Below are 71063 nucleotides of genomic sequence, written 5' to 3'. Positions count from 1 at the left end.
TCGTGTGAGTGTGAGAGAGAGAGCGAGAGGAAGCGCATGAATGTGTGAGGTTTCAGCGTTCGCTTCAACTCTTTGTATTGTGACAGACTTTTTAAAAATCATAAGATTTATGTGTGTGTGTGTGCGTGTGTGTGTGTGTGTGACTGTATTTGCATTTGTTTGCCTAGATAAAGCACACAGGCCTGGCATGTGATGCTGCAGGACGTCGACCTGCTGAGAAACACTTTGCACATAGTCTTTGTATTCTGACACAGATACATGTTGACATGTTTCATGTATTTCTATTTCTGTGTGAAGCATTCATGAAAAAGAGAATTACACATTTTAATTTTGTACAAATCAATAAATGATGCATACTGAAGCGGCATCCATTTAAGTAACTCTGAGTCCTATTCGCACTTGCATAAGTACAGGATGAATGAGCCGGTCTTTTAAAGTGTTTATTCCATGTTGAGCATGAATCATACAGTGCACGGTGACTGAATATTTAGGCGAAATACATTTCTTCTTCTTTTTTTTATTATAAACACAGAAGCAATATCAAATACATTAGATTTCAGGTCATATAAATCTTATACATGTGAAACAAAATATTCATTTTCAGCAGCTCACAGACTGAAATCGTGTTCATTTGTAAAGGATTTTAAACATGGGTTAGCAAAATTGCACTTTATGCAACTTTTATTGACAGGTATTGGAAAACAAATAAGCTGCAACAAAAGCGAGGAATCATTACTTCTCTCAGTATGTAGGCGCTACTGCCGAGCAAGTACCAGAAGTTTAAATGCTGTTAAAAAACATCCACTACCAGCCAATTCTGCGGTTAGACACTGTCCTCTTTCTAGTCGAGGGTGGATTGAGACGAGCAGCTTTCGAACTCACACTTCACTCCACTGATGCTGTCGACGCTCGGCTGACTGTTGACCTGTTGGTGCGTGTGCGAGAAAGGAAAGGTTTCGGAGCGGGACATCCGACCCCTGCCATTCGAGGAGCCCGATGAGCAGTCTATGACCATCCTCATAAATTCGGGTGCAGTGAATCGCCGCAGCAGTCTGGTCCCCAGGCCCGCGAACCCCGGGGTACGGTTGGGGAGCTTCCCTGACTCAATTTCTCCCCTGGCAGGAAGTAACTTGTTGTGTCTGGCAGTCGCGCCAAAGCTGCCCCTTTTCTGCTGCTCTCTTCTGCTCAGTGAAGCCATATCATTAGCCTCTTCATTCTTAGATTTGACATTCTCCTCTGGCACTCTTACAGGCTGATTCTTGCTGTTTAAAAGAGGTTTTGGCACTGAGACAATTTTGTCAGCATCGTTTGTCAAGCCCTGGGTGTTCACATGACAGTCCATCTTGTCTATCAGGCATCTCTCATCCTGCAGTGAGGCTCTCTTTAATTTGCTGGCTGACAGGCTCATGTCACGCACATCACCCTGATAGGACTGCTTTCTGCTGCTCAGAAGGTCCAGGTTAAATGACTTTGCTTTGCCCCAGAGAGGAAAACTCTCTGGTGCTTGCTCTGGGAGTCCAGTGTCTCGGCTGACATCTTTCTGGCTTGGCTCAGGAAAAGAGTTCAGTGTTTTAGTCCCCCTTAGCTCTCTAAGGTGGCAGTTTTGCAACTGCTTGGCTGTGAAGAGAATGCTGTGATCCCCCTCAGTTTGGCTCTTCTCAAGTTGAGGAGGCAGAGCCCAGCTGTGGCGATGGTTTTCCTCTTGAGATTGGCTCCTGGGACATCGGAAACGGTTCCACACTCCATTGCCGTCGCCAATTTTCAGCTGTCTCTGAAATACCCCAGGCAATTGGTCTTCATTATTTAGCTGTTTGGAGAACCTCTCCAGAACCTGCCTGGGGAGCCTGCGGGGCAGACGGCACTCACCCTCCTGAGTGGTACTCGCATCAACAAGTGGATCATCTGTAGCAACACTCCTCCTGCAGGGAAAGTTCAGAATCTGGACGCACTGACTATGCCCAAAGAAGCTGGCAACCTCAATGGCTGAGTGGCCAGCATTATTGGTCCTGTCCAGCCTCAGTCCCAGTCTTTTGAAAGCCCTGACCAGAAACTCCAAAACCTGGCTTTGCCCAGAAAATGCAGCATACATGAGGGCACTGTTTCCCCAGGCATCAGTGATATCAGGGTCAGCATTGAACTGAACTAGAAGTTTGACCACGTCCAGGTGTCCCATTTCACATGCATGGCTCAGAGCTGTGCGACCGTCCTCGTCCTGGCAGTTGACATCCGCCCCTTTTTCTAGCAGCAGCCGGGTGAACTTGGCCCTGGTCCCAGGGTCTTGCAGGCAGACGGCATACATGAGCGGGGTGCGGCTGTTCTCCGTCTTCGAGTTGATAATGCGTCCATCCAGTGCATCCAGGATGAAGCGTGCAAGGTGGACTTTACCGCCATGCATGGCATCGAGGAAGGTCTTGGTGCCAGAGCCCTGGCGTAAATCTTTTGGCCGCATCATTCTACAGCAGCTACTTGCAGTGCTGAGCCTTCAAGTGCGCGGAGAAAGAAAGATGGCAAAAAGGGAGAGGAACTGTGCGGCAAGTTCTCCGATACTCACTGTGTTAGAGTGAGCGCTTCACCTCAGAGTAAGACTCACAGACGAGCTGCCAGTGTTTTTATACCTCCCTTTCCACATGCCCTCCCCACGTTGCCTAGGAAACAAACGTCTGAGGACCATTATGCAGTGGCAGCATCCATTCAGCCCGAGCACTTTCTGCCTGGAGAGAAATATATGCTATTTGAACAGAATAATTACTCAAGGAGAAAAACATGGCCAGCATTTACCATGTGAGGTCTGTGGGGTTAATTTAAATGCAGTATTTTCACTTTGTTTGTTGCAAATGAACTCAATCGAGAAAATTTTGCTGTTGACAGAGCAGTCAAAATAAAAAGGGACTCATGTGATGAATAGTGCATTATGCTCATATGTAAATGTCCCATTTACATGCAAGACTATACTGTATCAGTACACTTAGCAAATGTTTGACGGAAGATGAGACAGGTTTTGAGAGATCTATTCACTCTGTTGGTGTGGGGGTATGTTAGCAGTTATCCTTTTTTTCCCTTGAAATAATGTGTCTATCCATCCATCCCTCTCTGTGTGTTTGTTCACAGTTTGCTCCAGCCTGCCATAATGAAGTGCAACAAGTTCAAGGTATTCTCCTCAACTGTGTGAAGACTTTTTCAAGGTTTCATGATAATGGCCTTGCCTGAAGGTATTTTCTTGTCAAGGGAAGTAGTAAATCCGATCGAATCTACAATAAAAACACAGTGAAAGCAACATTAAATAAAAAACAAAAAAACAAAAAACAGAAATCGCTCAATGTCAGATTCAGTCCTCTCAGTGACTCGAGTCCCTTTAATCATACAGATTAAGACCACTGTTTGTTTAAGGATTTCAGTGTGATTATCAATCTCCTTTTGCAGTAACACTGAAAATAACAATCAAAAGCCCACGTGATTATGAACGGCTCCCCTAAATATAGCTAGGTCAAACTACTGTAGTACTTGTAGTATTAGACATTCAGTTAGTACACTTCATAGTTAATGATTTTTAAAAGGGCAGTTGTGCACTTACAGGGAGCGACAAAGACTGATGTGCTAACTACTGCAATTTATGAACATCAGTTATAAAGCCTCTGGCCACACGTAATACTCTGTACTGAAAATAACAAGTTGGCATGCATACCTACCAAACATTAGCAATGATGGTGTATCCTTCTCTCAATGGCTGAAGATTATTAGCCAGTACCTCCTTTTTCTATATGTAGCAAACTTATGGCAAATGGTTGTTTTTGGTGAGTTAAATTCTAGGACTGTGTTTGTTATTTAGCACTAGTTAGCAGGAATTTGTTTCTCTGCATTGCACCTGTGCAGTATATAAACAGCTTACTAGTCACTATTTCGATATTTTATATTGAGATTTTGCAGACACAGATTTTGCACAATAAATGGCTGTATGTCAGTCTGCATTAAACTATGTACTCAAAAAGGCAAGTTTAAGTAAGGAAATATGATTTGGGATACAGTTAAGTGTTTATTCTGTGCACCGAGAAGCTGGCAGGTTATTCTGTTGTTGTATTTTTCATAGCTTGTAAGAATAATCAAATTATTACAAATTACCACTAAAATCTCAACTGTGCACATATGCCTTAAAATCGTGTTTGAGTCATTTTACTCAGATCTACAAAAGTGAAGCTCATGTTGGTACTGCTAATTAAATTATTTAATCCTTTGTTGTCAAGGCTTGTGACTGAGACCCTTTACACAGATGTTTGCGCTCCACAAGACTAGAGTTTAATTTTAATTTCTAATATAAATCTCAGCAGGACCAAAAGTGTGCCAAATAGTGGAGGTGAGAGGAAACATTACTCCGCTTCCACCTAGCTCACTGTTCACCATCCGGCTTCATCAGACCCTCAGCGGGTCCTTTGTGTAGCACTATGAACCATTCGATCATTCAAGTGGGGCTGAAATTCATCAGCAGATGCTTCCTGTGGGTTGTCTTTACATGGATGGAAGCTATTCTGTCAACATCATCTTTTTCATAACAAAATCATATCATTGTCAGATCATGGTATCATGACAAGGTCATATTATCGCAGTACCTCAGTAGGTTCTTACGATTACCGAGATGCCACTTTATAGTTTTCCAATAAATAAATATAAAGCTGGTTAATAAATTATTCCAAGGCTGTAAGATGGCTTTTCACTAAAGCTGTATTTGCTAGAATGTCGGCATAGACATAGACTGTAAGAATAATCATACAATTTCAAGTCCTTCAAACAGTGTATGAGTCATCTGTAACTGTTAACTACATGCTGATACTATAGGAAAAATATGAAATCAACAAAGTCATTTGAAACCATAAAAAAGTGATTTTTTTCAATGCTACTAGTATTCTATAAGTATTAATGATCTTTGTAGCCTAGTTAGCCTGGCATTGCCATTTCTAGAGCTAAATAAAACACTTTGATTCTAAAATGTTCCTAGTCCTTGATCCTGAACATTATACATACACATCATCAAAAAATTACATTTTGGCCTTACTCACGTGAGTTATTCCAGTGATGCTCATATGACTGACATAAAAAGGGATCCTGACAATGTCACCTCGACCCTGCATGATTAGCATTAGCATATCAGAAAATGGGACACATTTCCTGGATGTGGAGTAATAATTTTGACTCAACTTCAATCTGCTTTTGTGATTTAAGCTTCAGTATAACTCACCCACTCAGGGATTTGTTGTACATTGAGCATACTCCAGTTATATCCAGATGATCAGTGCACTTCTTGGTTGGGCTACCGTGACATTGCATGATTCGGGCCAGACTCTCTTTCCTTTATAAGAATTCTCAGGCAGCAGTTAATAATCATACCTCTTTCAAAGACACTTTCTTTAGAGCTCATTCTTTTAATGCCTACTGAGGAGTTTTCAAACTTTTTTCTGGCATACTTCCAGCCTAACAGTGCTATCCATTTCTGAGCTTGCATGAATAATTTACTAGGTATCTACAGACTCATCAATTCCACTTAGAGGTGAAGTATTTCTGTACTTAAGACATTAGCGTGTTTAAAATTCTGTATCATTTGTTCATGATAACGGCTGTAGAATTGTCACAGGTAACCAAATGTAATTAACAAATAGCACAATTTCCATACTAGTGAGTACTTTTAAACTGTAAGTTAGAAAAAATCAAGGCTGTGTCGGCAAAATTGCACACTAAAGAAGCCAGCCTCGGCTTATCATTTGTAAATTGGAGGCCACCTTTAGGATTAACCTGATAAAGTGGACCTCAGTGATTGGGCAGAGTTCAATAACACCATGCCACTTCTTATCATGCGCTGCAGAACAGTGAGACTTTGGTTCTTTTTGTTTTTTTCAGTTCATCCCAGGAGATAGACTTGATCCATCTGGATTACGTGCGTCCTTGCAGGCTGTTTCAACTATTATTATGTCTTGTGACACTGATGGCTTGGAACTGTAAGAGGAACATTGATAAATTCCTAGAAAATGATTGCCTACAAACAATAAATTCCCTTTTATCTAATCTTTCTTCAATATAACAGATAGCTACTACATAGTATCTAACTTTTATTAATTGTAGTGTACCCAGTTGTTTAGATACATTTCTTCAAACCCAGGACTGATTATTAACATAATACCAACATAGTGAGGTATGCTCAGTTTATCTCCATGCATGACATAAAACCCCTCTACTATCAATCCCCTAAATATGAAAACTGGACTGAAGAGAAATGAATGAAATGTGGATGAAATATTCAGAATGTGAATGAGTTGGTACCATGAGACTTGCTAATTGCACAGATATATGCAATAAAGCAAGGATGTCGTGGTAAATACCCGATCTCCCATTCACAGCGGGCCTGGCCTAGGCAGGAGCCACTTTGAATGCCTGATTAGAAATTAAAGCTGGTGTCAAGTTAAGGTGTTATCCCCGGTTCTAAATAACTTAATTAGCCACGGGGGAGAATGCACTTTCAGTGATAAAAAAAAAAGAAAAGAAAAAAGAAAGCAGTCTCTCAAGGTCCTTCAAGAAACAACTTGCATGTGGAAACAAAACACAGAGCTGGGCCTTCTTGGTACCTTCGCTGAGCTACAAACAACTGGGACTAGATAAGTGTAGGAAGCCAAGAAATTGAGCACATCTGGGACAAGTTCAACAAAGCCCATTCACTGTTACTAAAAATGTTTTCTTATCAGTGACTCAACATGCCCTCATCCTCCACGGACTACTTAATCCTCCTTGCTAATTAAACACACCTGAGAGTGACGTGGTTTGGGCTATCACCTGCCTTGTTCTATGACAAACAGAATGCAGCTCGTGGTAACTTTGCGTTTCCATTCCCTGATCAAATTTAGAAAGGAAAACAGTGCCAGCTACAGCACAACTCGCCTAATCAAGTCGTAACGACCAACGTGACATGATGACACTTTCCTAGAACTTGTCAACATTGTTAATGACCTCCTTTCGGGATCACGGCGCAAACACAATCTGACTTTTGCTTCCTCGCAGTTATATAACATTTTAGCACCGGTAGATGTGTCATTTGAGTCGGGGATAGCTTTTCCTGCAGGGACAAAAGCACTAAAATGACGTATTCATATTCACCCAAAACAATCATCGGTCCGTGTGTCTATTCAGTGCCTCTAATGCCCTTTGATTTGATACAAGGACACAGCAGTCTTAGGCTGAATTGAGATTTCACACACCTTCCGTTCCAGGAAAGAGGCAGCAGCTGGCCTGCTGTCACTGTGTAACCATGGTGTGCGTGTCATCGCTAAGGTTGAGGCGAGGTCATTGCTGCCCCATAGCAGAGAGCAAATGTCGAAGAGCAGAAGCTGTGAATCAATTTCAAGCTTTAATAAATGTCACTTGTGTTTTTATTTCAGATAATAAAAACAAGGGACATTATTGTATTTTTGTTTTGCTTTTTACATTTTACAATAAGACAGAAGATAGCCATGATGAAATCGAGATGGATGGAAGGGGACAATTACTAAGAGTTACAGGGTTGCCACTGAAGAACCTGACAGCTCACCAGGAGCTGCCAATCACAGGGACCACTGATATGTTATTGACCACGAGGCAGACCCCTTAGTGTCTTTGCTCCCTCCGTTATCATCAATTATCATCCTGACTCAGGCTTGCCAGCCTGCCAGAACCAGATGGCAAACAGTAGGTTGTTCCTTCTGCCTTCGGATTTAGAGGACTATAATATTAGCTTTCAGGCGGAGACATTTTGGACAACAGTGCATTAGTGGAGTGTGTTCTTTTGCCACAGCAAAAGGGAGGATTGATTAAAGAGGGGAAGCAGCAATGTGATCCAAAAGTCCAAATGGTTTTGCATAAAGACAATCAAAGAGTTGAAGAAATGATATGCACAGTATTTCTCTTTTAAAGCGCTGATTGGTAGACTTCTGACCTGATATTTGGAGTGCCTTGAGAAGACGCTGTCTTTCAAGTAGTACACTGAATACAATGCACTTTCTTGTGCAGTGGATGAATTTCTGGAAGGGAGAAACAAGCAAAAATGCACCTGAAATGGAAATTGCAATGTTTGTCTACAAGTTCTGAATATTTTCAACTTGTCCAATCTGCAAGCAATCATAATTATAAACTCTTCTTTTAGAATCTGATAAACTGGTAACTGATTTTCGAAGCAAAAGTTGCATCTTTTGAAATGTGTTGATTGCAGAAAACTTTTACTTTGCACAACTTTTACTTTGAAAAGTCTTACTTTTCTTTTTACAATTTTCAGTTTCACTATTGCTTGGCAAGTTTTTCCGCAAGTGTTTGTAGACAAGCTGACGTCTTTCACGTAACTACTGGCGAAGCTTTTGGTGCACCGCTGTATACCTTTAGTGACCAGTTGTGATCACTAGCTTAACTGACCTATACACTTTTCACTAGTACAGTGTTTACTATTGGATCACCGATCAGTTTCTAGGCTTTCATACATAAGACTTTATCAATTACTTTCATAGCACCTGCTGGCAACCTCCAACAACTACTCACAACTGGTTGAGGAACACACATACTTCCCTATCAAACAGAGATTTCCAGGAGGTTGTCAACTGGTCTCCAGGCCTGTGTCTCTAAGGCCAACATAAGGATTTTTGCAAAAACTAAAACTTCTCACTGGTTTCCTGTTGAACAAGAGGATTTGCCTTCAATGCCATTTCCTATGAACCACCTGTACCCACTTCCATAATCTATCAGCTCTGACAGAAATTCTTTTTTCTGCAGTGATGTGGAAGAGATGGAGGGCCACAGAGCTTCCCTCTCCATCTTCCACCTGACAGGCCCTTTTCGTGGCCTTGCAGGCCCACTCATCTCTGACAGCTCAATAAATTGTACAAATGGATAACAAATGCATTTGTTTGATGTCCACAACGTACAGAGGCGGGTAACACTCGGGTGCATCAGGAGTAAAGGTCTGCCTCAATGGGAGGAAGCTGCAGCAAATGGCAGGTTTAGCTGGGTCAGTGGAGAAAGCAGAAAAATTGCACCTGGGGACTTTAACACAATAGCACATGCCAGATTTCATTTGATATGATGGCTGGACTGCTGACACCAGTGAATGTTTTAGTCAGTTTCCTCAAGTCCATCACTTTATGGACTCTGAGTTAAAGGGAAACTGATCTATTGCTCTTCTGATAAACCTTTTATTGATTTTAAAACATGACCGTCTCTAACTTTAAAAACACAGAAAAAACTCATCGGTCAGACCTCACCCCAAAACCATCACTTTGTAAATCACAGGCCTTTTCACGCCGTGCTCCCTTGGAAGAATTTCACTTCTTGTTAAATGAACTAATGGCCCTGAAGCCCATGGATATCCATTTTCTGCCACATGCTCTGCCACTCACGTTGTTCAGCGTTCACCTTCCAACTGCTAAAACTGGCTTCTTTGTGTGTGTGTGTGTGTGTGTGTGTGTGTGTGTGTGTGTGTGTGTGTGTGTGTGTGTGTGTGTGGACACACACACAGTGTACAATAAAAGTAGCTCTGAGTAAAAGCAAGTTTTAAATGAACCCTTGATAAGACTTCTCTGAAAAGAGGCACTTGGTGACTCACCTGTATTAAATGCATAACATAGAGCACATGCTGTCATGACATTGTGGGTGTTATGTGGCTCAAGACCTTTTTTACACCCACCACTCTCCTGAGCTGCTGCCACATGAAGCACAAATGTAAAAAAAGAAAAAGAAAAAAGAAAAGCAGACATGGGGAAGGGAACTAATGATGCAGGCAAGCTGAAGTGATATTGTACCTACATTTAAATAAAATATGTTCATATACTGTAGGTGTACTATTGTAGATACACAGACAACATCAAAGATTTTCTTTCCAGGTGTCTTTTCACTTCATTGGCAGTTTGTTTGTGGTCACTGTCATGCTGAAAAATGAGTTTGTTGATAGTCAGATGCTTTTCAGATAATACTGATAGTGGATCAAGATCAGATGTTTTGTCTGTGTTCATAATTCCATCAAGTTAGGCAAGATCCCTAACACCACTGGATGAAATGTAGGCCTAGACATGACAGAGCCTCCACTGTGTTTTATAGATAACTGTTGGCACTCTCTCTTGGATTCTTCCAGATTTTTGGCTAATAACTCTTAGGGAATCACATTGTTGTCTGTCAAAATTTGTTATCTTTGGCCTTTTTGTAGATTTAACTAAAAAAATTGGAACAAATTATGATTTTTTTTTTTTTGCAACAGGTTGCTGGCCAAAGTTTCAGTGATATCACTTAAAATGTGTTCTTTGCTAAGTTGTAATGTGTAGGTTCAATGCTTATTAATTGAGTTAGTTCATTGAGTTAACTGAGTTAGATTGTTAGATTGGAAACATTTGTCTTACTTTCTGCAGAGCATGTGTTTAATGTAAGTGCTTGAAACTTAAATCAAAAGTCATTAAACTGTTGGTCCCATCAAATAACAAAATGCATTTTGTTTAAACCTTCAACAGAACCATTATACAAAATATCCATCTTCTCTTTTTTATGTTGAGTGACCGCTCTGCATGAAACAGAAATTGGGAGAATATTATCACTTATTTATGTTTTTTTAATGAAATCTGAGTGCTAGACTTTTTTCTTGTTGCTTGAAATTTTTAACTATGAACCAATAACACTGCAGAAGCAACAACAGATCCCAGGCATTTTGCTGTTTACATAACAGTATATTCAGCTGTCAGGGTTTTCATATGATGTGTCTCTGTTCTCTTAACTCACTGTGAGATGGAGGCTCTTAATCCAGAGAGGTTAAAGCTATAATGGAGCTATCACTACACGACAAGGTAACCAAATGTCAGAAAGAGCAAGAGCAGAATAAATCAACCAAACTGAGCCTTAAAACATGAATTTTTGCCACCCGGGAAACATGAAAATTAGGATTCAGGTAGTCAGAGTACTGTCTGCTGCTACTTTAAAGTATGTGGGTGTCTGTGCGTGTGCACTTGTATGTGTCTGTGTGTTTAAGTGAAAGGGCCATATCATCAACACATGTAGGACGCTCAAATTTGCATCTCTGAGGAGGTGGAGGTGCCTCTCACAGGCCCTTAGCGCTCATGTGATACAGTGAAGAAGAGGGTGACTGCGACGACGATGAGCCACACTCATTGGGCTGCTGATCCCATGCCAGAATTATAATGTTAATGAGATTATGTTGGGCATCCAGGAACAGATATCAACGTATGTATCGTGTATGCAAATCATGATGAAACTGCAATCTCGTACTCTCTTTAAAAACAGAAAGTGCAGTTTGCAGCTCGCAGAATCCTCCACAAACAGGCTGTGAACAGTGCAGCCTCGGCAGGTGGTGTTTATGTGGGTGGTGTGGGTGCTTAATATTCATCTAGGATGGCATCCACTTCGAGCCAAGATGGGCTACGGATCCTGACTCCACCTCCTGTGGGTCAGACCTGCTTCCTCACACAGGAAATAACAAGTAGAAAAAAAAATGTGCATGTACCTCGCAGTACCCCTATTTTTAGAGCTTATTCCACTGAAAAATACCAAATCTCTTGTCAGCTGTTCGTTTAACCTCGCATGTTCAATGTTTCATATGGCTATTGTGCAGAATTCTGCTTTTGATTGCAGAATTTAGTTTCTCTGTTTTTTTGAAAGGGGAGGCACAACTGAGCACAGACGGCAACAGATAAAGGCTAGTACTGTCTTTTCAGCCACTGCCAGGATTCAGTACAATTTCACTGATGGTAGCTATTAACAGTTTTTTGTGCTTTCAAGTGATATAATTTCTCAAAATTAAAAAAAAAGGTTGAGGTTAAAGTAAAAAAAAAAAAAGTATATTGCATACCAAATGACATATCAAGACTTTTTAATTAGATTCTATTAAATTTAAAGACCCTACAATAATAGGGAGAAAAGCACTATAGTCAGTGGACCCCCTATGAGCAAGCACTAGGTTAGAGTGAGAAGGAAAAAAACCCTTTAACAGGCAGCCGTCTACCTCAACTGGTTGGGGGCGACAGGGCAACCATATGCCATTCATTTAAACCACCTAGGATCTAATTAACTTTTCTTTACCTTTACTTTTATCTCACAGATATAAAAACAGTATAAAACTTTTGCAGCTACTCTGTGATTCATTTGTGTGTGCGAACAGAAACGCTTTCCTCCTCCTTTTGACTTTTCATCCAGTGTCACTGAGTAGCCATGTGTTCCCTGTCGGTGAGAGATCCTGCTCAGGCCATCCCTCTCCAGCTGGTTTGAGACAAACCTGCCGGAGATGTCTTCATCCTTATGTAAGATAATTAGCCCAGTGATTCAAGGCTGACTGGATTCACACCCGAAAGCTAACAGTTCATCTGTGTTGTGCATGAGGTGGCAGGACTTTCGGGCACAAGCTGTGTCTCCTAGAGATTTATCCAGATCCCCCACTTTGAAATGTCACTCATGTCATTTGATTGAGAAGAAGGGTGTCGCGTGGAAAAGGAAATCAAATGAATGGACAGATTGCATGGGATGATGAGTCAGAGAAAAGCTGCATTCATTAATAATTGCATGCATATGCGTGTAAACACTTGAGGGGAAAAAATGACTCTCACAGGATGCAGTGCATAAGTAGCTGAAATTTAAGCTGAAACCCTGCAATTTCCGGATTTATTTATTTATTTAGTTTTACCCAGACTACCTGCATTATCTCTGATTCACGTGCCTTTATTATAGCTCTGGTTTTAAAAGAGCACATGATCCATCACATAGCAATTATGTGGTATTGTGAATCAGGTTATAATGTGCAAAATTACACTGAGGTTTGAAGCAATGCGCAAAGAGTAAGAGAGACAGTGGACAGGAGAAAAGAGAAAGGGTTACTGGCAGACAATACCTAACCTCATTTCCCATCACCTCTTTACTTACGTTCCAGTCACTGATTCAGCTTCATTTTCTTTTCATATGAAGATGCAAATCATTTTGCTGTGTGTCAGTATGATAATTACTTCACTTCAACAAATTACAGTTAATATAATATCTCAGGGATTAGCTAAGAAAGACAAACCTCCCCTTCAGAAATTTAACAAATCAACCTCTACAAAAATAAAAAGATGTAGCAGTTTTAGTGATAGAAAAATAACACATATTTCGAGTAACTGTAAGTTTATTAATCATTAATTCATCACAGGAATAGAATAGGAGAAAATCCAAAGAGTACACTTAAAATCCTCGAAAATAGGTTGAGCCAGATTATAAGCAATCGTCTACATTTTCCAAACCCAATTTTCATGTTTTTTTGCATGCAATACAGGATGTGCCGTATACGTGGAATTGATGTCACAGGAGCTTCAAGCTTGTTACAAAGCAAATTTACCTTCTTTTTTTTTTAAATCTGCAAAACTGCAGTGGCTACATCACAGAGTCCAAGCGAGCACTTATCACACATGCAAACTGATGTGCCATTGTCTCACTCAGCCCTGCAGACTCTGATAACCCATTTTTTGCATCTACATTTAGTCCCATTTTTAACTTAAGAGAACAGAAAGGAGACCACAAGCACCTCTCTAAGGCTTTTAGAGCTACAGAGCCCACATCTGCAAGATATTTGTCACTTTGTCACCTGATTTAGGGTGGGGGGTTTTTTAATGGTGAAAAGAAACAGAAATAAAGAGTTAAATAGAAACTAAAAAAATCTTTTCAAAATCATCTAATTTTGGAGTACCTGGACATTTGTGAAAACATCATTATCAGCTCCCCAAAGTATACACCCACCTATGAATTAGCACAACTAAATTGCAACTTCACTCTGAGAACCTCTCATTAAGCAATCTTCTACTATTTCATATCCGCGCCCTGATTATAGGTTATGTAACAGTTTGAAAGCAGATATAAAAGTGAAAAAAAAAACCCAACAAAACATTTATAGCAGAGTTACACAGAGAGGTAATCAAAAGGCACATCTAACCTAGGAAGACATCTCCATAGAAGCCCACTCCCCCCCCACTCTTGTCCACCTCGTCGACCAACTCAGGGAAGTGCGCCCCCACACATACATTAACGGCCTCTCGCGCTTCTCGTGCCAGCGATCTTGTTTTCTGATCGTGCTCCTTCAGGGCCTCTTGATTGAGCTGCCAACACAAGGGGCCAAAAGTTAGTCAGAGGATTATCAAGAGAATGGGCTGACATTTTCATGATTTCACACATTTTTCTTTTCAGGCAGGTGCTTATCATAATCTTTAGAGAATGATTTTCTGTGCTCGTGCAAGTAAAACTAAAGATCGACCTCAACTGGCTTATACCCAAGTTTGACTGATTGATTGCAAATAAGAGTGAAGGATTTACCAATATGGAAAAAAATGGCTCAATATTCAGTCAGCATGTTAAATACAGCTGCATACATTAGCTCACATTCAGTTCTCTTCATTCATCCGTTTTTAAAGCCTCACTTGAATTCCTTCCCCCACCTCTCACAATATCAAAAAATCTATCTGGAAGCTAATAGTACTGGTGAGACATAAAAACACACCGTCCATCTGGCATTCGCACGTCAGCGTCTAAGCTGTCTTCTCACACCTCTTTTCACAATAATAACTGCCAAGATTTTACCAATCCTAAGCAAAGTATTGTCATAAAAAAATATTCTGACATCATTTACAGCGGTGGGAGCTTGATGTGTACTTTCTGCATCCCCCAAACTGGATGTGTCACGCTGCAGCATTACGTACATCCACTGAAAGGACAGATGGCCGTGTGGTTGAAAAACAGGAATTTGGTGGTTGGCGCAGTTTGGATTATAGATGCCTATAAGTCAATCAGTGTAGTCAGATTTACACTACATTTGTTTGGACAGAAAAATCCAAAAAACTCTTTGTACAATGAAGGTAAGGTTTGTGTAAATTCTCTCTGTGATTTTGCACGTACAGTGTAAAACATTAAATCTCTATCATTATCTTTATCAAGGTCGGCTACTGGTCGACAACCCATTGTAGTTGCATCCACAGGTCAGGGCTGTATTGGCTGCAAAAGCGGGACCAGCACAAAATTAGGCAGGTGGTCACAAGGTTATTCCCGATCAGTGTGCATGACATGGAATAATGGGTGAGTACTCTTGGTTGATGCTAGCTCACACACAAGCAACATGCTCTAATTTTTACTCACTGATGGGCAGACCTACGTAAGAACTTATGCAGCGTTGGGAAGAATTTTTTAAAGGACTCTGGAACTGCCAAAGAATGCAAGGACAGGTATTTATTTTTTCTGTGACAGTCCCCCAAAAATCAGGTAATAAAGTAGAGTCATTTCTAAAGATCAGGAGTCAAGGACCTCTCAGAGTTTCTATTGGTAAACATGACTGTTTTGGCTTTCGTCAGAGGTTTTTACAAATATGCAGATTTAGTGGAAACACGAATAAGGTGTGCAAGTGTAGTTTCATCTTTCTAAGAGAAAAAAATAAATAAAACCAGTGTACCCTGGTGTTACTGTGTCAATCAATCAATATTTTATTTCTATAGCATATTTCAAAAGGACAGTGTCCATCAAAGTGCTTCACACAAGGTAGCAAAGCAGATTACATCAAAGGCAACAAAAACAGTTAAAAACAATTAAAAACAGTTAGAGTTACAGTTACACAGCACAACTGCAGACCAGGTGGAAGGTTAGGTAACTGGGCGCCAGGTTATTTAACATTTTAAAAGTATACAAAAGGATTTTAAAAACGATACGGTATTTAACAGGGAGCCAGTGTAGATTGGCTAGAACTGGGGTGATATGATCATGCCTTCTGGTGCCAGTTAAGAGGCGTGCTGCGGCATTTTGAACTAATTGCAAACGCTGGAGGAGAGAGAATTGGAGGCCCATGTACAGAGAATTGCAATAGTTTTGTCTCGAAGTAATGAAGGCATGGATAAGCTTTTCAAGGTCTTTATGTGGAATATAGGGTTTTGCCTTGGAGATTTGACGTAGCTGGTAAAAACTCATTTTCTCAACTGAGGCAACTTGTTTGTCTAACTTGAGTGAGCTGTCCAGGACCACTCCAAGATTTCTAACGGTATAAGAGAGATGGCTGGCATAGGACCCCAGTGTATTAGTTAGCTGGTCCAGGGGAATGGGACTGTCAAAAACAATAATTTCCGTTTTAATTGAATTTCTTGTGTGTACCTGATTGGTCAAGGTCTTGATTTCTTCCTGTGTAGCAGCCTGTTTCTTCATCAGAGCCTCTTGCTGTGGACTGTAATCTGAAGACTGTAACAATACAACAAAGCAGAAAACATGTTGCAAGTGGAAAACACTATCGATTTGTGGTTTTGAAGTGTGTGCGAGCAAATGGGAGTGTGCATGTGGTATCAAGTTTGCGATAAAGACTGTTAGCGTGTCTATATAAGCAGTTCATCTGCTCATATGTACCCGTGGGATCTATGGATGCAACCTGAGAGAGAGAGAATCAATACAGTTAAGTCACAGGTTGCACTTGTCGAGTTAGATTACAGAGCCCCCAACTGGACTTGTGCATTCAATACTGAGCCTGTGCTGATTAAACAAGTGATTGTGTTATAAATAGCTGCAGTAATTAATGGGGAAATGTTGATTAAGTAGATCAACACCAGCTGCAATGTGACCTGAATGTGTGGAGGGATGAAAGTGAGGGGGGGGATTTCTGCCATCTAAACTGAGTCGATCTGAGAGGAGCAGAGTGAAATAGCTGGGTCTTTAACCCCGATGCATCATGCCTGAATCTTGATGAGCCAACGGAGGAACAAAAGCAAAGCTCAGTGAGTCATCGACCACACATGGATTAGCTTGTAAACAGCTTCTGAGTAATGGACAAGCCTGGCCTATGGTCAGTGCCCGCTGCACTTTACTCACTGGGTGAAAGCGTGTGTAAGTTTGTGTATGCGTGGCCTACTGTGAGTTAATGTGTGTGCATGTTCAAGCGTGTGTGGGTGTACCTACAGCTGTGTGAAAGAGAAAGGCTTTAGCATGCCTAGGGTATTATTTTTCCATGCTTGCTTCAAATCTTGGCATTCTTAACAATAAGTACACAGCTAAATTAGATGTGATCTGGTACTGGTAATGCGTGAGTACATGAAAATTACTAAAATAATCATTTTAACATTTCGGGACACGTATTTCATTTCTGCAAAACGAAAATATTGTTTGTGATGTAGTTTCTAGCCTTAAAAACAGGGATGTTAAACTCATTTTACACCGTGTGCCACATAAAGCCTGCGGTTAAGTGGGACAGACGAGTGAAACTCCCCTTTCTGTCTATGTTCAACTACACATTAGGTCCCTGCAATAGAACAATTTCAATAATACATCTTAGTTTTCTACATGATAGATGTGTAAAATTACAGAGTGGCTATGGTGGAGAGCTTAATTAATAGGAAAAACTGTAAAATTGTGAAAATAAGGTCCTCCTTCAAATTTTTCAGCCTTCCAGTCAAACATAAGGCCCCCTGGGTTTCTGGCTCTGCAGTTTCAAAGAAATGACCTCTTCATCTGTGAACATAGCAAAACTCTAACCGATCCTTCTCCTGTTTGCCTTTTTTGCAGTATAAGCTTCTTTCCTTTCATGTTTATTTTAGTGCTAGAAAGTACAACAGTTGGCACTCTCACATGGTTTGCAGGGTTATCTCCTGCCAGAATGCCAGCGGTTACTAGCCAACAGTGTGTTAGCAAGTATATAGAAAGCCACAGTGAAACTCAACCTTCAAATTTTATTTCCAGAAGTAGAAAATTCTTAAGGTTTTTACCTTGAAAGAGAGCATTTTTCATTACTAAGTTGCATTGCTGCCAGTGTTGTGTTATTTTATTATTTTTTCAATGTCATTGCTTTTATCTTCCTTTAATAATAATAAAAAATAAAAATAAATTTTTTTTACAAAGTAACATTCATGATTTGAATGTCACAGCTTTAGCCTGTCTCTGCCAGTCTGTCAATACAGTGCCCACAGATGTACAGTAAAGCTGTAGCTAAGCTAAATGTTTAACTTAGCATAAAAGGCTAAATGTTTAGCTTAGCATAAAAGGCTAAATGTTTAGCTTAGCATAAAAAGCTAAATGTTTAACTTAGCATAAAACAACAACAGAGAACAGCAGAAACAGCTAGCAGGTGTTTGTTTAAAGGTAACAAGAAAGGTTACCAGTGCAAGCTTGTTATAGTTAACTAAAATGAAACTTAAAACTAGACCTTTGAAAAAAATAAAGCTTAGCAAATTAACTAAAATAAAATAACAATATAGCGAAAATGTACTTTTAGTTTTAGTGTTTGTACATTTGGTGAAATTATTTTTCAAAACTTACCTTATGAAGCTTTTTATTGAGAGTCTGGACATGTATTAGACTTTGAGTCAACTGCTCTGAAAAGTTCTGTTTTTAAAGGAATATCTGTTCTGCTTTTCTTACATCTTGCCTCTGACATTTGTCCTCAATACACAAATAATTACAAGGACTGAAACTCAAACTAAACTGAACTAAAACCAAAAAGTCAAAACAAAATAAAAATATAAACTAATTAGAATGACAAAACCAAAATAAGTCCAGGTACTGATTAATGTAAATTTGAGAACCTCTGTAAAGTGTTTCCCTCATTTTCCTTTTTCTAGGCTACGTTAACCCTTTTTCTGGCTGTTATGTTTAGCTTAGCTTTTAGCAAAAAGATGACCACAAATGTCAAACAGTGCCTTTTATTTTGCACACAAACTAAAAAAAAGTTTGATTGTGTTAGATCACTTTGAAACAAACAACTTCTGTACTCACGGCAGCATTCGACTGACTCGCTTCATCCAGCATCTCAGTGCTCATTGCCTTTTTCAGCCTGAATGAATAAATTTATCTCTAATTAATCATCTTGTACAAAATGTTAAAAATTCAAATCTTCACTCTCGCTCTCTTAATTCTTTTGTAAATTAAATTGTAACTAACTTAGAGATGAATAAAACCTGAATGTCGTGAACTTACTTTGCTTTGTCTGTGGACGAACATTTCATGTTGGCTTTTTTCTTGTTTTCTTTGGTTTCGCTGCAGAGCAAGACAAAGGGAACATGTGAGGATGTCAAATCTGACACTGAAAAGTGACCCTATAAACATCCTTTCTCCTTTAATCAAGAGTTGTTGGGCTGTGTGTCTTATGTGACCTTATCTTTATAGTGAAAGGAACGCTTGAATGCTGTGTTTTTGTGCCTGAGTGGACAGGTAGATGATCAAGCCTGCCTTTGCTTCCCTACTGCTGTTTAAACACCTGCTGGATAATGGCTGTCCTGAGATAACCATCTGCCAGCTGGGGACTTGGGATAACGCACACACACATATAACACCATAAGCCCAGCCAAGGACATTGGAAGACCCGCCTGCTGAGGTGATTCATTCATTATTTGAGGTATTCTCTTTGCTAAATGTCAAATATTTCACCTCAAACGGCACACAAACACACACACACACACACACACACACACACAGACTGTCACGGCAAAGTCTGAAAGGACAGATTGGATAGACTCAGCAAAGCCTTCTGCTCCCTCATGTGCGCATCATGTCCTGAATGTGTTGCATGTGTGCTCACACCTCTCCAGGGTTTTCAGTTCAATGGCGTGCTTCTCCATGGCCATCTCCAACAGTTTGGCTAGTCTCTGTCACAACACAATAAGAAGATGGTGCAGTCACAGTAAGGATGAAGCTCCAACTCATGAGACGTGAATAGCTGTGAGTAACAATATGAATGAAAATGTTTGCTTCTGTGCAAAAACTGGGGTCAAGCGGATCCTTTATATACAAATTGATTACTATTAGTAACAGCAATCCAGTTTGTGTGTAATTAATAAAGCCTCTGCTTGTCCATGATCCCAAACACACAACAAGGAGAGCCCACAGAGGAAATAGTGACTACATCCTGAATCATGGACATTAATCTGAGGTGAACAGGTAAATATATAACAGAGATTTCAGAGTGAGGAGATTAATGGCTGTAGGGGTGACTGGAGCACACAGAGAAGAGTTTGTCTTTCAGGTGTTACTTTTATAAGCCACTTTGTACTGTAAGGGCAGGATGTGAATATCAGACCCTGTTGATGCCTTTTAGAAACACTTTACAACAGTAGGAAGGCAACAGCTCCAAACATTAACATTATAGATCTAGTAATAGTGTTAAATGCATAGCATTGTTACCATATAAGCCTACTTCTTTTAAGGTTGGAAACAGGCCTCACAGGTATCACCGTGCAAAATAAAAATAATATTTTATTTTTCAAAGCAGATTACGTTTAAATAATATCACCGAATGAGTTGATGATGTCTTATCAGCATCCCGATTTTTACTTAAATTGGGGTAAATCATGTCTTAACTGAGTTACACTCATGAGCCACTTTAATCAGCCAATCACATGGCAGCAACGCAGTGCACTAAGGCATGCAGACATGGTCAAAAAAACTCACTGAAGTTCACACTGAGCATCAGAATGTGGAAAAAATGTGATTTAAGTAACTTTAAATATGGAAAGGGTGAGTATTCCAGAAAATGCCGATCTGCTGGGAATTTAAATCACGACCATCTCTGTGGTTTACAGAGAACGGTCCATAAAAAAGAAAATATCCAGTGAGTTTTCTGGGTGGAAATAACTTGATGATGCCAGTGGGCGAAGGAGAATGGCCAGACTGTTTTTAGCTGAAATGAAGGCAATAATAACTCAAATAACGGCTCATCTCAAGCAAGCCATACAGGAGAGCATTTGCAGCCTAAAACTGCACTGGGTGCACTTCTATGAGCTAAGAACAGAAAATGGAGGCTAGAATTTTTATGGGCTCACCAAAATTGAACAACAGAAGATTGGAAAAATGCTGCCTGGTCTAATGACTTTTGATTTATGCTCCAAGATTTGTTGGTTTGTAGCATAAACAACATGAAAACATGGATCCATCCTGCCTTGCAGGATGCAGTTGACGCTGCTACTGGTAGTGATGATGGTCTGGGGATATTTTCTTTGCACACTTGGTTGCTGACCATGTCCATTCCTATGTGACAACAGTGTGATCGGCATGGTTGCCTCCCACGGGATACCACACAATGTGGCAAAGCTCAGCTGATCTCAAACTGGTTACTGGTTGAACATAACAGTGAGGGAGAATGGGAGATCATGAATGTGCAGCTGAGACATCTGAAGCTATTGTGTCATGCTATCATGTCAATATGGATTAAATGTCTTTTTGAATCTATTACAAGACGAAAATCTGAAGGCAAAAGGACGTGTGTGCCTTATAAAGTGGTAACTGTATTCATATAATCAAGAGACATACGTGGAATGTTTCTCTGGACTAATGTTTCTGTCCAACTGAGTGAGTATAACCCTGATAGCCAATCTCCTTTATCTCCTAATTCACCGTCTTCCAGCACACGTAGAAACGATGGCTTTACAGTATTTAGTAATTATACTTGTCTGGCTCATGTTTGGTATTTGGGCAGGTGGAACACAATAGATTTGATTGGGGTTGAAAACAGCTGCCTGCGTCACGTAGCGAGTAAGCCACTGAACAAACACGGTGTTTTGTGAGTCATAAAACCAAAATAATGAGCTGATAAGATCCTGAAATATTCCATAGAGCTGAGGGGACCTTTCACTTGCAGCAGTAATCATTTGGTTCACTGTTAATTATGACAGTATTGATTAGTGCGCCTTTAAGCACAGTATCTGGCTGCAATGTGTGTAATGTGTTTATTGTCACCTTCAGTGTCACTAACCTCTGTTGCACACTGCTCCTTCTTCTTCTTTATCTGATCATACTGCTCAGCAAACAGTGTTTTTATTTCAGACGTCATTTTTTCCTTCAGCTCCTGCACCCGCTCTGTTTTCCCGTTGGACTCAGGGGTGTTGTCACCTCCCCTGGTGGAAAAATAACATGACACAATAAATCAGTATGTGCGGGCAATACAGTTTATTGACTAACAGCCACTGCCCTTCATAGCTGACGACCATGAGCTTCCAGAAAATACTATACTATAATATACTATATATGCTTATTTGGCCTTTAGTAACACTTGGTTTGCTCTGACAGCTCAGTGTGAAACACTGCAGACCTCACACTCATTTTCTTCATCCTCATCTTAATAGTCAGTGTCAGCTAGAAACGCACATTAGCTGTAGCTGTATTTCTCATGTTTCTAAATATAGTCTTATTAATCCAAAAACAGCAACATTATTAGTGAGTCACTATTAATTTGTGGAGATTTGAGCGCTGCTTTGCAGGAAACAGGACTGTCTCCTTCCAGCGGGATAATCAAAAGCTCTTTTGTCAAGCACCCTAGCTAAAATATATAGCTGCAAATTCACTCTGAAAAGCTCTTTGAAAACAAATTTGGGAAGGAAAACATCCCCTTACTCTTTTTTCTTCACTGAAACCTTCTTCTTGAGGGCCTTGAAAGAGTCGGAGTATTTCTGAATCAGATCCTCGCCTTTTTTCTGATACTTCTTTTCTAATTCTTTTATCTCTTTCTCCTGACGCTTGATGACCTTCTGATAGCTCTTGTGCTGTGTCAGTTCTTCAGCAGTCACAGTCGAAGGCTCTGCAGCACAAACACAAAGGGGATTTTTTTTTTGTGGAGTCTTCTTACTTTTCAGCACTGGATATGCAATTATAATGAATCTATTCAACAAAAAATAACTCTAAATTGTTCTGTATTATCCTTGTCAGAGCGCTTTTATCCAGAGTGTATTGACAAAAGGAAAACTATGATGAGTGAAGCACATGAAGTGCTGCAGTGTTACCTTCACTGCCCGTCTGTGGCTGAGATGAGTCACCTGATCCTGCAGACTCGGTGGCTGCAACTGTTGGAGAGGGAATGGCTGCAGCAGAAGGCGCTTCAGCAGGTTCTGCAGCTGCACTGGCTTCCTCTTTTTTATCAGATGTAGGTTCGGCGTTTGTGCAAGACTCGGTGCTTGGTTCTTCTTTGGCTTCAGGAGCTGCTTCAGGCTCCGGGCTTGCTTTGGTCTCCTCGGCTTCAGGAAGGGTTTCAGATGTGGAGCTTCCTGTGTCTGGTGCTGCATCGGCTGGGGCTTTATCAAGAGTTTGAGGGGTCTCTGCCTTGCTTTCTTCCTCCTTTTTAGCTTCTTCTGCACCAGCTGCTGGTGGAGACTGGTCAGTGGCATCAGCGGGTGGTGTAGGTTCGGATGCAGCTTTTTCTAGAGGAGGAAGTGATTAAATGCACCTTCAAATACACCAGCATTGAGACCAATTGTGTGAGCCACAGACAAGCTCAAAATCTTTGCAATGCAAGATCTGAAGTGTCACCCTCTAAAGCTTCATTACCTGCAGCAGGGGCTTCACTTTCTTTAGCTTGGTCTGCGGGAGGTTGGGCTCCAAGAGGCAACTCATAGGGAGACACATAGTCAGAAGATGACTGTGGGGGTAAAAGAAGAAAAGGACAGGAACATAACAATCTAGCAAAAGTGGTCATATTCCAGGAACTCAATTAGTGTTGTTAGGATTTACTGGAAATCCAGAGGTATTGCTGATGATGTTTTTTCTTTCTTTTTTTACCTGTTTGGGAGGCTTTGTTGTCTTCTCTGTGCCTTTTGTTGGATTAAATAAGGCATCTGTGAAATCTGCAAAACAAACCATTTTAATGAGTGTACAATGATTTATTCTTAAACCAAACATAAATGTGGATACGAAGAGAAAGAAGAAAACAAAAATGCTTCCAAACTACATTAGTCTTCTCTTCTCTAACTGTCATTCTGGCAACAAGGATTCACTCGCAGCAGAGGTTTTCTTCTTTTGCAAAAACACAAAGTAAAACGCTAAGCACCCGCAAAGGCAGCAGGGATGTAGTCCTTGACCTCAATGTACACAAAGAGAGCAGGCAGAGTGAGGGGCATGTTGCTCTCACTGCGCAGGCAGATGTGGTGGAAGCCTGCAGGGCATGAAAATAAAACCTTGGTGAAATAAAAGCAAGGCAGCAGCTCGCCTGATGCAGAAGCTGGTTAAAACAAGCTGGCAAATGTTCTGAGGCCTAGAGTGATTCATTGCTTTAATTATATGAAGTATGAATTCAAATATTCTCAGCTTCGCTGACCTGACTGGATGGCATCAAGAGGGATGATTCTGTGTCCCACGAATTTGCCATTTTCTTCGTGGACAACGAGTCTTAAAGATGCCAATTCTGGCAGCAAGATCTAACCATGAAAACAACAACAGATATGTTAGTGACACATCATTTCATTCATTTATTCATCAAGGAGCCAGACTTTCTTGTAATATTTTAAAGTGGTCTTGAGTATGATTTCTCCAGGCTTTCTGAATTTATTTCAACATTTTTCTTTGGACACCGGCTGCTTTTTAACTCCTTTTCAGTCCTGTCCTTGTACCTGGGCATTTTGTTAAGATGCTTAACACTGATGTATAAACCATTCAAGCATAATACAGGTATCTAACTCAAGGTGTGAAAAGGATGGAGGAGGTCAGGAGGGAGGTGCAACATCTGGTAAGCATCTAAATGGCAATGGCTTCATTTTTTTAGCATGACAATGACCCCAAACACACAATAAAACACTATCAGTCTTGAACCTTCTTCCCTAGAGCCGGGACTTCCATGCTACTAAAGCAGTGTGGGATCGTCTTAACAGAGACGCAGCATCCAAAGAAGAGCTTTGAATGTCCTTCAAGGAGCCTGAAGAACTATTCCTGTCAAAGAGAGTTCAGGCTGTGTCGAAGAAAAATGGTGCTCATACCAAATACTGACTTTCAAGCTCATTACAATTGTACAAGCTCTGTTTTTGCCTTCACATCAAAATATGAAGACTGAGGAGTGGCTGAAAATGTTTACATGGTATTTTATTCACCTTCTCAAAAACAAATGGCTCTTCATTCCACACTGGATTAATGGCGTTGGGTGTCGTGGACCACTTGGTGCGATATTTCTTCTTAGGGTCTCCTGGCAGCCCAATCACTTCCACCTCAACCCCTGTTTTTACATTCTTGTCAGACAGAAACTGCCCCGAATAGATCTATGGAGACAAGTAGATATGATTGGACGACTTATATATACAAGTCTGGACTTTTGAACAGCTGGACTCCTATATGAAGCAAATTATGTTTTTATTAAGATATTACACAAGGACAACATGGACAAACTTCCCAAAGCCAAAACAGCCATCTGTTATACACATACTGCACTAATTCTTCATGAGTTTCTCTGCAGTGAAATGCCAGAAATGATGCAGAAATGATGAAAAGATGGAGCTTGAAACTCAATTACTCTGACATTCGGCTTCCACAGATAATAGGAGCCCACACTGATGGTTAAAGAAAGAGACACTCTGTAATAACAGGGTCGTGAACCTGCCTTGATGGTCAGTGTGCTCGCCACAACGGTGTCAATCCTGTCACAGAAAGGGTCAAACTTCTTGTCATTGCGACGCATCACATCGTGCTTGAGGAGGTAGCCCGTTCGGCCGTTGAATTCAAACAGGGCCATGTTGAGCTGCATGGGGAAATCTGTAAGCGAGACACAAACAGGCCATTCACGGCACTTGTCTTCAGCTTAAAGAGAGGCAGCGAACAGAGGCCTGTGCAGAACAAAAAGGTGCAACACTGACCTGCTGTGGCGAATAAACAGAATAGATTTTAAATTACTAAAACACACAGTGTCATCAGTGTGTCAGAAAACTATATTTAAACAGGAACGGTAGACGGTTCCAAACATTCACAAAGGGTATTAAGTATATTTCTGATCATTTTAAAGTGTGATATCTCCATTTTTACCCATCGTCTGGTAGTTGAGCGCCACCATCTGGCAACCAACGTTCCAAAAAGGTTGGGGATTGTAGTTGGAGGAGTCCATTCTTGTTCCTTTGGGGTAAATCCTGCTCATCTGCCTCTTATTATATCTTAGGTAGACAGTTTAGGAATCATTTATTTATATTTCTGTGTTTTTTTCCCCCAGACCCCAATAAACTGAATGCATAGAATATATTTGTCGTGTACTTAAATGGTTTTCATTTTTGTCGAGCATGACAGCATCTGCTGCACTCCTAAAGGATACTCAACAAATTCAACGGCACTCTTGGCGATCATTGCCTCCCCTTTGGTCTCCACAAAAGAAGAGATGACGTAACTCTTGTTTTTCTCTGTGAAGGGAGAAGAAAATGACACGTTACCAAGGTTACATCGAGTTGTACCTGTTTTGTTTGAGTTTAGGTTAAATTTGTTGTTTGCAGACATACTTCTGGCATTTTCAAAAGAGATGAATTTGTTGGGCTGGATGTAGTTGACTATGGATGACATGGCCTCATATGCTGTTACTTCTTGTCCAGCTGTGCCCTGCGGGGCGTCAAAAGGAGGTTAACTTATATTTGGACTCTCCTGGCTGGAACAAATGATGTAAAACAAGTATTTACCTCATCTGATGTCTTCATTTTCTCCTCATCCTGTTCCTCTGTGTCTTCTTGCTCCTCATTTTCCTCCACAGCTGCTTCCGGTTCTGGTGAAACACATAAAAACAGTGTCAGTGACACCTGGAAATAAAATCACACGTCTAAATCTGGAGTATAACTGAATTTGCCTTGTGGTTTTTCATTTTCTTCTTGGTTCTCCGGGGTGGTTGCTGCTGGGTTGGCCTCGTCCTGGGAAGTGGCGTTCGGGGCCTGGGTGTTCGTAGCTGCGGCTGCGGTCTGGTCAGCGGCTGCTGCGGCAGTTTTCTTATTCTGGGCCGGTTTCTCGTGGCTGCCCTTCTTGTTCTTGATGAGGATCTTACCCAGCAGCTCAGACGGGCTGGGGATCTGCTGGCCCGGCTTCAGCTGAATGTTAGAGACACAAACAAGAAGTTTAAACAACGACAAAATCGATTATATTCAGAAAACGTCAAACTCATATTCTTGCTTTTGTTTCAGAGGGATTTACATCAAAGTTGTTTAATGTTCAAAGTGTCATTGCTAAATTTAATCAACTTAGTCTGTTTTTTGTTTGGCTGTTGAGCATGAAACAAATGTAGTCTGACATTTTATTGTTGAATAAAGGAAAGCTGTTTTGAGTGAAAAGGCAATGGCCCTCATTTATTAACATTGCATATGCACAAATACGTGTAATTTAAACACAAAATTTAAATTAAAAATAACATGAATGGCTGTTATTGACAGGTTAACTTAAAAAGACATTCACATAGTGGACTGTAGGGTATAGCCATACTCCTATTACATCTTCCTATTTCTTTGCTATGCAGTTTATATTTATTATCCTGGGCTGTGTTTTGGAGAGACTGTTTAGTATTTTAATTAACAGTAAAATACAATAAAACTGTTATTATTATTATTAATTTATTTACCTTTTTTTTTTTTGCCTTTTGCTCAATTTTCAAAAACATCATCCTCCTCCAAATTTTCAGAATTACAATTAAATAAAAAAAAAAAAGAAAACAAAAAAGAAAACAAAATAGTAAATGGAAAGGTGCAGACTTTAACCTTTTTCTTTTACACATAATCAACAATAATAGCTATTACTTTTAGTAGTAGTAATAGTAGAAGAATTCGTTTTAAAAGCTTGTGTTTAATTTTCCTAAGACAGTCAGGTCATCATGTGATCATATGCATGGTCACAGGGACTGCTTGACCTTTTAAAATAAAAAAGCATTCAAGCATCTGGATGCATCAAAAACCTGAATGCATCCTCTACATTAATGTTGCATTCACTGACATTACCTCACTTCAATAATTTAGCCCAAATACCATCATGAAAGCTGACTTTATTGTCTGCACACTGATAACAAGCTGGATTGTCACTCTCCCATTTAGCTTGTTGCCTTTACTTAAACCTTTTTTTAAAAAACATAAAATTAAGAACATTCAAAATAAACATCTTTTTTTTTTTCATACTTCAAAAGTTGAGGCCTGGATTCAAACTGTCTGCTGACCTCCTTTCTAAAACACTGGTTTTGTCCTTAATACCATCTAAGATAGTTAAACAGACACTGCCTCAGGAATTTAAACACACACAGGCCTAAGAGGAGCAGACAGCCTTTGTTTCTGGGAATCTGAGAGGTTCTTACAGCAGATACAAGACAGAGGACAACAAACACGCCAGTGAAACTTGAACTTTGCCATTTATTGCCTTCATGTCGTTGTGATTAAATAGTGAAACTCATCCGAGTCACCCAGCGTAGCATGATGTGATCTGTTTAACGAATCCCCCACATCTAAACTTTATCTGTTATTTTGACAGCTGGCTGTGCTGCAGCAGTGTACTCACTCACAGGGTATTTGTCCAGTGGCTCTGTTAACAGGGCATCACCAAATATGGTTTTGCAGTAGTTGGCCATCTTCTCCTGCTGTTTCACCCTGGAAGAAATCACATTAATGCCTGTTATTATTCGTGATACGTGCATCAGAACAATATTACGCAGCATTAATGGCATGTTATGACACGGCCTTGTTTAAAGCTCGGCTCTTACGAGTCAACGTGGTTCTCGAAGGAGAGGATAACGGGGTACTGTGAGGTCTTGAAGGCGCTCTCTGCAATAGCTTCTATCACGTCCTGTCAAGTGTCACAAAAAGAGGCCTTTTAGTTGTTATTTTATAAAAGTGGATTTTTACTTTTGACCTGCCCTGGACTTAAATTTAAAGAAATGAAACTGGCAATAGCACATTAGAAAACTTCAAGAAGTTAATGAGACGCAGAGCAAAAAAGAAACAAGCTCACTAAAATGAAAATTATGAAAACGTGAACATTGTGTCAAACTGCAGAGGTGTTTCTTGCAGAGGCTGTGATGTCGGTGAACTGAACCTGGGCGTTGTGCCTCAGCCTGGGACTGTTCATCTCCTGCTGCCCTTATATGGAAGTGTTGAGTGTAAGAGAATGGCCTATCAGTGTGTTTGTGTGTTACTGTGTACTTACACTTTCTTGTTTCGAATGTGCTCTTCAGCATGAAGTAAAGATAAGTGTGAGCAGCTTTTTGGTGTGCAAGAAGCTTAGATGTTGCACATTCAAGATGTGCTGGCAGGAAAATGGTGACGGTCATTTACTTGGACTCAGGCGTCGCTTTCTGATCACAAATTTTTAACACCAAAAAAATAAATACTAGAAATTTGAATATTAAATTTGTTTATCGTTACCATTCCTTTCTGTAAAGGCTGCGAAATATTAGAGTGGACTTTTTATGTTTTTCCTTATCTTCTATACTATATAGAAGACAAGAAAAGATAATAATGTAGGTATACTTAACTACATCAGCTCTATACACTGGTGGATGGTCATTAGATGTGCCCAAAAAATTCCAGTGACCCCAAAACTCTAACATTTCAGCATGACATTAAAAAAGTGGGAATATTCGTAATATGGTAATGTGAACTGTTGCAGAGGAAAAATTTCAAATACTTGGAGGGTGGGAGACTGAGGGCACATGAGTATGTTTAACAACCTTGAACAGGATCTCAGTGGTCATGGTGAAGCCGTGAGTAATGATGGGCTCTTCATCGGGAGGTTTACCCTTCCAGCAGTCCAGCTCAAGGCAGCGGCAGCCGGCGAGCAGACACTGGCGGTACATCTCTGGAGAGGACACGCCCGAGAACTGACCAGCTGCACAGGGAGAGAAAAATGAAAAATAAGGCACATTGTTAAGCAGCATCTTAAAGAAATCACATCAATCTCTCTTTTTTTTTTTGACCTGTTAGGTATGTGTTGTGTGACGACTTGATGAAGTAGTGAGGTATGGGCTGGGTCATGTCTTGACACTTGGCCAGACTGTCTTGCATGACCACTGATGTCTCTGGACCCATCAAGTAGAATAAAAGACCTTCTGGAGAAATCAAACCTGGAGATGGGAACAAGAGACCATTTGAAGCAAAAACATATGGAGGGTGATTGTGCCCATCAATCCATCCACAGCATATCAAAGTCACCACCACTGAATCTCACCTCTGTTAGAATTATTGGACAGGGGTTCATACTTGTCAATCAGTGCCTTGATCTGATCTTGTCGGAGACGCGGAAACAGTTCCTCATTTAGCCGAGAGTCTCTCTGTTTCTCGTTGAGGAACTTGGTGAAATTCTCCTTCGTCATGGTGGGTTTGGTGGAGCTGGAGGGCGGGGCACAGCGAGACAATCACATCTTGGACTTGCACTTACTTCAGGCTGCAGTGTTTTGCCTGAATATTATTACCTTTGTTTCTGATATTACTTTGACTAGGGTATTCATTTTCATTCTCTGTCTGTGCTTCACTGCTGTATGGGTTTGGATACATGTGTGCGTATGTGCAACTAATTTATGCAACTTATGATTGGACTGCTGTCCTTCTTGGCCAGGACACTCTCTTAAAACAGATTTTTTTCATGATTAAATACGAGTAAATAAATAAATAAAAGCATCAGCAATGCCCATAAGGTTCCTCATCCCCATCACGGCCAATTTCCTGCCATTTTAGCTCAGGCAAGGCTGCTGAGGCATGAGCTGGAGCACAGACTGGCAGCACAAGACCAGCATATTACATGAGGCACCTCTAACTTTAGTTCGTCAAACTAGAACATTTTTTGCTTCATACATTTTGAACAGACAATGACATCATTTTTGAAAAGAGTAGATTTAAATGCCAGATGAAGAAGGTTTACCACTAACCATTAAATTTATTATTATTTATTTATTTTTTGCTTGACAATTTGTGGAAGTTTCAAAAAGTAAATGCAATAACAAACTAATTATGAATAAAGCATAACTACAGCTATAGTAGGTGTGTGAAATTCAGGCTGTACAGTGATCAGTTAAGGACACTTCTACAGGTTACTCACTAGGAAGTGAAGATCTCATAGATCTCAGGCCGAGGACAGAGGTGTGTCATAAAGCTCCTGAAGGCAGTCTCAGTGAAGACATCAGGCTTAATGGTGTCATACTGATTTTTTTTAAAAATTGCAAAATTAAAAAGAACAAAACAAATGTGCAGATGGGTTGTCAGAAAACTGCAAACTGTTTTCATTAAGTTAGATAAGAATAAAGTCCAAATTTAAAATGTATTTCCACTCAAAAGGAGATTTATTTTCTGACCTTTCCTTTGGGGAGCTGTGCTGCTGCCAAAGCACTTTCTACCCTCTTCTTATCCGCAGGGAACATCTTGTAAATACTGAAAAAACATAGTGAACAACTGAGTAGGAAACAAAGGTATCTACTTTACAAATGAACCAGCATGTGGTTGTCCTGAAACTTACTGTTTCACTGGGATCTTCCCATCTTTGTTGGTCTGAAGAGAAAGCCGGACATATCTAAGATTTAATAGTATTTCCATTAGAATTCCCAGAGCACGTGTTATCCAGTGCATAATGCGATTGCATGGTATTATGTTCCCTCATCATCTAGAAGCCGTAGATTACATGATGATGTTCACTTACATTTTATCCAGGAAGACCTGCCTGCATGCGTTGTTTCTTGCAGCGTTGTAGGTGATCGCAAGAATGTCATCCGCCCAGTTCTAATGTGCATTTTTTTTAATTCACAAAAATAAACAGAGGCGCTGCATTAAATTCGGCGTCTGCATGAGTTTGGCTTAAAAGGTCATAAGCGTCTATGCACAAGCTCACCACTAGAGGGTGTTGATAAAGAGTTAGGTTAGGAAATGAGAGCAGTGAATGTTGTATTTGAACAAAGCACTATTGAGATTTCATTACAGCAGATTAAATCCGGATGTTGGAGTCACAGAGTCTAATTTAGACTGAGAGGGAGGGGTCGGAGGGGTCGGAGGGAGAAGAAGCAAAGGCTCCAGTGGTATAAGGGCTAGAGGCCTGTGGCTGTGTTTGAACAGTCAAAGGGGAACAGCTACTACACAGATACAGCGGTTTATTACCTGTGTCACTTTTTCCTTTGAGGCAAAGAAGTTATGATAGGTCAGGTTCACCGTGTCTGGACCCGAGACGATAGTTAGGGTTTTGGCGAGATGGTTGCTGTCCGGGAAATCCAAATTGAACACATTTCGGACCTTTGGGTGCTGTGGACAAATAAAATGTATTATTTTATGTTTTAGCTGACTAAAAAAAATCAGAATCTGCAGAACTTTGCTGTCTGCACAGATTGGATGCCTGAAAGGTGCATCGACACATGCAAATATGCTGACCAGCATATGCAAACATATGCACAACACACTGAGAGTCGCGCACTTGCTTATATATACGCACACACAAGGCGGTCATGCAGAGCACAAGCACACATGTGCTGCCTTCCTGTGTATGATGCTTTACAATCACCTCTCTATGCATGCCTGACATCAGCATTGGAGCAGCTTTCCCAAAAAGTCCTAAGGGACCAAAAGAGGAGGATGTGCTTTCAGCAGCACCCCATCTGTGATGATGCATTCTCCCTAAGGAGAACAGATTTTTCAGATTTCCCTCCCATAAGGGATGATGACAGCTGCATAATGCAGCTCTCCGTGGAGGCCAGCGAGGAGTGGGAAAAGAGACGAAACTACAGCTGACAGCTTTGGAGCTCACTCGAAACTCGCTCACAGAAATCTCCCGCCATGACTCAGCCTGTCGTAGGGTGTGTGTTTATGTTTGTTTGCGTGCCAGTGCATCTGTGTGTTTCTGTAGTGGAGGAGTAGCCTGGGTTCATGCGTCCATGGTGCTTTTTTTTTCTCTTTGCAATGCAAATATGTCTGTCAATATTAATGGACAAACAAAGGACTCGACAGATATATTTGCATGCTTGGAGAGATTCCTCCACACAGAGCACAATCATTAAGCTCGATTAAATCAAAGTGAATGCCACAAATTAAATAATACAAATGGACTTACTTTGGGAAGTTTTGCATATTTTCCTGTTCTGGTATCTCTGATGGTAGCAACATCCAGGAATGTTGTCTCCTAGAAACAAGAGACAAAGAATCATCGTGGATACTAAATTCAACATGTAGGCACCATTCCAGATATGGATTAGATACAACTCACCCTTTAGCAAAGTAGAAAAAAACCCCACATTGCCCATCAGTAAAATAAGTGAGTTAATAAACAAGCTATTTAAGGCTGGGAATATTGTAGGGCTGTTTTAACCTATAAATGAGTAAATAAATGCCAAGTTCATTCTGATATTTTTACAAAGTAGGGATAGCTTGTTGTTTTCCTTGTTCACTTTCAACAGACAATACATCTGTAATAGCAGCAGTGATGGGGTGGTCATGAAACAGTAAAATGTTGATGAGAGCATGGTTACTTAACTATATTGTATGTTGATCATGAGGAGGGTCAGCGTGCCAGAGGTAGATATTACATTTTTCTCCTGTTATTACCCGTAAACAAATTAGATGGTTTTAGGGGAAACTGTGACATTTATTGTACCTAATACTGGTGTAATTACAGAATTATTACTTTGTAATAACTAAACCTCTGTTATTATTGATCCGCAAAGCGCTACTTAAAGATTTTTGTTTGTTTGTTGAATGTATTCTCTTTTTTATTATATTTTATTTATATTTTATATTATATTTTCCTGACTCTATTTATTTTTTTCCTTTTTCCATTTTGTTTTGTTTTCATCTAAGGCGCATCATCAGGGGGAACATTTGAGAAGCTATTATGAAAGATATCACAAGACAAAGTGAAGAACATGTAGACATCACAGTCACAATAACCATATGATTTCCTATATCACTGCCTCCTGCTTCTAGTTGTGGTGACCAGTATGACCAAATTAAGAAAAAAAAGCAAAGACATTTCTTTTACATTATTTCATTTTTTGAGCACCTGTAATTTTTTCAGTCGATATTTGCTTTTTACACCTATTTTATCTTAAAATTTAGTTTTGGTTAACTGTGGTAACACATTTAAAGAAGACCTTGCCTGTTTAGTGAGAAGAGAAAGAGAGATGAAGAGTAAACACAGCTAGTCACCTTTACTGAGTGCATCACAGTCCAGCTGCACAGCACAGTAGGACAGTGAGCCCACATCAGCACTGATCGATAATCTATACAGACTGCTGAGGCCAGAAGGTGGTGAATGAAGCGCTTACATATCTCACACCTTTAGCAGATCCTAATCACATACATTTTACCCACACATCTGAATGCTGCTGGCTTTTCCCCACCTTGCTTTGGTTAATCCAGTAGACGAAAAACCCTTTTGGATCCATCTTCATGGTGACAGGAATGGTTTTCGTTGAGTCCTTGATAGAGACAAATTTATTCAGTACTTCTTGTATCGAGCTGATTGACAACAGTAGTCATCTAAGGGTAGTGTGTATCGTAAGATGAAGACCGTACAACATTATAGAGGAATAATCTTTGACGTGGTTCTGGTAATTGTTTGAGATGGAACCCGTGAAACAGAGATGCTTTATGGCGATGTGCCGATACTGAACCTGATATTTAAACTGCATTTGTAGCTATGTTTAAGTTATTAGATAAGAAATTAATGATTAGTGTTTTAAAAACAGATGAAAACCATGGAATTTCACAGAAAAGGCTGTATTACTCACAGGAGAATGAAAATAAGCAACACTTACTGATGTAGATTTAAACTCCTAATCACTCTGGCTAATATTCAAGAATCAACAGCTCAATTTTTTTCAATATTCACTCACCTCTGACCACTTGGTAAACCTTTCTCCTTTGACCAGGTAATCTTTGATCTCTGGAGGATCCAGAAAGTATCTTTTCTTATTCATTTTGTCCTTCTAGAGTGGACTTTGTTTCAGTTAAATAGCCTATTATTGCTAAAATATATCCACTATCTGATTCTCCACCATGGTCAGAATTATTAACCAGCTTATTCCAACACTAGCAACCAAAAGATGCACTAAACTGGAACTCAGCTGACCTGCCTGTGTCCAGGACGCACCCAGGAAAATATGCATTGCAAATTAAGATGAAAAAAAAAGAAAAGAAAAAAACAGGACTGAAGGTTAATCTGGTGCCCATAAATTTACAGTTTATATATGTAAGATAAAGGTTACATAAGTATATGATTCTAACTGTCATTCACTTAAAGTAAAAGCATTCACGTGTTTATTAAAAAAAAAAGATAAAATAATAAAAGCCAAAAATTATATATTTAAAACTCTTTTTTCAACATACAGCTCCTCCATTAACTGTTGCTGTGACAACAATAACTGAAATTGCTTTCTACTGAGGAAATAGTTCCTTTAAAAAGTGATAACAGGGTAATCCTCTGGCTTCTAAAAAGTGACAAAGTTTTTAAGCCCCAAATGAATTCATAAGTGGCATAATGGCAAGACACAACTGGAGATAATGAGGATTTGCTTTTCTTTTAGCTTCCATGAATTGACACTTGGTTTGTTAATGAGTTCCTTCTTTACACAATGATATTGAGTTGTCATTATTTATATCAGCATATCAGATTATGTATGCCTGCTACTCAAACTATAGTTGAAGCAGCATCTGTTGCAGTGTTTGGTTATTTCTGCTATATGTTGTGAATAAATGCCTGATCTGATCACAGACTAGTTCTTAATTTTGCATTATCGGCTGAATATTTTATGAAATTGTGACCTGTCCAGGGTCACGGTGTCATTTATTACTCCGGGCCGGTCAGTGCTGTTTCAACAAAAGATGCCAGGCCATTTGGATAACATTCAAATAAACCTTCAGACAGCACAATATCTGATGCAAACAGTCAGCCACTGAAGAACCAAAGAAGTGACTTCTGGTGAACCAACCACAGGATCAGTTTATTCAAGATACTGGTGATTTTAATGGAGAAATAAAACCTTTTAATGAAAAACTGCTACACACAACCTTATCAAACTCACATCACAGTTGGCCACCTCGCTCCCATACCGTACCATACCATAAAACATTGCAATGAAAGCAGTCATTAGAAACAACCCCCATTAGATGTTTGTTAGAGCAGGGCTTGTCACACCCGTCACGTGTAGAAACCTGTGCTGACGCTCATCCTTAGAAATGGATTGGCTGTTGCAAAACAAGTCATTTTCACCTCTGCAGCCAAGCCACTATAATGTAGGTCATTTTTCCACTTTGTATCAATGTAACAAAACTGTAATGTTAACTGTAAACTTAGCATGACACATAATAGTCAATCACCTCAAGGCGCTTTATAAGTTAAAGACCCTAAAACAATAGAGAAACCCCATCAATCAAACAACCCCCTTTAAGCAAGCACTTGGTGACTCCCTTTTAACAGGAAGAAACCTCTAGCAGAACCAGGCTCAGGGAGGGGCACCTATTTGCTGTGACCAATTGGGGCCGATGGCTAGCACCAAGTTGGACTTCATTTTGCTTTTAAAGTGTCTTTAATTGTTTGTGGCATATATTCAACACGGTGCCTCAGAGATGAAACATTTCTCAGAGATTTTAGTCCATGTTGACGTAGCAGCATCACACAGGTGCTGCAGATTTACTGGCTGCACATCCATGATGCAAATCTTCCTCCACAACATCCCAAAGATGCTCTATTAGACTGAGCGTTGGACTGAATGTGGAGGCCATTTGAATGACCTCATTGTCATGTTTAGGAAACCAGTTTGAGATGACCTGAGCTTTGTGACATGGCGCTTTATCCTGCTAGAAAGCAGCCATTAAAAGATGGGAACACTGTGGTCATAAAGAGATGGATGATGGTACTCAGGTAGGCTGTGACATTTAAACAACATTTGGTCCTAAGAGGCCCAAAGTGTGCCAAGAAAATATTTCCCCGATTGCCCCACACAATTTCACCACCAACAACCTGAACTATTAATAAAAAGCAAGGTGGAGTCATGCTTTCATGTTTCATGTTCCTGCTGTTTAGTCCAAATTCTGATCCTACCATCAATTTTGCAGCAAATAAAGACTAAAAAATCTTCTATTGTCCAATTTTGATGAGTCCATGCAAACAATTTCCTGTTACTGAGCATGCTCCTGTAGACCATCTGCTTCAAGGTCCAATGTATGACGAAGTGGTTACTTGAATTGTCACTGCTTTCCTATCAGCTCAAACCACTTTCCTCTGATCTCTGGCATCAACGAGGCATTTCCACCCCGAAAGATGGCCTTTTGGGAAAATCCCAGTAGATCAGCAGCTCCTCAAACACTCACAGCAGCCTGTGTGGCACAAACAACCACGCCAGTTGAAGCTATGCCATCCTGAGGCTCGTTCAGCATGTGGACCACCTCCACATGCCCAAATACACCGAGTGAATGCCTGATTAGATATCTGTGCTAATTAGCAGTTGGCCGGATGTACTTAACAAGGTGTCCAGTGAGTGTATAATAAACAGAAGGTACTTGTTATATAATGTGCTCATTTATTTGTTTTAACTGCTGTGCGATTTATGCTGAAAACTGGATTTCACGCGCTTGTTAAATCTGTCGCTTCACCTTTTTCACCTTCCCGGAGGACACGAGCGATGACAAATTCGAGTCGCTGTCCATTGTGCTGAAAAGGCGCGTTGTGGAGCAGCCAACAGGTAGGAACCATCATAAGCGGCATGAAAGCCACTCGTTATGTATGGGTCTGGCTACGAGTTTAACACGTGATTACGTAAGACATCAACATAAATGAAGCCCCCCCTCTCTGATTGCTCGGAGCACATGGACTACCATCCTTTCCACTCGGGTGAACCCAGTGAAGCTAAAACACACGGTTGACCGTGTTTATCCCCTCCGCGACATCCTGTTCTCCGTGTGCACTTCTCGCGTGCTGATGTGAAGGAGATGTCGTTTCTCTTTTTGTTTTTTTTTAGGGTTTCTTCTCGGGTTGCTGCACAGCTGCTGCTTCTTTAAGAGCCACCACCCGCCCCCTCTCCTGTATTTTTAGCTGAGCCAGCCACTTCATTTGCTGGATAAGACAGACAGTTGCGTACCGTATGATCTCACTTAATCGTTTTAATAAATGACATCAAATAGTATACTGCGGATTCGCCGTGGGCCTGCGGCCAGCTGTTCCTTAGAAACCTCGCACAGGAGGAGGAGGAGGAGGGGGGACATTTGTCCCGCCGCTGTCGGATGCTGAAACGCGTAGTCAGTCAGCCTGTGGATGCTTGATGTCCATTATGAAACGCAGTGCTGCGCTGGCTGCACAATATGAGGCGCAGTTCCTCTGAGATCAAATGAATTACGGGAAATCTGTTTAGGTGCAACATCTTCCTGCGGCGCGGACGGTTCAAAGTGGTCCAGCATCTTCCCTCTGAGCCTCCTGCTTCCTCTTCTCTTGGACTGTGGATAACATAAAGCCTTCAAGACGGAGGGGGTGGTGGAGCATCGAGGAAAAAACAGGGGCAATATGAGAGAGCGGGACTTCATGCCCAATATGGAGAGGGGCAAACCTGCTACTTATACGGGGGACAAAAAGGCTAAGATGGCTGCTAAGACTAACAAGAAGTGGGTGAGACTAGCCACTGTTTTTGCATATGTGTTGTCTGTGTCCTTAGCAGCCATTATCCTGGCAATTTACTATAGCCTGATCTGGAAGCCAACCAGCGCATCCTCTTCTGCTGGGAAGCTGGTGGTGCCCACTCCGACTGCAAACATCTCAACTAACATCTCCACAAACGACAACATGACAGAGTGGAACTCTACGCAAACACGGCTGTTATCTCTCAACCAGACCAGACAGGGCACAACCCCGCACGGTCCGGCGATTCAGTGGGGTGACAGAGCGGAGAGAGTGGCGGTTTCCCCGCGGGGTGCGGGAGCAGAAATTGCGCACTCGCAGCAGGAGGAAGGACTCTACGCGTCTTCCCACGGTCACACGAGCGCGGAGAGGTCGGGAGCTTTGGGTACAGAGACGCAAGGGTCTTCTCAACCCCGCGTGAGCCACTACATCCCGTCGAGCACCGCGAGGGAGTCTGTCGCTGAGGACAAGGGGGAGAGGGAGGCGCGCGGGGTGACAGAAAAGCGCGAGCCCGAAGACGCTATCACTCTTCCTCCGACCTGAACGGTGAGCCGAGGTGGCCATGGAAGAGACTGGTCGGGCCTAATCCCCATCACCACACCACCCTTAGGACCCCCCATATTTAAAACAGTTACCCCCCCCCAAAAAAAGGAGTGTTTTACATCCTCAGTACCGCAGGTCGGATAACTCACGTCTTTCAAGTGAATTTGCAGAGCCCCGTATGGATACTGAACTGCACATGTTAACAGACATCTTGCTTTTATTACCGAGAAAAGAGGAGAGCTCCCCCGTGGACCCTGTTCCCCCTTAACTATGCGTTTCCTTTTTCTTTTGTTTTAGGCCATCTGTATGCCTTAAATCAGTGTGTGTCTACTTTACCTCGGACAGCTTCTGAGGCCACTAACCTGCCTGCATGTGTGCAACACTGATATATATATATATAAATATATATACACACTCTTTCCTATTCGTTTAACAATATATATGTAATATGGTAGAATCTTTTTGTGTGTGTTACATATATATTGTTAAATGAATAGGAAAGAGGCTCCAGAGATGCTTTTGGTTTTGCAGGACCTAAATATGTCTTGCAGGCATACAGCTCCTAACATCACTGCCATTCTTCAGCCAGTTTAAATCAATACTACATTATTGCATTTTTAACACATAGGCCGTGTCTCCTTTCATGGATTAAACCCAGGACACCAAGTAGAAGGACCTACGTTATTGAGTTATGCTCAGGTATGTGCATATAACCATGTAAATGTATTCTGTATTTGGTTGTGTACATATAAGGCAGGCATACATCTTTGGGCCTTGACTTAACTTTTAGCATAATTAGATGATTTTTATTAAAGCTATAGTATATATGATAGGAGGAACAATATCACAAGGTTACAAATAAACATCCTAAAATGATTCATTTCTATGGTTTTATAACAGATGTATGTAACTAAAGAATTATTCACTGACATTATCCTGTATGTTACCAATATTTTATTTATTTAGAGCCATAATGGATACTATAGATTCAAATAAATGATAGTTTTTTCCTAACATCTTACACTGGGTTTTATATAGAGAGTGATTTACATGAACTCTTTGGAGTGCAAGTATAATTATTGATTGATATGAAGGCGTAGGTTCGACAGACGTAACAGCAGCGCCGGCGCAAAGAGGACTCAGTTTAGAGTCAGTCTTTGTTCTTGGGGTTTAATCAGATTTGGGCTCTTTGAATCACCCGAGTGAACCGTCCAGCCTGTGATCAGAGGGACTGTCGGCTTCTCTCAGAGAAAGAGAAGCCTTCGCCTCGCAGTCTACCACAGTTTTGGTGTGCTGCAGCTCTCACTGAAACCACAGTCACATGTGGTGAACTATGAAGTGGAAATAAGACCAACCACCCCGTGCGCTCTCTCAGCAGCATGTGAGGGAGGTGTATTGATTTGCGAGCTCTGTTGTTACATTGTACAAAAGAGAGAAGAACACATTACACAATGCCGCTCGGTGCTATTTTGATCCAGCTCCCTCTGAAAAGGCCTGTTTGGCTGAAAGGTTTCCGTGCTGGCTGTGACCAGCGTCACTCACTATGGCACCGAAAATAAAACCACTTGATTTCCTCCGTGCAGCCAGTACCTCTGTAATGATGTAAACGGTGATGGCATGCACTGTTTTCTTAATGTGACAGATTTGCAGAACCAGAAGCTGAGGTATGTGTGCCGCTGTGCTAAATGGGAAGCCCATTCATCAGGGGAGACAGCAGACACACACACACACTCACATAACAAGCCTTGTGTACAGGAAGACAACAGAGAGTGTATAACTCAGTGACACTGGCCTCAGTTTATAGGATGACTTTGGCAAATGTGTTTCCAGTGCCTCTTATGGCTTTGTGATATATGAAAGGAGCAGCGGGTGGCCTATTGATGAAGGAGTTTATCTGTGGTGACAGTTATTGCAGAAAGCTACATCTGAGTCAGGACACAGCATCTGACCTCATGACTCTTGAACCCCCCCTCACCAAGGTAGATGATCACATTATCTAAAGTGAAATCAGTCACATGTTACATAACAGTGTCATATGAGAATAATTTGTCTTGTGACTGAAATCAAATAACGGTTTGCATGACCACAGGAAAGTGAAACTGCAGCTATTAAATCATTTATATGTATATATATAAAGCTGTATATATAATTACTATTACTGCTAAAAGCCTGAGGAGTATATGCATAAAACGTTGGCAAGAAGAAAAGGAAATTATTTAACAGTGTCCCCCTTTTCTCTAGAAAACTGTCTAAAAATGTATTTAAAAAAATCTGGGTTTACATTTTCTCTATTACTGAACCCAAAATAGCTTTCACATATACAGTTTAACTACTGAACCCAATGCACAAACCCTTTCTATGTCATATTATTGTCAGGTATTGTCACTCTCCTTTCACTCTGTGGAGTTAGTCTATCAGTGCAACAAGCTTGTTTTGGGGGCCATCCCTGTGTGATATGCACAAATATTTGGGGGGGTTTGTTGGGTTTTTTTGGTTTTTAAAAAAAGCAGAGTGCCTAACTGACTCCAGATGATAGGCAGTTGTTTCGAGATAGCATTTCTTCAACACAATCCCTCCTTTCTTCTCCTTAAGGAAGATTTTTACCTGCAGGAACTGCATCTTCAAAAACTCACCCATCTATTGCTCAAACTTCTGTTTACAAAGGTCAGCCAATCAAAAGAAAGCTGGTTTAAGGGAGGGGACCAGACTAGCTAAACCACTTTGAACTTGGACCACATGAAGCTGCCACCATAAGTGATCTTTTAACACATTTAGGTTTATCAGACGTTCTGCAGATGAATGTCAGAGTGGTACTTAGTGTTTAAAAGGCTCACAAACATCATTTTGCATGGTGAATGTTAAGCACCTGGTTAGTCCTAGAGACCTTTCCAAAAATAACCTTAGGGAATGAACGCTCCATCAAGGCAGCATTTAAGCAAGACACCATCACAAAAGATAGGAGATGCTGTTTTGCAGTAGTGACAATGAGAAGGAAGAAAACAAGAGCTTTCTTCAATTAACAAAAGGGCAAACGTGTGGCTCTATTAGGAGCTGATGCAAAAGGAAAATGAAGCTGTGTGTAGGTAAAAAGGGACCAGCTGATTCAAACAATGTCACGAGACTAAAAAAGAAGAATACACCAGAGGGTTTTAACTAGATTTATTGCATGATGCTAAGCTGACCTCAGATCAGTATGACAAACAGCATATGTGCACCTTGTCGCCCCAGGCCTCTTGTTTCCAGGCCAGGAGAAAGAGGAGGGGCGAGGGCACTCTCCTTGATCCTTGATCACGGCAGCTGCCGAGGCGTGGTTGTTACATGCTTAACTATGACCGGGCTGGAGGGAGATGATGAACAAACCCAGCAGAAACGGACACCGTGTCAGGTTGTGTTAGGGTCGCAGGTCCAGACTAGACATCACTTCCGCTTGACCGACATCCATCAGCTGTAATGAAACACCTCGAGAGCCTCCGACTGTTAAATCACTGTTAAAAACCTTGGCTAATAGGAGGCGTTGCTGACACGAACAGGAAAGCAAAGGAGCGCTTTATAGATTACTTTCAAACAACAGTTTCACACAGTTTTATATTTTGAGCAATGTGCTTGTTTAAGTTTATTCTTAAGTACATCTTTGTCTGTAACCACAGACAAAGGTCAATAAGAAACAGATTGCATCTTGTTTGCTTCATTTGGGCAAAAGGTTGTGTTTTTTTATGTTTTATTATCTGAGACTTCAGGAAGTTACTGATCCCTTCAGGAAACTGTCCCATAAAAAAAAACAACAAAAAGAAACAAAAACCTTGTTCCCACATTTCAACTTTCACATAAACTAAAGTTGCCAAACTGAATGGAGTCAATCAGCAGCAGGTATACCAACATGTTGGTGACTGATAGATAAGTGGTATTGATGTTTAGGTGTAATTGTATTTGCCCGGAAGAACTAGTAGAAGTACTGCTTTAACCCCTGTGAAACAGCCTGGAGTAGCGACTCTTATAACAGGGAACTTTTCTCATAGGTACTAACCTCAAAACAAAAGGGTGTTATGGCAAACCAAAAAACGATGACAGGCCTCGACATCACCTTGCTTTAAATCTTTTTTTTTTTTTTTTTTAATTTTCCTCAGGATAGCAAGCCTCTCTCCACTGCAGAGCACAGCTGACATAATCCCACACTGCACTTAAATCCTCTAACACAGCCTACAGGACTTATTTCCATAATATCAACACCCCCACTTTGGTGTGCTATTGTGTCAAACCCTTCAAACCATTAGTTAGCTTAGAGCAGTAAAGTGATCCAGAAGTGTTACAGCTAACTATTTTGTGCGCTCTTGTGTTAAAAAGTAAAAACAGCGTACAGCAGGTCACAAGCTCAAAGGCCTCAAAGGTAGAGCGCTGCCATGGAGACAGACTTGTGAGGAGATAATTAAAACAGTAGGACCTATGGGATCCCACCTGCAGGGCTGAGAGGAAGCTGTGTCTAATGCAACAACTCTTCAGAGAACTCATGTGAAGTTAATCAAATTAAACATGAAAGCAGAGTCTGTAGGCAAGAAGTCAAACTGTATGGACCGCTGGTGCTGCAGCGTGCTCTGTCTTTATCGCACTAGTCCTCCGATAACGTATTAAGAGTGACGAAACAAAAGAAAAACCTGCACGCAACGAATTCATCGACTACTGCGTGTTTGCTCAGGTGCACGAGTAAAGTGAAGTGAACAGGGTGACAAAACGATGCCAGTCGGAGCCTTTGAAACACAGAAAATCTTTATTCATGTGGCGTATGCTTCGTTCCGAGCGGTTCAGCAAATGAAGTCATGTTGCACATGGACTCAATCTAGAGTGAGTACTCTGAGCAGCAAAAAGGCTGGGATCACACCTCGAAATGCAGCACACACGCATACACAGGCACATCTAATTACAACAGTGCGTGAACACACGTGGGGGGTACTTGCACACGCCCCGCCAATCAACTTATCTCACCTCAGAAACTTGACATTTAAGGAAGGTGACAGTGCAGATGTTAAACAAACTGAATGAACAAGGACTAAACACTCACATATAAAATGCTCTATGATTGATTTTCTTCCACTACATGAAATCCCACAGGGAGATTTAAAAAATACTTCAAAGGGAATCAGTGACCTGTTTTTCACACAGATGTTTCCTTCTACTGATAGATTGCTATCCACATATAATACAGAATAAGGCCCCTTTTTTCTTAACGGATGGACTGGCTTCAAACATTGTGGCTTGCTTCTTGCTTTTTTGATTTTATGTAACCTCCGTAGACACAGACAAGACTGCAGCTCAGAGCATGTCCGCTGTGTTTTCCACTTACAGTTACATAACTGTTTACTACACGGTGGCATTGACGAAAGCCAAAAACTTCTTTGAGGACAGAGCTCCTTTAAGGCGTCTTAATATAACTGTCGCTTCTTACCAAAATAGCATCAAAGGCTGGCAATAAATTCTAAAAAGGAGAAAAAAAAAAATACAACTCAGAGAGAAACACAGCTTGAGATTTACTTGGTAACATTCTGCTGTCCAAAATGGATAGGCAAATAAATAAAATAAATGAGGCAGTTAATATACAAACCATAAATTAAAGTACACCTTCAATAGCTGAAGAAGCCAATATGCAAGGCACAACAACTGGCTAAGATATTAATCAAGGGAAGCATTTCAAAAGATATTAGGCTCTCTTTCACAAACATAATACAGAACAAATAATACAAAAGGGAATTACAGCTGAATCCCGGCATTCTCAATTCACCCTAACTCAAAATGCTTGAATGATATTTTTTCCCCACTCACAGGGGCCCAAAGACCAGAATTTGTACACTGTTTAGAATCAGCTAACATAGTACATTACAATCCCAAATTAAGTGCCTGGAAACCATAACATAAGAAGAGTGTGAGGAAGACCGGATCATCGGGATTCAGCTGTAAAACTGTGCTTTAGGGAACACAACAATAGTGTGCAAGGTTTCAACTCTGCAGTATTATAAATCAATATTTAAACATCCAAATGTTTTCAAATGTGTTATGCTTTGCCATCAGCTGGCTGTTTATTTTAACAATAAAGGAGTACACTAGTGAGTTATGTCATCTTACAACTGGATCGCATTTATTTCTGCATTAAACACTACAAGCTCGAACGGGCAAATTTGCTCTTCTAGGTAGCCTCCTTGGGCAGCGCTGCAAGTTACTCCAGCGTGGCTGCTTTTTTTATTTATTTTTTTTAAATTGAGTTCAGGCTTTTAGAAAAAGAAAGGCATTTTCAGGGCGCCATCTGATCCAAGTTCCAGTGGTTTGGACTGAATGTTTTACTTCTGACGCCTCGGGATGTTACAGTAGAACTCTGTGCCAATTGTCTGAGTGTGGGGGACATATTCATGGTGCACAACACTCATGACTGTGAAAGAAAGAAGAAACGAGCACGTTCTGGATGTCCTGTCTTAAGGCTCTGACAGGGTAGATCTTTTCTTTTTCAGGCTACCCTTTGCTCTCTGGGACATAGATCCAGTTCCCCAGTGCTTATCCCCCCCACAGTGTGACACAGAAATGTATACTTCCTCTATTTTCCCCGGTGAAAAGTAGTCGGACCACAAAGCAATGTAAAAATAGCAGGCACGGTGGATGTGGCTCAGAGCTGCACAAGGAGACAACCTTGATAAGTAAAAAGGCCAAATTTAAATCAGGTAGGTTTCTGTCACTCACTTATGGGCAGAGTTGTGAGGTTTCATGACTGAATTTGATCCCCAAATTCAGATAATCTTAACCAGAGTATGACATCATCAGGCTCCTGTCTTGATATCAAAAATCAGTGGCGTGCTCCTTTCAATGTTCTTAATAGCAGAAACATTTACAGCATGTCAGTAGTAACATTTTGTAAACTTTGGACTGTCTTGGTCACTGGCCAAAGACATTAGGGTTCAAATGTGCGTTTTAACAGTATACCGATTTCATACTTCTCAAAGGCTATTTATGGATGCTGGAAGCAGTTAATAAATAATATCTATTCGTCTACTACTTTTAAATGTAGAAATAAAAACTCTACTGGAGGTCTGCAACTATGTATCGTCATATATTACAATCTTTATTCAGTTACTGAAAAGTTACTCAGGGACTACAGCTGAAAAGTAGCTTTTAGCTATATCCGGTACAATATATTTATTGTGCATCGTCCCTGCTAAATAAGCTAAATAAATTAAAAAATATACCTCTAAGGCAGAATCAGGCACTAAGTAATTAGACTGTGGCTTGGTTTAATGTCAAGGGCTATCTAAATTTAACCGATTAGCTAGCCTCCTGATATGTACCTCAACATTTTCATACAAATGTGTAAACATTCAGTGATATTGCACTCAAGCAGCGTACTTCCATACAGAAAGATGTCAGTACACATGTTTTTGTACACATAAAGTGCTCGGATGTAAAAAAAAAAATATATATATATATATATAAAAAAAATACTAATAATAATCGAGCGGGAAAAAGGCGTCTCACCATTCATGTGTCAAATTTGAGACAAAAATTCAGCTCCCACAGCAAAATTAAACCACAGTTTTGCCTGTAAGCTATAAACAGTATTGCAAACGAGCTACTTTGAAGCAAAAATAATGCATCCAAATGCTGTGTTTTGGTTTCAGTGTTTATATCCAGAAAACATCCGTTACACAATTTTCCCATGTTCTCGTGCCTGCAAAAACAAAGAGAGAGAGAGAGAGATAAAAATTACCAACTGCAACTTTCTGTATTTTACATTTACTGTATTTTCTCATTCCCTCCTCAGTATGAACAAATCCACTAGGCGGTCATACATTATCTGTTCCGGTGGAAGATGAAATGAAAAACCATTCTCTCATGAGACTATTTCTCCTGCACTCCATCAAGACTCAGAGGGGCTGAATTAAAATTGGATAATACGCAGCTGCAGTGCAGACATATTGCATAGCTCTCCTCATCCATTTAAATCCCCATCCATTTGCACTTCCCTCCATCAGTCCATTTGCACATCTATTGATTCTCACACTGACCTTGTCACTGCTGGTGGAGTGTGTTGGGTGTGTTTCTCCAGACTCCAGGCTCAGAACAGACAGACCAGAGTCTATCAGTTCTTCTGTGAAAACAAAAGCACGGTTAGTTTACTTGGAACATCCACACACGCAGCCAGAAAAAAAAAAAAAAAAAAATCAGGCTCGCTGAAGTTCAGACGTACCCGTGTTTGTGTTGCTGATGTTGCACTTGGGAAGCTCCACGGGCTGGATCTCATGTAGAGGGGTGCAGGCTTTTTCAGCAGGGGGGGAGCTGGGAGCTGTGGGTGGGCTGCTGTCCTTTTTAGTGCAATCAGTTTCAGATCCCTGCTGCTGTGCAAAAGAAGGTGCAGCTGGACCACCTCCTTTATCCTGAAGACTCCCATCATCCTGCTTGGCACTTTCAAGAGGCTGACATGGCCTCTGCATTTCATGCTTGTTCTTTTTAGGTGAGGAAGCTTTCAAAGATCTGGGACCTCTGGATTCTGACTCTTGAGAGCCCGTGGTTTGCCTTGCATGAGCCCCCTGGATGAGTTCCTCAGAGAAGCGCACTTTCTTCTCCAAACCCCGAGAGGACGAAGCCTCTGCCTTCTCCTGAGTCGGGGTGTCCTCTCTAAGGAAAGCAGCTGACACCGAGGCTGCTGATTCACTCGCTTCCTCGGGCGTGTTCAGTGAATCCAGGCTCGGTGACTGCTTTGTTTTTGCGTCCTGATCTTTCAGCTTGTCTGCATTAGCATCTGTGAGGGCATCAAGTTCCTCAAGGAATTCCTCCAGTGTCGTCTCAGGCATCTAAAAGATGAGATCAAAGCGACAAACAGGAGTGTTTCTTGCTAAATGGATGTCTTTTATTATTCACTTTATAGCAGGGTCAAAAGAGGTTTCACCTCTCACCTGTAGGTTCTCTCCATCATCATTTGCCTGCCATCTGAAAAAAGGGTATTCAGAAACAAAAAAGCAGTATGTTGTGAATCTATTTTTCTTTGCAAGTTATAGCATGCTGTAATATTGTATATAACAATCAGCAACAAGATTAAATAACACAGATCATTTTATCACAATGCACCGTTCAGCTGGCAAAGTTTGGGTCCTGGCATTCGTGTGGTACTTTGACACATACCGCCCACTTAAACATTACCGCAGAAGAAGCACAACCCCGCAAGCTTTCTACAATGGCAGCACAGCATCTCACCCTTAGCAGGACAACATGTCACACCACAAAGCAAAAACAGTTCAGGACTAGTTTTTTTCTTTTACATTAAAAGAGCCCAAAGCTCTCAGTTAGCCTTCAAACGGTCTGACTGAGCATCTGTGGGATGTGCAGCAATAAGCCCTATTCACAGGTCGCCCTCAGAGATTCCACGTGTATGACCTGATGGGTCAGAAACATTATGGCGGTAAGAAAGAGCCTTCACTATAACTGGCAGGTTGTTGTAATGTTGTGTAGTGAAGCACTATAAGGAGAAAGCACAAAGAGACTGCTGCAGCCCATTTCAGTGTTGCAAAGTGAGTCTTATAACAGCATTTGCTTCTCAGTCACATACATGCTCAAAAACCAATGACTACACCATGAAAGGTGATGACCACTGGGAGTCATATCGGGTGATTGTCCAAGGACGTGTGGAAAGCAAGAGCTGTGATTTGAGGTTGGGGCTCAGCCTTCCGAGGCACAGACACACACCGGTCTCAGCTGTTGTGATTGTAATGGCTTTTCATGCATGAACTCCAGACAGTGTCAAGAGACTCAGGCTGGGACACTGTCCTCAGTTTTCTTTGTCACATGTAGACTCAGTACTGGATATTGTGTGTTTTAGGTAAGGGTGCTGTCTGGGTAGAGCATGCAGAGCACGAGATGACCACTTGCTAGCTGTGAATTTAGCCGATTATTAAATTTTCCCTTTTTTCCCCCCTCACATCAGCGATAGGAAATCGCACCAACTTTGTACTAAGGAACTGGCGAGCTAAAGACTGTTTAACACTGTTTCATGTTTAATTCAGCTACATCAGACATTAAAGTTCTCACACGCACCTCCATTTGGATAATATCCAGAAACACCGAGAGCTGCAGCACATGTGTGAAAATGGCTTTGGTGGCCTGTGGGCTGCCTTTGCCCACACTCAAATCTGTTGCCAACTGTAACAGCAGCACAGCCTGATAACAGGAATCTCACACCCGAGTGCTGTTTTACAGAGGCGGCCCCCCCAAATCCTTACCCTTACCTACTTTTACAGAGACATAAAATCATCTTTCTCACTCCAAGTCCACACAGTGCTTCACTTTCAGCTCTGTGGCTGTGGATTTTTTGGACATTATGATTGCATTACAGTGCACCTATGGCCTTTTCCACCAGTACCAACCCAGATCGGCTTAGCTTGGTTTTTAGGGTTTTCTTTTTAGGTGTAGTACTTAGTACCAGGTACTTGTTTAGTACTTGATGGGGTTCTAAGCAATCTGAGACGACCCCAAAATGTGATGTCAACAGGCTGCATGCCCCAGATTGGCTAGACGGCCTCCTCACCATCAAGTAGTGTTTCACAGCAGAGGAGAAACTGTGGAGGGGGGGACAGAATGCGACATTCTGGGTTATTTAGTCAGCTGCCACCACTTCTAAATTAAGTCTCATGACATCCAGGGGAATTTGTACATTAGGGCACAGTGCAGAAAAACAACATGTCTTTCCACATCCGTTTTACGTACTGCATTAGTCATGCCGATGTTTCTCGTAACCGCTAATTGAAGCTATGTTGAAAAACGCTCTGATGGTTGAATCACCTTTGCCAGCAGCCCGTTGTGTTTAGCTGTTACTGACCTTCTGGCCCGCCCAGTCAGGCGATCTTTGCCTTTTGCTTTACTGCTCATCACTTGCACGTTTTTGGCTCCCTTGTCTTTGCCTCGCTTGTCATGAGCTAGGTCAGAAAAATACCAAAAGTTTAAAGTCTAAACACTATAGCAGTATTTTATGGGATATAACTGTTCACTAAATTATGTGGGGAATACCTTTTGAATCGCTGCCTGCCCTGGGTCCTCTTCTAGCATTTCTTCCCCCTGCAGCAATGTGATATGTCTTTTTTATGATTTGTTATGAAGCGTCTTACTCCTTACGTTCTCAGTAAGGTCTGTGTCTTTTGTCTTACCTCTGCTGGAAGGCCCCCAGTCTCTGTCAGAGAGGGATTTGTCTGAAAACCTAGAAGCAGAGGCTTAGTTTTAGACAGTAACAAAACCCAGTGCGACCAATATCTTTATCATGTTCCAAAATCATTCATCTTTTTTTTTCCCCCCCTGAGGCACTATAACATCTCATCTGCACTACATAAACAGGCATTTCAGTATATCACCTAACATCATTGTGGGCCTAGAGTTTAAGACTGTGCAGAGATTCCATTCCTACATTCGACATCCTCTGAAACCACGTAAATTGTCGAATCAAAAACACATTTCCTCTTCTGTTCTTTCTCGGGAGCCTTGTTAATGCTTCGCCAAATAAGGCAAGGCATTTCCATCTCTTACCCCCCAGCTAAAAATAGCTGCTCTTTCCTTGTGCCTTTACATTTGGATACTTCCCTTAACAGCACATTAATTTACTCTGCAACTTGGTCAGTCTTTGTACAGCCACAGCTCAGTTTGTTTGAAATCTAACAAACAGTTCACAATAAACGAGTTGTATTTCTTTCCCGCGGTCAGTTTGGGGTGCTATTGTGTGATTTCCCCCACCAAAGCGGGCAGCAGTCTGTAACGCTGTTTGAAATGTAGCTCATGAACTCCTTCACATGAAAAAAGTTATATTAGGCATACATAAGTAACTGTTTGGTAATGTTTTAGCTGTGTAACATCGTCCTGTGACTTGGTGACAATCAGCCTTGCGATCATGTGTTAGAACATGCACAACATCCAGAAACCTCATCTAATGGATTCTTCACTGAATAATTTAACTACAAAGAGGCACAATGTTCTCCGGGGTTATTTTCTCCTCTTCATCTGCCTAAGTGAAGTGAGCCTTTCAGTGAAGGAAGAATTTAAAAGTGAAAAGGGGAAATCTACAAAACTAATAACTAGATGTTCGACCTCCAAACCCAACATGGACGTTTTTGTTCTTTAAAGGAATTCATACTGCTTACTTCATTATACATGTTACCCCTAGACTCTCTTTACGAAGCATAATGTTTCTTCCTGTTAAAAGGGACTTTTTTCTTCCCACTGTTGCCAAGTACTTGCTCATAGTGGGTGGTCTGACTGTTGGGGTTCTCTTTGTTGTTGTGATTTGGTGCTATATAAATAAAATTCAATTGAGTTGAATTGTTTGGACAATCTAAAATCCTGGAGTCCTGGCAACATTTTCAACTAAATGACAGCAAAACTTTATTTGGCTTATCAAGCGCTATAGTTAAACTATAATTAAAAATCCTGAATAGTTCAACCTCTAACAAACAAAGAAGTAGTTTTGTGAACAGCAGCTTTAAACCATCACAGAATTACAGATATAGAAACAGTTATCCTCGCCTCAATCGCCTCCCAGTTGGATTATTGTAACTCCCCATTTATAGGATTACCCAATTCTTGTCTTTTTCAGTCACAGATGGTTCAAAATGCAGCTACTCATCCTGTAAATCACGGGTCTCCAACTCCAGTCCTCGAGAGCCACTGTCCTGCAGCTTTTAGATGTATCCCTACTCCAGCACAGCTGAATCAAATGGTGGAATTACCTCTTCAGCAAACAAGTTTAGCAAAGGCCTATTAACAAGCCATTCATTTAATTCAGGTGTGTTGGAACACGGATGCGTCTGAAAATCAGTTCCACAGTATTTGACAGATCTTTGAACTTCATATTTTGCCATATTTTGGTTTAAAATGTTATTATTTTATTTCTTTTTTAGTCCTTCAGCTTTAACAACTACAGCCAATGGGAATATGAATGTAAACCTTTAACTCTTTAAAAAGTCTTACATATTGTCAGTTTTATCCATGTCCCACGCTCGTCTCCACTGGCCCTTGGCATTTTTATGGCGTGCCACCCTCTCCCTGTCAATCTGCTCACGCTCCTTCTTCCACCTTAAATATTCCTCCTGCTCCTCTCTCGATGTGGGGACGTTGAGGTCTGTGATGGCCTGCAGGTTCTCGATATCCTATGAGCATGCAAAAGACAGCATTTCAGTGTATAAAGTTATTATAATGGATACATATACAGATCTGTGGGAACCACAAATGTGTGTATTTCTGCTACATTGATGAATTTTGCATAACTTTAAGTGCTAACCACTACCTCCCTGGGTAAATACTGATCAGTGTTCCAGGAAAAGTACAGTTTATAGCAAATACAATTAGAAGCTCTTCCCCCTTTCCCCTCTTAACCTATTTATTGATTACTGTGATGAGAGCAGAGAGGATTGCTGGCTAATAGTAAAAGGAGATCTGATACAGGCTCATTAACACATCAGAAAGGGCAGAAGCTGCTTGTGTTATAAAGCCTTCAAGCAAACCAAGACTAGAGATGTCACTAAAAAGACCAGCAGTTTCTGAGAGAGCGTGCTGATGTCTAGAAAAAAAATACATTTGTTGGATTTCTGAGTACCAGGAATGACCATAAAAATCTGTATTAAAGCTCAAAGCAGCAGCTAAAACAGTGAGAGAAAAATAGATGCAACACAGTGCTGGTAAGAAGCTATGACAGGTCATGTTTTCCCCTCAGGTGAGGACCAATGAAATCAAAGTAAACATGTTGCCCTCCTGCCTACACTTATTGGAGAACATGGCATCTGTCCTCATCCTGTTTTCCACCTCGTCTCTCCTTACTCTGCGCTGGCCCTCAGAGGACATCAGGGGTCACACGGGAAGACGGTTTTCACATGTTCCAACAGGCCATGATCTGCTGCCACCCCAGCTGCTAATTAAAAAAATTTTAATTTTTTGCCTCTGTGGGGACTCAATGGGATGTTGCCAGGAGCCAAAGAAGGCAGGTTGGATATTACAAAGTGAACCTGGCCAGTTGCTGAGATCATAATCTTACTCTCAATGACGGTTGAGCTTCCAAAAGCTGCACTGATTTAGGTCCATATGGTATATTTGTTACACAAAAGTGTAACACACTTTACAACATGATGAGAAAAAAAATCTACATGGTATTTCCTTGAAATCTGTGTAGGCCAGGACTGCAGCAGCCAGAGAGGCATGAACAGCATCACTTGTCATGTGGAGAATCCGCCGTGCCTTTGATGCCCATCCTTCCTGCCTCCCCAGTCAGTCTGCTTATCGCACGCCCGATCTGTGAGACAGCTCTGAGCTACTCCAGCAAGGCTGACATGGAAGCCAGCGGGAGGCAGATGGGAAGAAGCGCTAGGAAAAGGGGCACGTGCATGGCAACGTGTTGTGCTGTCTGTGTGTGTTTGTGATGAGGACAGAGCGCATATTTGCATTTGCTATTCTCTGCGCTTTGTATGCTAACGTAGTGTTGGTGAAAACCTTGTTTTCATAGACTGATCATCAGCAAATCACGTGGTCACGATGAGCTGAAACTGCAGTCCTTTGAGCTGAGAGAGGTTAGACACACAGTATCTAAATGTTTACATCTGTGTATGAGGGATTTTTTAAATTTACCTGGCATTGCTCTGACACCTCGTGATACTCCTCAGTGTGCTTCTGCCCCTGTTTGACCTCATCCTGTCAGAGAGGAGAAATTAAAAGATGAGCTTAGCAGTTATAAGTGTGACACAGCAACTTGTTGCCCGCTAATTAAACACGGTTGTAAAGAATCGCTTTGCCGCTGTCACAATCAGGCCACTGACTCATCCATTAGGAAAGACTGAGAGGTCTAGACTGCCACCCAGTGGTCTTAAAGTGTAACTGCACAACTTGGCACAACAGCTTCAATTATAATGTAATTTCTGTCCACTCTGCACGGGGGCAGACTGCAGTTAGCAGGTAGCTGACCTTGGAAACCACCTGGCAGTTTGCAAATCAAACACAGCTTATTAGAGGTACAGAATTGTGCTAATTTCTATTCTGGTGTAGTTCTGATTTCAATGATGCGCTCTGGTGAACACAGAGGATGAGTCATGTTGCTATTAACAGCAACACTCTAACAGCTGAGGGAGGATGGGGGACAATATGCACCGGGGAGAGCGAGTGGGCTGGTAGCACACCTACGGGCTGGGACGCCCACACGATCATTCACACGCCCACATCCAGAGAGAGTATAGCTCACAAATACACAAAGACCCCCGGCTACCTCTTTTCTCTCTCATCCCACTACTCTGTCTTCCTCTCTCTTTTTCTTGGCACGTTGCCAGGTCTGTCTCTTCGCATAATGAGCCTTTTCAGAGTGAGAAGGCAGATGAATGTTAATTAGATCAAATCGGCCCTTTCAGGATGGTGGGAATAGGGAAACAATCGTGCCAGAGGAGTGTGGACCACTTAAAGTTTCAGGGAAAAGAAATGAGGGGAGATCGAAACAGATGGCACGGTTGCCAAGTGTCTCTCTCTCTCTCACCCTCCCCTCTGTTCCTCTCCGTCCGACTGCATTTCCTTTCCCCTGTCACTCTCTCTCTCGTGAGCGTGAGCAGTCTGGTCATGAGGTTCCTCCAGGCTGCATGAGACACCGCTGCACAGCCACACCCCTGTCTCTCAAAGAGTCATTATTTATTTCCTGGGTGTCTCTCGCTCTGTCGCACACACACACACACCCATACCCATCAGATAATTATTTCAGAGGCAGGGCAGTGCAGTAGCAATGTGCACCTCAGCGTGAACCAACGCAAATATTTTTTAAAGCTTGCCAGATGGATCCATGGTATGTTCTTCTACGGTATCACCCTTTAGCAGCTTTCTCCCCCGCTGCTCTCATATAAACATGGTGAAATGACACTGGTTACGTAAACCAGGTCTCTGGGATTCACAGATGACTGGTGCACTGGAGCCCTGGCTACTGTTCAAGTGCTGATTCAGTCAACATGATAAATGGGGGGGGACGGGACACACAGACCTAGTGGGCCAGAAATAAAGGCAAAAAGAACAATGTGTTCAGCCCATAGATTCAGTGCACATTAACCCAGACAGCCCAGTGAGCAGCACTCAGTGTATCGGCCAATCGGTAGCAGAGATGCACATTTTAGACTGAACCTGTACTTCTGCAGCTCCTGCTTTCATGTCCCCTCCCTCCCTCCCCCACCCTATGACCAGACTGTGTCTGTGTTTACAGTGGCGAGGATCAGCTGCCTGTGCATCAGCTTATTTATTTCAGTCTGTGAGTGTGTGTGTCTGCGTCAGGCCTCAGACTGAGGCAGAGCAGCTGTTCCAGACTTTCTGCATACCCGGGGGGGTGGGAGGGGGGGGCTAAGGTCAGTGACAGTTTTGCATTTCACAGACGATGGCAGGGGCACACGAGTCCCTGCCTGCATTAAATATGGCATCTTAACTTATAAAACTTAACTGTGGATGATATTGGGAGATTCAGGTCAAGGTATATTCCTCGGTTTCCCTTTCACACGTGAAACACACAGCAGGAGATGACAGGAAATTCTTCATGCGGTTTACTCGAGGAAGTTGCCTGAATCTAATTTTTCACACGTACTTTTGTCAAGTGACATCTAGAGAAGATCAGAGCTGCAGCGTGTGTGTAAAAACAGCTCAAAAAGGTTGAAAACTTAGTTATGCAGAGCATCTGTTCAACCCACAGCTCTATTAGCCACCCTCTCCTTTCCTAATCTCACACCAGTCAGTCACAGCCCCGGTCCACCTCCTGTCAACAAACCATTATGCTCCATCACAGGGATGGAGGGGATGGGCCAGACAACATGTCTCATATCTATGTAAAACACGTCGGTGCAGCATGTGAGAATAAACAAAGGGAGGGGGGAGGGAGTGAGAGTGGAAGCAGGCAGGAGTGTTCGGTGTGTGTGAGTCGGACCTGTGGTGCTGAGTCTCTCTTGGTCACGTGAGATGGCTGCTTCGCCCTCCCCGCTGACTCCACACGCCTCGCCTGTCCATCATCGGCGGGGCTCTTGACGTCCACAGGGCCCAGCCTCTTCTCAGGCCTCTCACTCACCACCCTCTTACCCTGGAGAGTCAGTTACTCATATTATTAGCATTACATAAGTGTCAGTATGTGCTCTGCACTACATTTTGAAACATTCATTTAAGGATTCTTAGTTACAAGTACTTAGACACTAGTTTGTGGGTTTGGTGAAGTCATTCATACGCTTTAAAAATTTGACTCATTTTTGTGATGTCCCCAACTTTAGCACCATCACTACATTTTGATTCGTCTCATAGAAAACTAACTGTAAGTCTCAGCTGTACTTTAGCCCTAATTAGCCAATGAATGACCCAATCAGCATGTCTTATTTAATACTAAATAATACAATAAACATGGTAAATACAAACTGCAGATTGGTGTCAGGTTAGCATGTGAACTAAGGATACTTGGTTAAATGTTGACCTCTCACTGAGTTAGGTTAAGGAGAAATCAACTCTGGATTAGATATGGATGGATGGATGGATGGATGGATGGATGGATGGAGATCCAGTTGCTTTGTTGTGTTATATTTTGATTTGCTGGCACGGTGTGGCTCCAAGACTTCTAAGGGACATCTTTAGAAAGTTGTTCTAAGAGATCTATTTCATCCTGCTATGAAATGGTTCCACTTCATTGTTCAATAAGTGACTCTGAATGTTGCATGTTTGTTGGTGATAGACTGGCTGGTCTGAGTAGTTCACAAACTGCTGATCCATTGAGATTTTCCCACACAGCCATCCCATGGTTTACAGAGTAGAGATCCAGAGTCTTTTAAATGCGCCAACACTCTTTTGGATGCACATTCTTGCCTATGCAAGAAGAGCTCGTGGAAAAAAAACACTACCAGCAATATTTGTAATTCTTAAATTACAGATCTTTATAAAAATGTTTTGTGACATTCGTCCTTGTTACAGTATAACTAGACTTTAAGCTACAGGGGCTTAAAGGGCTCTCCTCTACTGGGTCCTTGTCACTTTTTCCTTGTAGTTAATTTACCTTTTTGCCAGCCATGGTGACCGTTAGCTGCTTCCTGTGTCCTCGGCCAGCAGTCTGTGGAGGAGCCTCTCCCCCTCTGTCAGGTCCGGCTTCCTGCTGTCCCTTCCCAGCTGGTGAACCGCCACTGAATGGCTTTGTCACCACCACACGACTATCCTGCTTCCAATCAAAGAAAAGGACAGTCTATGAAATATTGATGTAGTTAACAGCATTTCTTCTTGAAAACAGATGGGTTCTATCAAATGCAAAGACAACACTGTGGGATATTAGTTAATGTAGCTTTTATTTTTTAAACCAGGGGTGTCAAATATAAGGCTGGGGGGGCAGAGACTCCAAACCGGCCCACTGGACATCTTTGAAAAATGTGAAGGAGGACATAAATATTTTCCTTTTAATTGTATTCTCATAAATTGTACAGCATTTCCTACTGATGGAGACCTCCCCCACAGTCTTTCATACAACACCAAAGTAATAAATAAACAATTAAATAACAGAAATTCCTGTTTTTTTCTTTTTTTTGCACATTAACAAAACTTTCCACTTGAGGAATGATGTACCAGAACTTTTTCTGTAGTTTAACTTATTTAATGTATTTTTTATAATTTAAGCCCAAAGAGTCCTGCTGATAGATTTCCTTTATTAAATAGAGCAGCATTTCTTATTCAGGTAGTAAAACTGAGACGTGCTGGGATTTTGAATTAAAGATAAAATTATTATTATCATTATTTTTGCTGACACTCACACTAGTGGACTTGCTGATTGTGATGGTAAGATCATCGGCTTTGCCCTTCCGGCTCTGCAGTGCCATTCCTTCCTCTTCTGCTCTTTTCCTGTCCTCCTCCACCTCCTACAAACAATAAAGCAATTAGGAAACCTGAAAGAGTTGCAAGCTCCACACATGAGACCTCAGAAGCTTTTCTATATGTGAAGACTTCTTCTCACCTTGTACCTCTTCATGAGAGCTTCATTCTTCCTGCGGAGAGCCTCAATCTTCTTGTCCAGCTCCAGGTCCTTCTCATGATCCCTCTTGGGCATCATGTCACCGGGGGTCTGGGATGAGACATTTATAGGTATTCATTAGAAAAATAAAAACATTTACATTTCATCGGATTGATCTTATTTCGAGGCTTCTACGGCTTCATTAAACCTGGTTTTCTCACAGGTGGGGTGCTGTGTGAAATTTAAATGAAACAGAATGAAATGATCTGAACCCTACTGTTCACTGGAAATAAAACAAACAGGATATGGCACAAGCTCAGAAATAACCCAGTCTCATGTTGAAGTTCATGCATCCAACAGGTTTCACAATTCTTTTAGGACAGGAGTAATGTTACCACTTTGTTGCATCACTTGTTCTTTAAACATTTGTGTGGGAACCTAGGAGACAAATTGCAGTCATTTTGACAGTGAAAGGTTTCCTATTTTCCAAACACAGCTGTGTGAAAAAGAACACTTACTGCTTCCCCACGAATTACAAGTAGCATCCAGCTGCTGCCAATCAAATGCACTAGATTTAAAAAAACATCACCAAATGTGTCCACCTCTATAGAAGCAGAGGGGTTTTGGCCGTTTGCTGGTCTGGATCACCTCAAGATCAGACTGTACAATGCTCAGAAAAAATGCAAAAGAAAAACTCAAGAGCTTCATCTGGGACACCACAGGCCTCAGTTAACATGTTAAAAGTTAAAGTTTGTGACAGTACAGAGGAGAAAGCCATCTTTTCTCTAAAAAGAACATGGCAGCAAAGCTAATGTCTTTTGGACAGGCAAGATTAGTGTGGAGATGTTTGGCCATAATACAAAACTGCACGTACCAGCACATCAGGACCTCATGGCAACTGTCAAGTACGGTGGTGGAGGGCTGATGACTTCGGCTTGTTTTTCAGCTATAAAACCTGGACACCTTGAAATCCATGAGCTCCTCTATATACCAAGGAATTCTAGAGTCAAATGTGAGGTCATCTGTCTGATAGATAAAGCTATAAAGCTCATGCAACAAGACAGCAGCAAATCTACAACAGAATGGCTGAAAAAAGTAAAAGAACCAAGGTGTTGTAGCAATGTCCAGACCTCTAACTGAAATACTGTCGTACAAGCCACTGACTCATGAGATGTAGAGTTTCAAAGGACTCCATTGAGACCTCCATAAACTCTCTTGACTCTCTTTTAACTGCCTACATGCCTTTTAGCACTTGGACCACTTTACTGCAGAGCCATAGAGAATCATCAATGTTTCTAACAAGCTGTTCAGATTTTTTATTTTTTTTTGTAAAACACTTTCATTACTTAACAAATTTAATTTGTACCACAAAAAATAGTCTAGAAATGAAAAATGTTTGTTAGCAACTGATCTATACTAAGCAATGAGAATTGCAAACCAAACCATACACACCTGCTTTAGCAGTGTAAAGAATTTGATATTTATTTTTCTAGACACATTTATCAATAAAGAACAAAATGCCTACATTCAGCACTCAGCTTTACTCTTGTATTTCTGTATATATTGTGAGTTTGACCATAATTACAATGACATTTAAATAAGCAACTGCAACAATATAAAACCTGCTTACAAGCAGAGGGGAAACCAAGGCTGACAGGTGAAGTAACCATCAGCTGATCAGCAAGACTGACAATCATTTTAAAAAGGCATCTGTGTGCATCAGTGTGCACCAGTGTGCACACTGATAACACACTAATAACACTGATAGATCCTCACACCCACCACAGATGGAGCATTCATCATGAAGCTCAGTTACATGAGCTGAATGCATATGCAGACCAAATTTAAATACCCCAATGCAATCAGCAGGGCACAAATAGAGGCTCCATACTGAAAATGTGCTCCATGTGCTCTCATAGAACCTGCTTCCTTCAGAGAGAACCTCACTGTATCATATTATACCAACTGCAACTGTACAAGCAAGGGCAGGCATTAAGTTAAAGGTCTCTTAAATGTGCACAGATGTACACAGAGCAGGGACAGTGAAGCATCAGATTTCTGCATGAAAAAGAGCTAATTTCCTTTAACCTGCAGCCTCCTGTTCCCTCCCTCCCTTCCTCCCGGGTCCAAAGTGTGGCTCAGAAAACTGGTGAAGCCGGAGCACTCCTCTGGAGCCCAGCGGCTAAAAGAGGCTATGTTACCTTCTTTAAAGCAAACAGTAATTTGAGGATATAGCCTCAGAATCTGATAAAAGCAAAGTGCAATCTTTCTCATCGCCACTGGGGGGCGATTCCAAAATCAGGCAAATTATATAGAAGTCTATGAGAAAATGAACCAAATAATCCATTTATTTATGACCTAAATGTAGGTCATGAATATAAGTTTGTTGTTACAATTGCTTGCTTAAACTCTTATGTAGCACAACATTGTGTTGATTTTGTAAACCGTGGCTTAATTTAAAGTAAAAGACACAATAAACTCATGCACAAGTTTGAGTGTGGCTGATGTGATACATAAATATAGAATAGAATAGAAATATGTGCCAAAGCTAGTTTTAAAATTAGAGCAGACTTGTCATTTTAAGACTATTTCAATTCTCGGTACTTCTTCTCTTATAGCAAACCAGCACCATTTTTCTTCTTAGAAAGAATTCAAACACAAACAGCAGTACAGGATTAAATCTGAATGAACAACATTCACTGTCAATCAATCAGCTACGTGTCTCCCTCTTTGAATCACTGCTGGCATCATCTGTTGTTATTCACAGCTCTGGAGAAGTGACAGTAACGCTGGCAAATAGAGAATTTGCCACTTCTGCTTGTTTGCATCTGTGAGGAAAACATAATTCATTTTGAAGTGTCCTATTCTCCACTCTCTGCATAAGTGACTCTGAGGGGTCAGACCATCCTGACACACATAGGAAGTAGATGTGCCAAAGTGAGTCAGTCATCCTCCACTGCTGCTTCACTGACGACATACAAGTCAAGGTTTCTAGCACATAACGATGACTCACTGTGAGGACCGCAAGGAATCTATTCATGTTTTTTTTTCCATCACTGCAAGGAATGGCTGCCACTGGGATGCTGAATAGTTGAATTCACACTGAGCTCTCAAATTGGTCAGACTTTTTGCAAAATGACGGCAACTACATATCCTGAAATCGTCTGGGAACCTGCAAAAAGCTCAGCGGTTGTGAAAAAAGTTTGGAGTCATTCAAAGGGGCGAACAGGCTAGAAAGTGGTTACCTCACTGCTTCTAGTTGTCAGGGTACCCAAACACAACAGACCATGAGGACATACCACCAAGAATAGGCGCAACAGAGAGACTCGCTGTCGACTCCGATTCTCAGGGAGGCCAATGGCGGAGAGTGAAGCGATCGCCGGCTTCGACGAACCAAAAAGTGGGGAGAATCTTTGCAGAAATGGCAAACCTCTGGCTCCTGGAGACCTGTGATACTGCAGCAGCACAGCTAACACCCTCGCACGATCAAACGGCACACAGACCCTGCCAGCGGATGGCATCCATGCCCGGACAGGCGGGCAGAAGGGGGAGGAAGCGGCCTGTAGGGAGAAAGCTGCCAAGGCTCCCCCCCGCCTCCTACCCGGCGATCCTGCCACCTACGGGAGCGACAGCAGGGGGGAGAAAGAGCCAGAGACACAGCTGAAACTGCGACAGAGCAGAAGAGGAAACGAGGGGGAACCTAATACTAAAAAAAGAGAGGGAGAGCGAGGGGGAAGAAGAGAGAAGGCACTCACTGGTCTTTCCATGTCAGCGCTGGGAGCTGGGCTGGGTCCAGGCGCAAGGCAGCCGTGGCGGCAGAGAGGGCTGGCTGGAGTCGACGATCATGCCTTGATTACAATGAGCCAAGTTGGGCAAGCAGCCAAGACGTCTAACAAATGCACAGAGCTCCCCTGTTAACGGATTTCACAGCGCCCACCCGCTCTCTCTGTCTCGCTCTCTCTCTCGCTCTCTCTCTCGCTCTCTCTCTCCCTCTCCAAGCCTCCTACCCGCTTGTCCTCACTCCCTCCCACCCTCCCTCTCCCCCTATAAAGCACTTGCTCTTTCCCCTCCTCACTTATCCTCTGCTCGAGGCACGCCGGTTAAAACCTGTCACCCTCCGATAATGCGACGCACTCTGTGAATCTGAAATTAGCGCTATTGCTCAAATGACACTGTAATAAACAAAAATAAGAAACACCTTTTTTTTTCCCTATATGTAAATAGAACGCCACATGCTTGGCAACAAATCTGCCCGATTTCTCGTATGTTTTTATGCTTCAGACACTGGCACTATAATAACAGTTTCCCCTTTATTATCTAAAATGTAGACTAAAACTTGCTGATTCCAAAACTGGCAATTTGTTTTATTAAAACATAAAATACTACTCTAACCTTTTAAACAGAACTCCTTTCCTAGCTTATCATACCACTGTGTGGATCCAGGCATCACAGAAATGAGATGCATGTGCTGTTTGTTCCCACTGTGGTTTCAGTAGCTCTTTTTCCCATGATGTCAAGACTACATGTTGAGAGTACTAAAGAAGAATCCTAAAGAAAGGTGCAGTGCAGGGGCGGTGGGGGGCTTGCATTTCCCACCATTCGTCACACGCCGAGCTCTGCCTCTACCAAAGTCTGAGCGCTGAAGGCATGCAACAGCCTGGCACACAAATACCACAGGCATCTGAAAAAGTGCGACAGCACTGAGGTCAGTCACTTAACACTCCGAGTCAGTGCTCTGCAATTTCCACTGCATTGTGGAAACAATAACACCATTGAAAGTTACTACTGGGAGCTGTTGCATTTTTGTCATACTCAAGTCCACATAGCTTTAATTCTGCACATATCAATACTGCTAATGAGCAAAAAAAAATTATTTTAGAATAAATAAAGTAAAAATATACATGATGTTAAGGCCCCTAATATATCATTATCAAAACTATTCTACTAAATGGGGAAGTAAGTTGTTCAATATTATAATGACTGCAAGGAAGTGTAATAGCAAGCTGTTATCAATATCAGATCAGAGAGAAGCCTTACACTGACACTGTATTATAATTTAAGGGTTATGTTTACTGTCACTGGTGTGAAAAGGACCAAACAAAGTATAATCAGAAATGGCAAACCAATGAGAACCCTACAATGCAACAGTCACATGTAAAATACAAAAAACACCGTAGTGCTGGAAGATTATTACAAATTAAAAAGAAATACAAAAATAAAATATTAATATAATAAAATATACAAAAATATAATGTGTGAGATGAGTGACAAATGGTTAGCTTAAAGCATCGCGAGACTCTTTGAAAGCTTAAATGGTAAATACGGGATAACTGGAAGGTAAATTAACTTGACTCAAAAGACTTTATAAATTTTTTGCCTGACAGTTCAAATGCTATGCCTAAAACAAAACAGGCAGACAGAAAACTACACTCATGTCAACAGCAACAGAACTCACCGCCATCGAGGATAACAGCAGAGACACAGGCTGCAGTGTGATGTCATGTCCACCAGGTGGCGCCAAATCATCGTCAACATTAGCAAAGTCTCACGAGACGAGACGGCGAGTTATTGATTTGAAAATAGATTAATAGAAAATCATTCTTACTTCTTTTTGGTATCGTTTGCATGCGTGTGTGTCATCATTCTGTCTGCAAGAACGATAGCTCGAAAAGTTTTGAATGGATTCTGATAAAACTAAAAAATCTAGGAGTGTAGAGTGGATCATCATAACGATGCATTAAAATTACATGGCTGACATCGAACAAGGTCTTCAAGGTCAATTTAATGATTTGTTGCCTGAAAAATTAGAAAAAAAAAACCCCCTCAAAACTTAGAAACTATGATTCTCACAAGTGTGGTATGTATTGTCAACATATAGAAAGTGGTGTATAAGGATTTAAAATATCATGTGACATGACACACAGGGTACCACATCTGGTCTCTCACATCGCTTTCAAGTTCAACAATTGAGCTGAAGGTTAAAGTGATAACGAGTTATTTAAAACTATGCTTCTTACTGCTGTTGTGTGTATTGACAACATTTAGGCATATAGGGAGTGATACATGGAGATTCCAAAGATCACATTACTTTGGAGCATTGACCTCTTCTTCAAGGACAAATAAGGCCATACTTATATGAGATTAGTTTATCTTAAAGCTAAAAAAAATTTTTTACTACCTTTGTTTGTATTGGAAACATTTATGAAATGATTTCGGTGTATGGGGATTCTAAATATCACACTATAGTTTCAACTCAGACATTACTTTTGCATTTCACATGTCCCTTTTAATATATAATCAAAATGTAACAATATGTAGTAAAATATGGGGTTTTTTGCATTTTCTTTAAAGATTTGTTTAATTAATATCCAGGGAAGCAAGTAAAATAATAATGAATAAGTACATACATAAATAAATAAGATCATGAAAATTAATTTGTGTTCTTCTGTAAGTGAATTTGATTTAAATTTGTTTGAGTGCAGAAGCAGTGCAGAGAGTAAGAGCAGGTATAACTTAGATGATTCTGATCAGTTGCCAAAAACAAGCCACAGAAACCACAGATTTAATCCTCCAGCTTGTGCTTGAGGCAAACATTACAAAGCGTTAAATACAGGGCTGTGTTGTAGGCATCAAAATTGTGGATTTCCTTATGAATGGGATTGCATAACATGGTAAACACGGGGCAAGAACCAATGTGGTTGAAGTATTAGGAGTCTCCACCAGGGGACATCATAAGCTTTTAAGGTCTTAAGCTCAGAGTCTTAAATTCACTCAATGAGACCTGTCAGATTAAAAATTAGATGCAGGTTATACAACAAATTGCAAATACTTCTTGATAAGAAAATCTTGAGTTGCAGAAAAATTAAGCATACTGTAAAAAGTATTGGCAAAATAAACATTTAACCAAATGGAATTGAAATAAAAAGGCCGGCTGGAAGACTCGATGTCTCAGGCTCAGCAGCATTGCCAAGAGTCAGCCGGTCTTCATGTGCTTCTGTCTTGTTTCCAATTTTATGTGTTTATTACATCATTTGTCTGTACTGTTTGATTGTGTAGCTAAAATAAGTAGTCCTCTGCAGATGCACCACTGCTTTTTTCTAGTGGAGATAGAAAACAGACAATACAGGAACTCCAGCAACACTTGAAGGGAAGAGGAACAACTTTATTGCCTGACCAACGCGTTTCGGCTTGTGGCCTTCATCAGGGTCATCCCTTCAAGTGTTGCTGGAGTTCCTGTATTTCATCCTCTTCGCGCACCTTGGAAGTAGGTGAAGTTGTGCCAGAAATTTTTGCTGAGATAGGAAACAGTACAGGGATTATTTGAGATTTTAATATAAGGTTTTTTGCAGTTGAACCAGGTGCTTTAGTATTTTCACGGCAGTAGAATGTTTACAACAAACACATTCGCGTTCCAGACATGCCCACAGGCTAGAAGACAATATTTGTACATCAGAAAACAGATCAGTAAAATTGCTAAGAACTTTGGGTGTGTTGTTCAAAACTCTTCTGACGTCACTCAAGTCACAAGGCGTTTGTTTGTCTGGCTGAATCACCAGATGTGACGTTTCACACCGGGGAAGTACCAAGCCAGAGACTGAAGGTGGTGTTATGAACAAAAATGGGTAGGGCAGTGTGTTTTCATGTACCGCATGAGGACCATTTAAACACCACCATAAAGCACTGCACTCAGATGGTTTAGACATTATTAACTTCAAATTATGAAGAAAGAACTAATGAGCTTTGGAAAGTAAAAAGGAGCATCTAAAGAAGTGTTGAGCATACAGGTCTATACCGAATATTCATTCATGACAGTCAGTAAATGTATCATGTTCTATTATTATGACTCTCAGAAGGGCTTTCTACATAAGCCATCTAAAATAACTAAAGTAATTTTTTTTTTACCACTGATAAACAAACAGTTGACCAAACCTATAACCAACATCAACACCAAATAACCAGAGACCAGTCAGTTGACTGAACAAAAAGAAAGGGAGCCATTTAGACTGTAGGATTTGTTGTCCTCATTCGAACCCAACCCAACAACGGAAAATAGATTGGTCACATCTATCAAAACCAAAACAAATAACATGGGTTGAAACCCTCCCATTCAATTAACTGCAGTAGGTGGAAGGTGGATAAGGGTGGCAGAGAGACAAGAAAACCAGTTTCCAGCTCCAGTTCTGGTCTTTTTTTTCAGACCACAACTGGAACCAGACACACCTCCTGATAGCTAGTGTGTAGTGGGAGTGGCACAACTCATGGTACTGGGCAAAAAGTCTTGAGTTTCGCAATAAGTCTTGACAGACTTCATTTCTTTGTATTTTTCCAGGAAAGTGGCAAGCAGGTACAGCGACTTATTGGCTTATCATGCAATCATACATGGAATTACAAGTCAAAAACAAGATCCACTGTTAAGACCACTGGCCCAAACCATAACAGAGCCTCCACCATGCTTTACAAATGGCTGTAGACCAGGCGTGTCGAACTCCAGTCCTCGAAGGCAAGTGTCCTGAAACTTTTACATGTGTCCCTGCTGCAACACACCTGAATAAAATTTGTAGGTCATTAGCAAGACTTGACCTCATGCCGAGGTGGCAACCTGTAACCCTACTCGAGTAATTTAATTTAACTCAAGTAATTAGTAATTTAAATAAAAGTGTATGGGGGTTTTTTTTTTAAGTACTTCTAAAACTACTTTTATTGCATGTTCATTCATTCTTGAGCTGCTGTAACATGAATCAAATGGCTGAATTGCCACCTCAGCATGCAGTCAATTTCTATAGAGCCTTGCTAATGACCTTCTAATTTTATTTAGGTGTGTTGCAGCAGGGACACATGTAAAGATTTCAGGATACCGGCCCTCGAGGACCGCCAAGACATGCCAAGTTTTCATCTAACAACTCTTACAGAATCCCCTTGCTGATTAAAAAAAAAAATAAAAAATCAAACTATTATATTTGTAATCTCTTTGTAGATAAAGGAATGGGAAACAATTTTGTGTTTTTGTATAGTGCTATTTCAATGCTAAAAACAACACAAAAAAATACAGCAATTAAGATGTTTATAGAAAAATATTTTTTTGTTAAGTTGCCTGTAAAGATTTTGGTGTGGCTGTTATGTGTAGACATGACACCACTTAATCCCTTAAGTTAGGTGCCTTTGTTGATGCTTGAATCATTCATAGGTCAGTTTAGCAAACAACAAACTATTCCTCTCCAAATGGTGAGATACAAGAATGGGTCTGAAAATAAGTATTAAAAAAAAAGCAGCCAATGTCCAAAAAAAAAAAAACCTTTGAGAAAAAGACCATCAAAAACCCTGGTGATGAACTATTGCTCAAGCCCACTTCCAAGAAAGTCTGGCTTCTTGGAAGCAATTTAAAATGAAATGAGAGGCTTTTTCACAGCACTGTAAACACATCTGAGTTTCAATTTGGCTGTCTTTGCGAGTCACGTTAATGCATTCCTAAGCCTCTTGTTTTTAAATGCAACCATCATAATTAAGTGCAAAAGTCTTCCTCTAGGTCTAACAAAATGACAGTTTGCCTAAAAGCAGCAACTTTTAATCAATTTAAAAAAAACTTATCTACACTGGCCATCTTAATATTAAGCAAACTACTATGTCAGTATTTTTTCAAATAAAAAAGCATTGATCTTAATTTAGATTTTTCTTTGCAGCACGTTTACTGCAGAGACAGTAGCTGTGCGTGACGGGTTTGGTTTTTCAAAGAACAAAAGCTGATGTGTAGTTTTCTGGCTACACCCCGCCCACACTGAAACCTCCCTATTCTTCGCCTCTGCTCTATAAATACAGCTGTAAAAGCAGACATCAGACACAAATCCTTCTGCTTTCTGCATCGGGTAGGTAACTCATAGTATTGATTTCTTGTGATGATTGATTGCAAGAAAAGTTCAAGACTTATGTTTTCCTCTCCTTTTTTCAGGTAAAATCTTTTCACGAGGCAAAATGAGTGACCGTAAGTCTCAGATTCTGATGGTTTTTTTAGATGGAGATCCCTGACATATAGTACCTAGGTTGAAAAACCGTGTGTGCTATTACTGCATTTATGGAATTACTCTAATGTTTACTGCACTTCTATGTACGGCTGATTTTTTTATTTCCATTTTGCTACTCTTTAACTAGACAAACTGAAGAACTATTTGTGCTGTTAAATATGATATAATATGCCTTTCTTGTGTTTCTGAGAGCTGTTTGTCTGAAAGGCAACATTGTCTATGTTGTCCTTCTGCACAGTTATGTAACATATTTGCTTTCTAATGAGTCTTCTACTTACATTAGGTCTAGTATTTTTTAAGTAACCAATTTTGCTTTTTGTTTTATTTTTTCTAACTATAGCAAATGCCCAGGTGAGTCCATTTATTTCCTTAGATGGTTTTACACCTGTGACAAACAGCATAACAAACTAATAAAGCAATTTTCTTCTCTTAAAAGACACCTCAGGGTCAAGGATGCGCTGGAGTAAGAAAACTTTCACTTGTTTGTTCTCTGCTGTTTTGCTTTGCCAGTTGATGCTGTAATCTCGCAGCATCCACTGGCAACAGTCATTATCTCTTCCTATGGTCGGGATACCGTTCTTTTCAGTATTGTATTCACTTTGAAATACTACATTCAAATTTTGTCTTACAAAACAAGTCTATACTCCTCATTTGAGTGATTTTGTGATCTATATAAAATATTTTACATGCCACACACAAATCACTGTTTTGACTAGGTGTTTCCTCAGTTTAGATGTGTTGCTAGGGCCAGGTTTGCATTTCATACTAAAAATGCTGCAGAGATTTAGTCTGGGTGTCATCACTAAGGCAAAACCTGCACATCAGCATCCTTTTCTCATCTTTTCAAGTTATTGTTACATCTCCCTTAGCCGTAGCCTTGCGTAAAGTCGCGAGGTCCATTGACAGCCAACAGAAAGCAGCAGTAGTTGTGACCTCACTTTTGGCAAGTGCCATCATTTGTAAGGGTGAAGTTTGTGAGGAGTACCTATAGATGACCAGTTCAATGAAAAGCACTGAACTGAAGATTTCGGTACCCAACCATCTGAAGCATGCAGCTTTTCCAGTCTTTTTGAGTTTGCTGCCCAATGAGTTTCACTAAAAAGTCATTTTTTATTACGGTTGTTTACAGGGCAAACCAGGTGGAGACGGGCATGGGCCTGGACACGGACATGGGCCTGGCCACGGACATGGACCTGGACACGGGCATGGGCCTGGCCACGGACATGGACCTGGACACGGACATGGAGATGGAAAAGCCCATGACCATGGGCATGGAAAACCTCCTGGTCCTCCCAAGTAGATAATCATTCTGTGCACATTGTTAAAAGATAAAGATATGTTCAATAAACTCATACATAAAACAAAAAGACTGTCTTGTTTATTCACATAATTAAAAAAGCAGATGTATGGAGTCTTTTAGAATAATAAACAATAATTATTTACTGATGAAAAAGATGACATGGCAGACAAATAAAATGTAGTTTAACAGACCAGTTTTGGAAGAATGTTCTGTGTATGAGAGGACTTCTCACCTTGTGCTACTACATAAAGGCTTCATTCTTCATGTGGAGAGCCTCAGTTTTCTTATCTAGCTCTAGGTCTTCTCATATCCCTTGTAAATGACCACGGCAGACCCGGTGACATTAACATGCTTTGCAGCGTTTTTTATTAGCACGCACACGGTTGCTGTTCACAATACACACAGAGCTGCAGCTCTCCCGCTGCCAGTCCAACATTACCACAACAACATTTGCCAAAAACTCCAACTTTTAAGTCGGCGAGGCGTGATTTCAGATGCCACTCAGGTGGGTCAATCACACCTGCAGCAGCACTGTAAACCACGCCCCGCCGCATCCCTCTTGCACATCCTGTCAAATCTTCAATCTCAATCTCAATCTTTATTTATAAAGCACTTTTCATACAGAAATGTAGCACAAAGTGCTTTACATGGTTAAAAGCAGCCCACCCCACCCCACCCCGCCCTCCAACTCACTCCCCACACTCTCATTAACATAAACGATCATGGATACATACACACACATTCCTTGTCCTGGTTAAGCTGTAAAAAGTTTTCTGCCATCCAAGATTTTATATTTAAAATACAGTTAAAAAGGGCATCCATTTGGTCTGGTGTCATCAGGAGACACAGAGATGTACAGCTGAGTGTCATCAGCGTAACTGTGGAAGTTCACTCCATGCCTCCTGAAGACACTGCCAAGAGGGAGCATATACAAATTAAAAAGTACAGGGCCTAAAACTGACCTTTGGGGCACACCACATGTCATTTTATGGATCTTAGAGGAGCATGTATCCATACTCACCATAAAAGTTCTGTCTGAGAGATAGGAAGTGAACCAGTTGTGTACAGCACCAGAGAGGACCATCATGTGTTTCAGTCTGTTTAAAAGAATAGCGTGGTCTACTGTATCAAAGGCTGCGATTAGATCCAGTAGCACCAGCACTGACAGCTTTTGGGAGTCCCAGTTACATCTAAGATCATTTAAAACCTTTAGGAGAGCAGTCTCTGTGCTGTGGGTCACCCTAAATCCAGACTGAAATACCTCCAGGATCTGTCTATCATTCAAAAAATCATTAATCTGAGTAAAAACAAGTTTTTCTAAAATTTTACATAAAAATGGTAAGTTGGATACAGGTCTGTAGTTATTAAAATCATTACAATCCAAATTGCTCTTCTTCAGAAGGGGCCTCACCACCGCCGTTTTAAAGGCAATCTTACACCTGCTTTTACTAACATAAACAATTTGATATTTATTTCCCTGGGTCAGCAGTGAGTATATAGTCTGTTGGCACCCTGGGGGCCTTTCCAACCAGCATTCATTAGCATTACCACTTCAACCAACTCTGCTTAATATATAAGCTGGACGAGATGTATGTATATATAGATATGTGTGTGTATATGTATATACACATATGTATACATATATATATATATATATATATATATATATATATATATATATATATATATATATATATATATATATATATGTGTGTGTGTATATGTATATACACATATATATATCCCACTGCTGCCACCAATAGCAGCTGGATAGCGTAGTGGTTAGACTACACGCCTTTGGAGCAGAGAGGATGAGGGACCTGTGGATTCTTCGATACCCAACATCCACAATGACGGCGAAACAACTAGTAGCTCAGTGTTCCAACATTCGAAAGAAGGGACTGCTCGCACAGCTAGAGATTGATGAGGTACAACATAAATGCTATGGCAAGGG

General features: G+C 41.0%; 5 protein-coding genes and 1 long non-coding RNA gene across 8 annotated transcripts in view; 3 read left to right on the top strand and 3 right to left on the bottom strand.

Annotated features, from left to right (window-relative positions):
• Positions 1-360, top strand: part of LOC134645978 (serine/threonine-protein kinase PAK 6) — a 19766-nt gene extending 19406 nt beyond the window's left edge. For both annotated transcript variants that reach the window (XM_063499628.1, XM_063499629.1), the window contains exon 9: positions 1-360. This exon is cut by the window's left edge and continues 1131 nt beyond it. The gene's annotated coding sequence lies outside the window, so the exon portion shown is untranslated.
• A 297-nt stretch (positions 361-657) lies between these two features.
• On the bottom strand, positions 658-2534 carry LOC134646155 (uncharacterized). Its single transcript, XM_063499895.1, has one exon. The coding sequence runs from the start codon at positions 2450-2452 to the stop codon at positions 842-844; it is 1611 nt and encodes a 536-aa protein (XP_063355965.1). The 5' UTR covers positions 2453-2534; the 3' UTR covers positions 658-841.
• An 11322-nt stretch (positions 2535-13856) lies between these two features.
• Positions 13857-34594, bottom strand: plcb2 (phospholipase C, beta 2). Its single transcript, XM_063498530.1, has 32 exons — positions 34508-34594; positions 34013-34090; positions 32728-32796; positions 31785-31925; positions 31333-31412; positions 31153-31206; positions 30992-31067; positions 30739-30839; positions 29872-30032; positions 29621-29767; positions 29375-29532; positions 28409-28491; positions 28211-28295; positions 26543-26762; positions 26364-26443; positions 26190-26286; positions 26009-26093; positions 25729-25853; positions 25310-25461; positions 24807-24971; positions 24041-24140; positions 23774-23878; positions 23506-23570; positions 23275-23365; positions 22734-23147; positions 22348-22531; positions 21710-21851; positions 19543-19607; positions 18940-18999; positions 18739-18796; positions 16138-16221; positions 13857-14108 (listed from the first exon to the last, which is right to left on the bottom strand). Exons 1-32 carry the CDS (start codon positions 34589-34591, stop codon positions 13941-13943), a joined length of 3777 nt encoding a protein of 1258 aa, XP_063354600.1. The 5' UTR covers positions 34592-34594; the 3' UTR covers positions 13857-13940.
• A 2893-nt stretch (positions 34595-37487) lies between these two features.
• On the top strand, positions 37488-39821 carry LOC134646173 (uncharacterized). Its single transcript, XM_063499921.1, has one exon. It carries the CDS (start codon positions 38170-38172, stop codon positions 38821-38823), a length of 654 nt encoding a protein of 217 aa, XP_063355991.1. The 5' UTR covers positions 37488-38169; the 3' UTR covers positions 38824-39821.
• Positions 39822-43566: 3745 nt separating this feature from the next.
• On the bottom strand, positions 43567-62473 carry LOC134644806 (coiled-coil domain-containing protein 9B). Of its 2 annotated transcripts, XM_063497889.1 has the most exons (15): positions 61549-62473; positions 61093-61410; positions 57797-57904; positions 57597-57701; positions 56855-57010; positions 55751-55900; positions 53443-53505; positions 51796-51974; positions 49989-50038; positions 49852-49899; positions 49664-49760; positions 47748-47781; positions 47042-47645; positions 46860-46942; positions 43567-46522 (listed from the first exon to the last, which is right to left on the bottom strand). In XM_063497889.1, exons 1-15 carry the CDS (start codon positions 61558-61560, stop codon positions 46496-46498), a joined length of 2034 nt encoding a protein of 677 aa, XP_063353959.1. In that variant the 5' UTR covers positions 61561-62473; the 3' UTR covers positions 43567-46495. The 2 variants fall into 2 exon arrangements, with proteins under 2 accessions (XP_063353959.1, XP_063353960.1); XM_063497890.1 differs by lacking the exon at positions 61093-61410 and having other exon boundaries at positions 61549-62462.
• A 5676-nt stretch (positions 62474-68149) lies between these two features.
• On the top strand, positions 68150-69154 carry LOC134646274 (uncharacterized). Its single transcript, XR_010096641.1, has 3 exons — positions 68150-68160; positions 68246-68272; positions 68939-69154. It is a non-coding gene; the product is annotated as an uncharacterized LOC134646274 (long non-coding RNA).
• The last annotated feature ends 1909 nt before the right edge of the window (positions 69155-71063 follow it).

Source organism: Pelmatolapia mariae, linkage group LG16_19 (assembly GCF_036321145.2).
Source record: "Pelmatolapia mariae isolate MD_Pm_ZW linkage group LG16_19, Pm_UMD_F_2, whole genome shotgun sequence".
In the NCBI taxonomy this organism is placed as follows: Eukaryota; Metazoa; Chordata; class Actinopteri; order Cichliformes; family Cichlidae; genus Pelmatolapia; species Pelmatolapia mariae.
Note: the sequence above shows the minus strand (reverse complement) of the source record. Positions and strands in the feature narration are given on the sequence as shown.

What these genes read in the sequence shown, in the direction of transcription:
- LOC134644806 (XM_063497889.1), bottom strand. An exon ending in AGGTGTCAGAGCAATGCCAG is followed by an intron (nt 51,975 to 53,442) that starts GTAAATTTAAAA and finishes GCATGCTCATAG; the next exon opens with GATATCGAGAACCTGCAGGC. An exon ending in ATGGATAAAACTGACAATAT is followed by an intron (nt 50,039 to 51,795) that starts GTAAGACTTTTT and finishes CTCTGCTTCTAG; the next exon opens with GTTTTCAGACAAATCCCTCT.
- LOC134646155 (XM_063499895.1), bottom strand. Translation starts at nt 2,452, where the DNA reads ATGATGCGGCCAAAAGATTTACGCCAGGGCTCTGGCACCAAGACCTTC.
- LOC134646173 (XM_063499921.1), top strand. Translation starts at nt 38,170, where the DNA reads ATGAGAGAGCGGGACTTCATGCCCAATATGGAGAGGGGCAAACCTGCT.
- plcb2 (XM_063498530.1), bottom strand. Translation starts at nt 34,591, where the DNA reads ATGAATAAGAAAAGATACTTTCTGGATCCTCCAGAGATCAAAGATTAC. An exon ending in CCCGGAGAACCAAGAAGAAA is followed by an intron (nt 26,444 to 26,542) that starts ATGAAAAACCAC and finishes TTTCACCAGAAC; the next exon opens with CGGAAGCAGCTGTGGAGGAA. An exon ending in TCAAGACCTTGACCAATCAG is followed by an intron (nt 14,109 to 16,137) that starts GTACACACAAGA and finishes TTGTGTTGGCAG; the next exon opens with CTCAATCAAGAGGCCCTGAA.